The sequence below is a fragment of the Mustelus asterias genome, unplaced genomic scaffold (assembly GCF_964213995.1).
Source record: "Mustelus asterias unplaced genomic scaffold, sMusAst1.hap1.1 HAP1_SCAFFOLD_1659, whole genome shotgun sequence".
NCBI classification, from domain to species: domain Eukaryota; kingdom Metazoa; phylum Chordata; class Chondrichthyes; order Carcharhiniformes; family Triakidae; genus Mustelus; species Mustelus asterias.
The window spans coordinates 19664-81050 of NW_027591604.1; the positions used below are offsets into that span (position 1 = coordinate 19664).

A 61387-nucleotide genomic window follows, 5' to 3' on the forward strand; every position below is an offset into this window, starting at 1 on the left:
TGTTCTCATTGGAATGACAGAGGCTGAGGGACGACCTGATAGAAGTCTACAAGATTATGAGAGGCGTGGACAGAGTGGATAGTCAGAAGCTTTTTCCCAGGGTGGAAGAGTCAATTACTAGGGGGCACAGGTTTAAGGTGTGAGGGGCAAGGTTTAAAGGAGATATACGAGGCAAGATTTTTACACAGAGGGTGGTGAGTGCCTGGAACTCGGTGCTGGGGGAGGTGGTGGAAATAGATACGATAGTGACTTTTAAGGGGCGTCTTGACAAATATATGAGTAGGATGGGAATAGAGGGATATGGTCCCTGGAAGGGTAGGGGGTTTTAGTTCAGACGGGCAGCATGGTCGGTGCAGGCTTGGAGGACCGAAAGGCCTGTTCCAGTGCTGTAATTTTCTTTGTTCTTTGCCCTGCAAGATCCCCCTGTGCGGGCAGGCGGGTGGGGTGGGGGGAGGGGGGGTGATGGTCATTTGGTGTTTCTCAGTTGGAAGGTTTTGGTTTCAAGTGCCACTTAAGAGGGCGGCACGGTAGCACAGTGGTTAGCACTGCTGCTTCACAGCTCCAGGGACCTGGGTTCGATTCCCGGCTTGGGTCACTGTCTGTGTGGAGTTTGCACATTCTCCCCGTGTCTGTGTGGGTTTCCTCCGGGTGCTCTGGTTTCCTCCCACAGTCCAAAGATGTGCAGATTAGGTTGATTGGCCATGCTAAAATTGCCCCTTAGTGTCCTGAGATGTGTAGGTTAGAGGGATTAGTGGGTAAATATGTAGGGATATGGGGGTAGGGCCTGGGTAGGATTGTGATTGGTGCAGACTCGATGGGCCGAATGCACTGTAGGGTTTCTATGACTTGGGAATGTAATTGAGGCTCAGACTCCAGTCCGGGAGTGTTGGGGTTGCTGTCTTTTGGATGAGATGTTAATTTTTTTTTATACATTCGTGGGACATGGGTCTCACTGGCTGGCCAGCATTTATTGCCCATCCCTAGTTGCCTTAGAGAAGGTGATTAAAGGGGTTTCCTTTTCATATGTTTAATTTGACACATCCAAGCAGGTGCACAGTGTTAACCTTCCTCAGGTGAATAATTCCTCACTCCTGAGTCGATACCCTTAGAATCAGAAAACTATTTGACAATGGGGGCAGCGCAGTTTAGCCCCATGTTTTCCCTCAGGTCTCCACATTAAACTGGGGTCCTGTCAGCCTTCTCCTGGTGGCAGAAAGGACCCAATGGCACTATTTTGTTGAAAAACAGATGAGTTCTCTCTGGTGCACTGGCCAATACACCATTAGGTGGCACGGTGGCACAGGGAGTTAGCACTGCTGCCTCACCGTGCCAGGGACCTGGGTACAATTCCGGCCTCAGTTCACTGTGTGTATGGAGTTTACACATTCTTATCGTGTCTGCGTGGGTTTCCTCCGGGTGCTCCGGTTTCCTCCCACAGTCCAAAGATGTGCGGGTTAGGTGAGTTAGCCATGCTCAGTTGCCCCTTTGTTTTTGATTTGATTTATTATTGTCACATGTATTAACATACAGTGAAAAGTATTGTTTCTTGCGCACTATACAGACAAAGCATACCGTTCATAGAGAAGGAAAGGAGAGAGTGGAGAATGTAGTGTTACAGTCATAGCTAGTGTGTAGAGAAAGACCAACTTAGTGCGAGGTTAGTCCATTCAAACGTCTGATGGCAGCAGGGAATAAGCTGTTCTTGAGTCGGTTGATACGTGATCTCAGACTTTTATATCTTTTTCCAGAAGGAAGAAGGTGGAAGAGAGAATGTCCGGGGTGCGTGGGATCCTTGATTATGCTGGCTGCTTTTCCGAGGCAGCAGGAATTGTAGACAGAGTCAATGGATGGGAGGCTGGTTTGCGATGTGCATTGGTGTCAGGGGGACTAGCAGGGCCTGGGTGGGATTGTTGTGGGTGCGGGCGCAATGGGCCAAATGGCCTCCTTCTGCACTGTAGGAATTCTATGATTCTATAAACCAACATTTCACAAAGAGATTACCTGTTCATTATCATATTACGAGAAGTGGGAGCTTGCTGTGTGTAAATTGGCTGCCGTTTGCCATATTCTAATAGTGACTCCTCCTCCTGGTATCATGCATTGACCAGGGGCGGCGCGGTGGCACAGTGGTTAGCGCTGCTGCTTCACAGCTCCAGGGACCTGGGTTCGATTCCTGGCTTGGGTCGCTGTGTATGTGGAGTTTGCACATTCTCCCCGTGTCTGTGTGGGTTTCCTCCGGGTGCTCCGGTTTCCTCCCACAGTCCAAAGATGTGCAGGTTAGGTTGATTGGCCGTGCTAAATTGCCCCTTCGTGTCCTGAGATGCGTAGATTAGAGGGATTAACGGGTAAAATATGTAGGGATATGGGGGTAAGGCCTGGGTGGGATTGTGATTGGTGCAGACTCGATGGGCCAAATGGCCTCTTTCTGCACTGTAGGGTTTCTATGATTCTATGAATTCCATTGGCTTGGTCCATTGGCTAAGCATTGCAGTGGTTTGCCATTACTTTTTGCAGCATGTCTGACCAGGAACCTCTCTCACTCTCACCGCCTGCCATTAGACATATCGGGAGGATTTACAGGCTGATAATCAAACTGTTAGCCCAACTAATGGATGCACGCCCAATGGCCATTGGGAATTGAACTCAGAGCTACTGGCTGGAGGCAGGGACGCTACCCACTGCCCCCAGGAGCTCCTACAACAGTGACTACACTTCAAAAAGTACTTGATTGGTTGCAAAGCACCTTGCAACATCGTCCAGTTGTTAAAGGTGCTATAGGAATGCAATCCTCCTTTAATATCAAAGATGTAGGGAGGAATTCTCTGACCTCCCGGCCGCGAGTTTCCCGTTGGCAGGAGGTGGCGTGCCGTTCACTGGCGGCGGGATTCTCCAGTCCCGCCACTTTCAATGAGGTTTCCCACCTATGTCATCCCCACACTGCCGTGAAACCTGGAGGCGGGGGTGCACTGCCAGTGTGACCAGAGAACCCCACTGGCATGAATGGCCAGAGAATCCTGCCCATAGACCAGAATCCTCTGGTCTCATACGCCCCGTCGGCGCTCAGCTAAATCTCCATTCACAGCAGCGGGACTGGAAAATCCCAGCCGTAGCTGAGGTTGGAGAATTCCGACTATAACATTGCAGTTTACTTGCAGTTGTGAAGGTTTTGATTTGACCTTCGATTTGATTTTGATTTATTATTGTCACATGTATTGGGATACAGTGAAAAGTATTGTTTCTTGCGCGCTATACAGACAAAGCATACCGTTCATAGAGAAGGAAACGAGAGAGTGCAGAATGTAATGTTACAGTTACAGCTAGGGTGTAGAGAAAGATCAACTTAATGCAAGGTAGGTCCATTCAAAAGTCTGACAGCAGCAGGGAAGAAGCTGTTTCTGAGTCGGTTGGTCTGTGATCTCAGATTTCTGTAGCTTTTTCCCGACGGAAGAAGGTGGAAGAGAGAATGTCCGGGGTGCGTAAGGTCCTTAATTATGCTGGCTGCTTTTCCGAGGCAGCAGGAAGTGTCGACAGAGTCAATGGATGGGAGGCTGGTTTGAGTGATGGTTGGGCTACCTTCATGACCCTCCGTAGTTTCTTGAGGTGTTGGGCAGAGCAGGAGCCATACCAAGCTGTGATACAACTAGAAAGAATGCTTTCTATGGTGCATTTGTGGAAGTTGATGAGAGTCGGAGCTGACATGTCAAATTTCCTTAGTCTTCTGAGAAAATAGAGGCGTTGGTGGGCTTTCTTAACTATAGTGTCGGCATGAGGGGGGAACCAGGACAGGGTGTTGGTGATCTGGGCACCCAAAACCTTGAAGGTTTCGTTGGTGACAGAGTGGGTACTGAAGGGTGTGTGAAGTTCAAGCGAGCAGGAAATCGAGAGGCGATTAGACGGCTCCTGGAGAGAGGACATGGAATGGATGGGTTGGACAGGGTGGGGGCTCGGTCCTGCCTCTGTCCATCGGTGGCCATCCAGTGGTAGGGAGGCCAATGGGCTGTACAAAAGGGGGGGCTCCACGCCCAACCAGAACAGTAGACTGAGAGGCAATGCAACATGAGGGGTACTGCCGCCAACAGGATGCTTCTATACATTTAAAGGCGATGGCCTAGTGGTATTATCGCTGGACTATTAATCCAGAAACTCAGCTAATGTTCTGGGGACACAGGCTTGAATCCCACCAAGGCAGATGGTGGAATTCAAACTCAATTAAAAATATCTGGAATTAAGAATCTACCGATAAACCATTGTCGATTGTCAGAAAAACCCATCTACTTCACTAATGTCCTTTAGGGAAGGAAATCTGCCGTCCTTACCCGGTCTGGCCTACATGTGACTCCAGAGCCACAGCAATGTGGTTGACTCTCAAGCTGCCCTCAGGCAACTAGGAATGGGGCAATAAATGCTGGCCCAGCCAGCGACGCCCATGTCCCACGAATGAATAAAAAGAAAGGCAACCCTCCCTCAGAATCTCTCTTTTATTTTTTATCGAAGGTTCAGAAAAGCTAAGAAGAAAATACAGGCAGACGCTGCCAACTTCCCCCGGCAGAATCTGCGGCTAAATTCAGCCATGGGCCTGGTTGCAGAACCTTTCTCCTGCCCTTGCAGCCCCTCGTCATAGCTGCCACGAAGCACTCCCAAACCTTTGTGTGCCTGGCAGCCTCAAAATGCAGCAGGCAACAAAAATATTCCCCATGATTGAATCACTAACGAGTCCAATTTGCCTGGTTAATTAGTCGGCTGAGATTCCTGTGCCCTCGCGTCCTCTGCAATTTATTTGTATTGCTGACATGACATCATCACGGCCGGTTTTACCTCATGTGGAGTGCAGGGGGCAGGGCGGGGGGCGGGGGGGGGCGGGGGGGGGCAGGGGGCAGGGCAGGGGGCAGGGCGGAGGGGTGGGTGGGGGTGGGGGGGGGTGGGGGGGGGGGCAGATTGTGGATGTAAAGTCCAATCGTTCAATGGCCTGTTACTGTTCTGGAAGCTTCTGCCATTCTCTCCAATGCTGCTTTCCCAATTCAACACTGAGTTGGGACGACCAGTGGAAAAGTCTTTTTGAAGGTTAGTTGCTGTAAATGTGTTGGGTTTCTGAATCGCTGACAGAGAGGACATTTAACAAAGAATACTTTATTCACAAACTTAGCAACTACTTCAACACTTGTGCCCTGCCTCTGCTCACGGGGTTAACTCCCACACACCCGGGGTTAACTCCCACACACCCGGGGATAACTCCCACACACCCGGGGATAACTCCCACACTCCCGGGGATAACTCCCACACACCCGGGGATAACTACCACACGCCCAGGGATACCTCCCACACACCCGGGGATAACTACCACACGCCCAGGGATACCTCCCACATTCCCGGGGATAATTCCCACACTCCCGGGGATAACTATCATGCTTCCTGGGATAACTCCCACACTCCCGGGGATAACTCCCACACTCCCGGGGACAACGACTGCGCTTCCTGGGATACCTCCCACACTCCCGGGGATCACTCCTGGGGATAACTCCGGTGGATAACTTCCACTCTCCCGGGAATAACTCCCATGCTCCCTGGGATAACTCCGACACTCCCGGGATAACTCCGGCGTTCCTGGGATAACTCCCACACTCCCAGGGATAACTCCCACACTCCCGAGAGTACCACCCACACTCCTGGGGATAACTCCCACTTTCCCAGGGATAACTCCCACATTCCTGGGGATAACTCCCCCTTTCCCAGGAATAACTCCAACGCTCGTGGGATAACTCCCACACTCCCGGGAATAACTCCCATGTTCCAGGGAATAACTCCCACACTCCCGGTATAACACCCACTTTCCCAAGAATAACTCCCACACTCCCAGGGATACCTCTCAGGGATAACTCCCGGGATAACTCCCACTTTCCCAGGAATAACTCCCACACTCCTGGAAATAACTCCCACGCTCCCGGTGATAACTCCCATGCTCCCGGGGATAACTCCCACACTCCCGGGAATAACTCCCGCACTCTCGGGAATAACTCCCACACTCCCGGGAATAACTCCCATGCTCCCGGGATTAACTCCCACGCTCCCAGGAATAACTCCCACACTCTCGGGAATAACTCCCACACTCCCGGGAATAACTCCTGCACTCTTGGGAATAACTCCCACACTCCCGGGAATAACTCCCATGCTCCCGGGAATAACTCCCACGCTCCCAGGAATAACTCCCACACTTCCGGGGATAACTCCCACACTTGCAGGAATAACTCCCACATTCCCGGGATAACTCCCACGCTCCCGGGAATAACCCCCAGATTCCCGGGAATAGGGTAGCAGTGGAAGGGTGCATTTCTGAATGGAGGGCTGTGACAAGTGGCCTTCCTCAGGGATCAGTGCTGGGACCTTTGCTGTTTGTAATATATATAAATGATTTGGAGGAAAATGTAACTGGATTGATTAGTAAGTTTGCGGACGACACAAAGGTTGGTGGATTTGCGGATAGCGATGAGGACCATCAGAGGATACAGCAGGAGAGAGATCAGTTGGAGACTTGGGCGGAGAGATGGCAGATGGAGTTTAATCCGGACAAATGTGAGGTAATGCATTTTGGAAGGTCTAATACAGATAGGAAATATACAGTAAATGGCAGAATCCTTAAGAGTATTGGATTCAGATAAAGCTCGGCACAACATCGTGGGCCGAAGGGCCTGTTCTGTGCTGTACTGTTCTATGTTCTATTGATAGGCAAAGGGATCTGGGTGTACAGGTACACAGGTCACTGAAAGTGGCAATGCAGGTGGAGAAGGTAGTTAAGAGGGCATACGGCATGCTTGCCTTCATCGGCCGGGGTATTGAGTTTAAAAATTGGCAAGTCATGTTGCAGCTTTATAGAACCTTAGTTAGGCCGCACTTGGAATATAGTGTTCAATTCTGGTCGCCACACTACCAGAAGGATGTGGAGGTTTTGGAGAGGGTACAGAAAAGATTTACCAGGATGTTGCCTGGTATGGAGGGCATTAGCTATGAGGAGAGGTTGGAGAAACTTGGTTTGTTTTCACTGGAGCGGCAGAGGTTATGGGGAGACCGGATAGAAGTCTACAAGATTATGAGGGGCATAGACAGAGAGGATAGTCAGAAGCTTTTTCCCAGGGTGGAAGAGTCAATTACTAGGGGGCACAGGTTTAAGGTGCGAGGGGCAAGGTTTAAAAGAGATGTACGAGGCAGATTTTTTACACAGAGTAGTGGGTGCCTGGAACTCGTTGCCGGGGGAGGTAGTGGAAGCTGATACGGTAGTGGCTTTTAAGGGGCGTCTTGACAAATACATGAATAGGATGGGAATAGAGGGATATGGTCCCCGGAAGGGTAGGGGGTTTTAGTTCAGTCGGGCAGCATGGTCGGTGCAGGCTTGGAGGGCCGAAGGGCCTGTTCCTGTGCTGTAATTTTCTTTGTTCTTTGTTCTATGTTCTTTGAATAACTCCCACACTCCCGTGAATAACTCCCACGCTCCCGGGGGGAACCCCCGCATCCCACCACATGACCTCTTTTGCAGCCATGTCATCACATTCTCACTTGACCAGTCGGTCTACACAGTAAGATCCCACAAACACCAGTGAGCCCTACATTTGCTTCAGGCATAGCTTGCTGGAAATACGCAGGCCAGGACATCGGGGACAAGGATGCCCCACAGCACCTTTGCAGCCTGCGTCACAAGCATTGCTCCTTTTGATTACATTTAGGCAGAAAATTTCCTTTTTAACCTCTGACAAGGGGAGCGTTTGTGATTTTGTGAATCGGAGTGCAGCACTTCCACAGGGCGTCTTTGTGCGATTATTTCCACACAGATGGGCCAATGATTTGTATTTAATATGGAACAGCATCGCCCCTTGTTGGCAAACATGTGCAACTGCATGAACACAGAGAAAAACAAAACTTGTTTCCACATCTGCTGTGCACATGGAATGAGAAAACTCAACAATTATTATTTGCAACAAAGAAACTCTGTTGATCAGTTCAGGGACAAGTTCCCATGATTTGTTGACACTCTGAAAACATAAGCAGATGTTCCTTGTTCTGATTCCCTGCTTCCAATTAACCCTGCTCATATCCTGAAGGCGCCAACCTTTGCCACCATCCTCCTTCAAGCCCACGCCAAGGTTTTGGTCACCACTCCTAATGCCTCCTTCTTGGGCTCCACATTAACTTACCAGGTTTCAGCCCCCCATCAGCCAGAAGCGTTCCCTCCTCTGGCTTCAAGGCCCACTCTTCAGACACGACCACATAACCGAGACTGACCTTTAATTGCAGTGCTGAGGGAGTGCCGCACTGTCAGAGGGTCAGTACTGAGGGAGTGCCGCACTGTCAGAGGGTCAGTACTGAGGGAGTGCCGCACTGTCAGAGGGTCAGTACTGAGGGAGTGCCGCACTGTCAGAGAGTCAGTGCTGAGGGAGTGCCGCACTGTCAGAGGGTCAGTACTGAGGGAGTGCCGCACTGTCAGAGAGTCAGTGCTGAGGGAGTGCCGCACTGTCGGAGGGTCAGTGCTGAGGAAGTGCCGCACTGTCAGAGGGTCAGTGCTGAGGGAGTGCGGCACTGTCAGAGGGTCAGTACTGAGGGAGTACCACACTGTCAGAGGGTCAGTACTGAGGGAGTGCCACACTGTCAGAAGGTCAGTACTGAGGGAGTGCTGCACTGTCAGAGGGTCAGCACTGAGGGAGTGCCGCACTGTCAGAGGGTCAGTATTGAGGGAGTGCCGCACTGTCAGAGGGTCAGTGCTGAGGGAGTGCCACACTGTCGGAGGGTTTTGTAAGAGGGAGGTCGTGCCTTACCAATTTGGTGGAGTTTTTTGAGGAAGTGACAAAAACGGTTGATGAAGGAAGGGCCGTGGATGTCGTCTACCAGAAGGATGTGGAGGCGTTAGAGAGAGTGCAGAGAAGGTTTACCAGGATGTTGCCTGGTATGGAGGGTCTTAGCTATGAGGAGAGATTGGGTAGACTGGGGTTGTTCTCCCTGGAAAGACGGAGAATGAGGGGAGATCTAATAGAGGTGTACAAGATTATGAAGGGTATAGATAGGGTGAACAGTGGGAAGCTTTTTCCCAGGTCGGAGGTGACGATCACGAGAGGTCACGGGCTCAAGCTGAGAGGGGCGAAGTATAACTCAGATATTAGAGGGATGTTTTATACACAGAGGGTGGTGGGGGCCTGGAATGCGCTGCCAAGTAGGGTGGTGGAGGCAGGCACGCTGACATCGTTTAAGACTTACCTGGATAGTCACATGAGCAGCCTGGGAATGGAGGGATACAAACGATTGGTCTAGTTGGACCAAGGAGTGGCACAGGCTTGGAGGGCCAAAGGGCCTGTTTCCTGTGCTGTACTGTTCTTTGTTCTTTGTTCTAACCAGCACGTCTTTCAGGCTGTGGGAGGAAACCGGAGCACCCGGAGGAACCCCACGCAGACACAGGGAGAACGTGCAGACTCCATACAGACAATGACCCAAGCCGGGAATCGAACCCGGCTCCCTGGCGCTGCGGGGCAGTAGTACCAGTATCATTTTATGATTCATAACTTCATGGGTTAAAATTTGCCTCATGGATTTTCTGCCTTGATCATTGCTCCCTCGTGTGGATCAATTGACTCATTGCAGCAGCCGCCATCCTCATAAACTACAACCCTCTCCAAACAAAGGTTCCATACCATAATGGCCATTGATTTTATATCCCTGTCGTTAGCTCAGTGCAAAGGCACATTTAATTTCCAACCCTCAACTCTCCCCTTTCTCTCTCCCTCTCCCCCAGAAGCAGTATTCTCTGGTTTGCTCCCAGTGCCACTCACAAGTGAATATAAATATAGGAGGATAAAGCAGATGGATGAGGGATGGGAAAGATGGTTCCGCAGGGAGGGTACTAAATTCTTGAGACATTGGGACCATTAGGGGAGGTGATGGCCTAGTGGTATTATCGCTGGACCATTAATCCAGAAACTCAGCTAATGTTCTGGGGACCTGGGTTCGAATCCTGCCACGGCAGATGGTGGAATTTGAATTCAATTTTTTTTAAAAATCTGGAATTAAGAATCTACTGATGACCATTGTCGATTGTCGGAAAAACCCATCTGGTTCACTAATGTCCTTTAGGGAAGGAAAGCTCCCATCCTTACCTAAAGTTTATTTATTAGTCACAGGGTAAAGCTTACATTAACACTGCAATGAAGTTACTGTGAAACTCCTCTGGTCACCACAGTCCAGGTCAATGCATCTAACCAGCACATCTTTCAGAATGTGGGAGGAAACCGGAGCACCCGGAGGAAACCCACACAGACATGGGGAGAACATGCAAACTCCACACAGCTAGTGACCCAAGCCGGGAATCGAACCCAGGTCCATGGCACTGTGAAGCAGCAGTGCTAACCACTGTGCTCCCACGCTGACTGCCTGGTCTGGCCTACATGTGACTGCAGAGACACAGCGATGTGGTTGACTTTCAACTGTCCTCAGGCAATGGGCAATAAATGCTGGCCAGCCAGCAGTGCCCGTGTCCCATGAATGGAACAAGCTCTTGAGGTGATGGGACAGCTGGACAGGTTGCACCTGAATAGATCCAATACTGGGTTCCTTGCAAAGTGATTTGCTAGTGCTGTTGGAAAGGGTTTAAACTAACTTGTCAGGAGTGTAAGAACCAAAGGGTAAAACCAAATCAGAGAGGAATACCGATGAACGCAGAATACTGGGAGAGATAGATAGCACCAGAATAGAATAATTATTTAATTTGTTCAGAGGACAGGAGAAAGTAATACAGTCTAAATCAGGGTTAGTGTGTATGTATGTGAATGAATGAGTGTGGTAAATAAGATTGTTGAGTTACAGATGCTGATTAATAAGTAGAAATATGATGTTGTGGCTGTAACAGAGACCTGGCTCAAGGAAGGGCAGGACAACATATTAAATATTCCCAAATATAAGGTGTTCAGGAAAAAGAGAGGAAGAAAATTTATTTCAAAGTTTATTTATTAGTGTCACAAGTAGGCTTATATTAACACTGCAATGAAGTTATTGTGAAAATCCCTTAGTCGCCACACTCCTGCGCCTCTTCGGTTAGACTGAGGGAGAATTTAACATGGCCAATGCACCTAGCGTTTGATAAGGTTCCCCACGGTAAGCTATTGCAGAAGATACGGAGGCATGGGATTGAGGGTGATTTAGCGGTTTGGATCAGGAATTGGCTAGCTGTAAGAAGACAGAGGGTGGTGGTTGATGGGAAATGTTCATCCTGGAGTTCAGTTACTAGTGGTGTACCGCAAGGATCTGTTTAGGGGCCACTGCTGTTTGTCATTTTTATTAATGACCTGGATGAGGGCGTAGAAGGATGGATTAGTAAATTTGCGGATGACACTAAAGTCGGTGGAGTTGTGGACAGTGCGGAAGGTTGTTTCAGGTTACAGAGGGACATAGATAAGCTGCAGAGCTGGGCTGAGAGGTGGCAAATGGAGTTCAATGCGGAAAAGTGTGAGGTGATTCACTTTGGAAGGAGTAACAGGATTACAGAGCACCGGGCTAATGGTAGGATACTAGGTAGTGTGGATGAACAGAGAGATCTCGGTGTCCATGTGCATAGATCCCTGAAATTTGGCACCCAGGTTGATAGGGTTGTTAAGAAGGCGTACGGAGTGTTAGCTTTTATTGGTAGAGGGATTGAATTTCGGAGCCAGGAGGTCATGTTGCAGCTGTACAAAACTCTGGTGCGGCCGCACTTGGAGTATTGCGTACAGTTCTGGACACCACATTATAGGAAGGATGTGGATGCATTGGAAAGGGTGCAGAGGAGATTTACTAAGATGTTGCCTGGTATGGTGGGAAGGTCTTATGAGGAAAGGCTGAGGGACTTGAGGTTGTTTTCGTTAGAGAGAAGAAGGTTAAGAGGTGACTTAATAGAGGCATACAAGATGATCAGTGGATTAGATAGGGTGGATAATGAGAGCCTTTTTCCTCGGATGGTGATAGCTAGCACGAGGGGACATAGCTTTAAATTGAGGGGTGATAGATATAGGACAGATGTCAGAGGTAGGTTCTTTACTCAGAGAGTAGTAAGGGCGTGGAATGCCCTGCCTGCAGCAGCAGTGGACTCGTCAACATTAAGGGCATTTAAATGGTCATTGGATGAACATATGGATGATATTGGAATAGTGTAGGTTAGATGGGCTTTAGATTGGTTTCACTGGTCGGCGCAACATCGAGGGCCGAAGGGCCTGTACTGCGCTGTAATGTTCTATGTTCTATGTTCTAACTAGCCTGTCTTTTGGACCTGTCTTTTGGGTGAGAGGAAACCAGAGCACCCGGAGGAAACCCTTGCAGACATGGGGAGAACGTGCAAACTCCGCACAGACAATGACCCAAGGCCGGGAATCGAACCCAGGTCCCTGCTGCTGTGAGACAGCAGTGTTAACCACTGTGCCACCATGCTGCCCCTCCAAGCTCAGGCAGTGGATAGCTCTGTACACATTACTCTGAAAAGGGTTCAAGGGTAGGGAAAAGGTGGGGAAGGGGAAAGCTCTTTCAGCTCATTCAGGATGAGGGGTGGTGGTATTGATAAAGGAGAGCATTGCAATGATGGAGAGAGATGTCCCAGAGGGGTCAAGGACAGAATCCGTTAGGCTGGAGCTAAGGAGTAAAAAATGTGCACTTACGATGCTTCCCCAATTCTCTTCCCGCACTAAGTCAGACTTTTGCCTGTTCCCATAGGTAGTAATCCCTAGAGCAGATTGCTAATCTGTGGAAGAGGAGTTCATAGCTTGAGGAGTGCCGCTCCACATCAAGCATGGCTGACCAGGCGTATCTCCCACTCTTACTGCCAGCAATTGGCGTGTTTGGAAGGATTTGCAGTTGACACCCAACCTGTTTGACCGAATTATGAACGCACCTTCCTTGGCCATCAAGTCCTGGGGTGGGACTCAAACCCGGAGCTTCCGGCTCAGAGGCAGGAATGCCAACCCACTATGCCACAAGACCTCCTGTTATGTTGCTTGGTGTAGTCTATAGGCCACCAATCAGTGGAAAGGATATTGAGGAACAAATTTGCAAAGAATTTACAGAGAGGAGCAACAATTATCGAGTAGTTACAATGGGGGGATTTTAATTATCTGAATATAGGCTGGGTTGGTAATCATGTAAAGGGCAGAAGGGGGACAAGAATTCCAAGTTAGTTTAAACTCTTGCCAATAACACCAGCACATCACTCCTAGAGTGTATTCACAAACATTTTCTGCAGCATCATGTTTCCAGTCCAACGGGTTTGATTCCCGACTCGGGTCTTTGTCTGTGTGGAGTTTGCACCTTCTCCCCGTGTCTGCCTGGGTTCCCCCCCCACACTCCAAAGATTTGCGGGTTAGATGCATTGGCCATGCTAAATTGCCCCTTAGTGTCACGGGAGGCATAGGTTAGAGAGATTAGTGGGATAAATATGTGGGATTATAGGGATAGGGCTTGGGTGAAATTGTTGTCGGTGAGGACTCGATGGGCTGAATGGCCTCCTTCTGCACTGTAGGGTTTCTATGAAAAGCGTATGGCCCTGATTCTTGGGAATGAGGTGGATCAAGTATCAGCGGGAGAACATTTAGGGAATAGTGATCATTGTATCACATGGTTTAGGTTGGAAAAGGACAAAAAATATTCTAGAGTGAGAATGATGAACTGGACAAAAAGCTGCCTCAAAGGAAAGATCATTTTCGCACAAAGATATTTCCTTAAAAAGGGAGGGGCGGAGCAATCAGAGCTCCCAGTATGACAAAACGATAGAGATTAGGATGAAGAAGGAAAGATATGTTTATGGCAAATATTGAGTAAAGTAAAGTTTATTTATTAGTCACAAGTAGGGCTTACATTAACACTGCAATGAAGTTACTGTGAAATTCCCCTAGTCGCCACATTCCAGTGCTTATTCGGGTCAATGCACCTAACCTGCACATCTTTCCGAATGTGGGAGGAAACCGGAGAACCTGGAGGAAACCCACGCAGACACAGTGAGAATGTGCAAACTCCACACAGATAATGGCCCAAGCCGGGAATCGAACCCAGGTCCCTGGCGCTGTGAGGCAGCAGTGCTAACCACTGTGCCGCCGTGACGCCCCATTAGATAATACACCGGAGAATCAGGCTGCATATTAAAGGGGGAAAGTGAAAAAATCAAAATAAGAGAAGCAAAGCGAGAGTATGAAAAGAGCCTGGCAGCTAACAGAAAGGGGAATTATAAAGTCTTCCACGGGTGTGTAAATAGTAAAAGGAGGCTAAAAGAAGAATTAGAACTGATTAGGGACCATGCGCATGTGTCAGGGGAATAGCTGGGGTCTGAATACTTTGCATCTATTTTTATCAGTGAAGAAGATGCTATCCAGGTCACGGGGAAAGATGAGGTCATTCACACACTAGAAGCAATTAAAATGGATAAGAAGGAGGTATTGGATTGGCTGCCTGTACGTACAGCTGATAAAGCATCAGGACTGGATGAGATGGGATACTGAGGGAAGTGAGAGTGGAAATTATGGAGTCACTGGACATAACTTTTCAATTTTCTTTAGTCTCAGGGGTGGTGCCAGAGGACTGGAAAACTGCAAATGCTACACATGTTTTAAAAAAAAAGGTGTAATAATAAGCCCTACAAATACAGGCCAGTCAGTTTAACGTCAGTGGTTTGATTCCCGGCTTGGGTCACTTTCTGTGCAGAGTTTGCACATTCTCCCCGTGTCTGCGTGGATTTCCTCTGGTTGCTCCGGTTTCCTCCCACAGTCTGAAAGAGGTGCTGGTTGGGTGCATTGGCCGTGCTAAATTCTCCCTCAGTGTACCCGAACAGGCACCGGAGTGTGGAGACTAGGGGATTTTCACAGTAACTTCATTGCAGTGTTAATGCAAGCCTACTTGTGGCTAATGAATAAAATTTACTTTAGTGGTGGGGAAACATCTAGAAATAGCCATTTGGAACAAAGTTAATGGTCACATGAACAAGTGCGGGCTCATTCAGGAAAGCCAGCACCTGGTTCTTGAAGGAAAATTGTCTTTAATTAACTTGCTGGAGTTTTTTGAAGAGGTAACAGAGAGGGTTGACCAGGGCAATGCTGTTGATGTGGTGTATAGGGGCTTCCATAAGGCATGTGATACCACGGACTTGTGAACAAGGCTGTAGCTCATGGAACAGTAGGGAAAGTAGCAACATGGATATGGAATTGGTTGAGTGACAGGAAATAGAGAGTAGTGGTTAATGGAGGGTGGCACAGTGTTTAGCATCGCTGCCTCACAGCGCCAGGGACCCGGGTTCGATTCCCGGTGGCACAGTGTTTAGCACTGCTGCCTCACAGCGCCAGGGACCCGGGTTCGATTCCCGGTGGCACAGTGTTTAGCACTGCTGCCTCACAGCGCCAGGGACCCGGGTTCGATTCCCGGTGGCACAGTGTTTAGCACTGCTGCCTCACAGCGCCAGGGACCCGGGTTCGATTCCCAGCTTGATTCCCAGTCTGTGTGAAGCTTGCATATTTTCCCTGTGTCTGTGTGGGTTTGCTCCAGTTTCCTCCCACAGCCCAAATGATGTGTGGGTTAGATGGATTGTAAGAAGTTTAACAACACCAGGTTAAAGTCCAACAGGTTTATTTGGTAGCAAAAGCCACACAAGCTTTCGAGGCTCTGAGCCCCTTCTTCAGGTGAGTGGGAATTCCCACTCACCTGAAGAAGGGGCTCAGAGCCTCGAAAGCTTGTGTGGCTTTTGCTACCAAATAAACCTGTTGGACTTTAACCTGGTGTTGTTAAACTTCTTACTGTGTTTACCCCAGTCCAACGCCGGCATCTCCACATTTAGATGGATTGGCCATGCTAAATTGCCCCTTAGTGTCAGGGGGAACCAGCTAGGGTAAATGCATGGGGATAGGGCCTGGGGTGGGATTATGGTCAGTGCAGACACGATGCGCTGTAGGATTCTATGGATGTTTCTCAGGCTGCCGGTGAACCTTCCCTGGACTGTCTCCAATACCAGTATATCTTTCCTTCAATAAGGAATCAAAAGCCTGTGAAAATCAAATTGGATAATGACCAGGACTAATATGAGCTGATAAACCACAAAGTCGCTGATGTCTGTTGGTGAGATCACACTTTTAATCTTGTAGAAAGGTCCGTATGAATAAAAATGACCAACTTTAGCACCACTTGCCTTGCGACCCCAGCATTAATCCATCGTTACAGCTCTTACTTTAACCGGGTGACATTCAGGAGTCCTTTAGTCGTCTGTTGCTGCATGTTTCATGTTGTAACAGTCACACAGCAAGCACGCTCTGAGCTCAGTGAGACATTGCAGGAGTCTGTCAGCGGCATGCAAAGCAAGGTAACTTGTGAATCGCCCCATCCCCACCCCAGGCTGACAGATGTGGTGAACAGTAAGCCATAAAGAGATCGGACGTAAAGCTAATTTTCTGAAATATTTCAACATGGGAATCCGACCCCATGCTCATGCATCGCTCGAGAATGATTGACTCACACAGTTCCACGTCGCTCAGATCTGTCTCCACACTCTCTCAAAGCGTGCTTCATTTTTAGATGTTTCCCCATTTTCTCCTTCAAGGACTAATTTGGAATCCTGCTTCAGTCTCTGATGGGATGTTCCCGGTCATAGAATCATGGAAAACCTACAGTGCAGAAGGAGGCCATTCCGTCCCATCGAGCCTGCACCGACAACAATCCCACCCAGACCCTATCCCCATAACCCCACATATTTACCCAGCTAATCCCTCCAACCTAGGCATCCCAGGACACTAAGGGGCAATTAAGCATGTCCAATGCACCTAACCAGCACATCTTTTGGAGTGTGGGAGGAAACCGGAGTGCCTGGAGGAAACCCCCACGTAGACACAGGGAGAACGTGCAAACTCCACACAGACAGTGACCCAAACTGGGAATCGAACCCAGGTCCCTGGCGAGGCAGCAGTGCTAATCACTGTGTCACTGTGCTGCCCGTCCTAACAACAATACTGCACTTCAAACAAAATCTTGTACCCGTGTGATTCAGACAAAAGGAAAACTCATTCAAGCATTTGGAAAGATGATTGGAACTATATTCTCAAATGGTAAATACCACCATGATAAGGAGTCTAACAACACCAGGTTAAAGTCCAACAGGTTTATTTGGTAGCAAACGCCACTAGCTTTTGGAGCGCTGCTCCTTCGTCAGGTGAGTGGGAGATCCAACGCCGGCATCTCCACATCATAAATACCAACATGGACAGACTGGGCGAAATGGCCTCTTTCTGTTGTGACTTCTGTTGTCGTAGCTCTTGCATCTCCCCAGGAACAGACAAGGGCCGCAGGTTACTCTCTTTCATCTTTGCTACTCTCCTGGAAGGAACTGCGAATTATCTTGTCCCTCGCTTCAGGAAACCAGTCCCGGATGCCCACAACGAGAGCTGTCCACCAGGGGTAATAGATTTCTCGTGTTCTCATTGCCCCACCTTTGATGATGGACAGTGCTGATTCAGAGACTGGATAAACTGCCATCATTTCCATATCCATGTTTCTAGAAGCAAGTGAATAAAATGATTACCATAGAAACAACCATAGAATCCCTACAGTGCAGAAGGAAGCCACTTGGCCCATCGAAGCTGCACCAACAATCCCACCCCAAGCCCTATCCCCACAACCAAATACACTTACCCCGCTAATCCCCCTAACCTACACATCCCGGGACACTAAGGAGCAATTTACCCTGGCCAATCAACCTAATCCGCCCATCTTTGGACTGTGGGAAGAAACCAAAACACCCGGAGGAAACCCACACAGACATGGGGAGAATGTGCAAACTCCGCACAGACAGTGACCCAAGCCGGGAATCGAACCCAGGTCCCTGGAGCTGTGAGGCAGCAGTGCTAACCACTGTGCCACCGTGCTGCCCTTCGGCGATTAGGCAAGTAACTATTTAGTAACAGTAAGACCATCAGTACCTTGCTAACCTATGCAAAACGGCCAAACAAGTACCAAAGGGACTAAGATGAAGGCAAAATACTGTGGACGCTGCAATCTGAAACAAGAACAGAAAATGCTGGAAAATCTCAGCAGGTCTGACAGCATCTGTGGAGAGAGAAGAGAGACAACGTTTCGAGTCTGGATGACCCTTCATCGCTGATAAAGTTCCAGGATCATGGAGAGAAAGAAATAAAATGACTCATATTTTAAGCAAATACCAGAAATTCATCGTGGGGGTAGGACAGTGATAAGATATAATATCTGGTAACAAGACATTTTAGGGAGAATAAAAAGGAAATTACTTGGATCTCCAGCAAGTTCTATTCTGTGGCAGGAAAGTAATTGTGCTGATATTAGCATTAATTTGGCAAGGTTTGATTTCATTTATTACTGCTGCATGTATTGGGATGTTATACACCTATGACTGTGTGGCCTTCTCCCCATTGCCCGTTATCCCGCTTTTGATCAAATATTTATCTATCTCTTTCTTGAATCCATTGATTGATTCTGGATCCACTGCGCTCTGGGGCAGTGAGTTCCTTAGATCCACAACGCTCTGTGAGATGCAGCTTCTCCTTATCTCTGTCTTGAATCTCCCTCTCTCTTACTCTGCAACTATGACCCTTTGTCCTAGACTGTTCTAGAAGGGGGAACATTCAGTTTACATTTACTTTATCAATCCCGTTGAGTATTTTATATACCTCAATCAGACCCGCCTCATTCTTCTGCACTCCAGTGAGTACAAGCCCAAGATACTCAACCGCTCCCTATACGACCACCCCTTCAAACCTGGAATCAATCCAGTGAACCTCTTCTGAACCACCTCCAGTGCCACCACATCCTTCCTCAAAGAAGGTGACCAAAACTGAACACAATATTCCATGTGTGGTCTCACCATTGCTTTCTATAATTGTAACAACACTTCTCTACTTTTATACTCTAGAATCTGTGCAATAAATGCCAATTTAGGCTTACATTAACACTGCAATGAAGTTACCGTGAAAATCCCCTGGTCGCCAGACTCCGGCACCTGTTCGGGTAACACTGAGGGAGAATTTAGCATGGCCAATACACCCTAACCAGCACGTCTTTCGGACTGTGGGAGGAAACTGGAACACCCGGAGGAAACCCACACAGACACAGGGAGAATGTGCAGACTCTGCACAGTCACCCAAGCTGGGAATTGAACCGGGATCCCTGGTGCTGTGAGGCAGCTGTGCTAACCACTGTGCCGCTCAGAACTAGGTTCCATAAATAAAGTCGCTGCAGTCCCAGATGACCATAGGCCATTCTCCCCTTTGACAGGGAGAATTGACTGGTGGTGATTTACCCAGAGGATCACCACACCTCAGGCAAGGTTGAGAATGAATAACCTCAGCTGGCATGGGAATTGAACCTACGCTGTTGGCGCCACTCTGCATTACCAACCAGCCATCCAACCAACTGAGCTAAACCACATAAGTATATGACAGGCACTGTCAAGAATACAGAAGAAACTTCTTTACCCAGAGAGTGTTCAAAATGTGGAACACGCTGCCACAGGGAGTAGTTGGGGCGAATAGCCTAGAAGGGAAAGCTAGGTAAACATGCAAGGGAGAAAGGATGTGTTGGTGGGGTTAGATGGAAGTGGAGCATACCAGCATGGACCAGCTGGGCCGAATGGCCTGGTTCTGTGCTATGAATACTTTGTCATTTATAACGTATCCTGTACCAATCTGAGAATCCATTCATGATGTGCCTGTTCACACTTCACAAACCTACTTGATTTTCTCCTTGGTTGAATCGGTATCAATCATTCCGAGAATGCACATTGTGATTGAGACATCCTGCCTCTGCATGGCGAGCTCGTGACGCAGAGAGCTAAAGAATCCATCCAGAGCAAACTTCGAAGCTGAATAGGAAGCTGCGTAAGGAACGGCAACCTTGCCTGTTGGGGAGAAATAAACCAGTAAGTTTTAGTTGGTAGTTTCCCTGTGGCACCAGGGTTCTGGCTGCCCTCCATCCACCTCAGCCAAGTTGTCATTTACAGTTTCATCTAGTTTATAGAATCCCTACAGTGCAGAAGGAGGCCATTCGGCCCATTGAGTCTGCACCGACTACAATCCCACCCAGGCCCTATGCCCATGCATTTACCCCGGCAATTCCCCTGACACCAAGGGGCAATTTAGCATGGCCAATCCACCTAACCCACACATCTTTTGGACTGTGGGAGGAAACCGGAGCACCCGGAGGAAACCCACGCAGACATAGGGAGAATGTACAAACTCCACACAGACAGTTACCCGAGCCGGGAATGGAACCGGGTCCCTGGTGCTATGAGATAGCAGTGCTAACCACTGTGCCACCATGGATATTTGACACAGGCACAATCCCATCAGTCATTGCTGGTGAGTATACTCCACTGGAACCCCTTCCCATCTTTCCTCATCCAAATCTACCATCATAACCCTCTATTGAATGTAGCCCAATCCATCATGTAAACCCAGCCTTCCATCCATTGACTCTGTCTACACTTCCCGCTGCCTCGGCAAAGCAGCCAGAATAATCAAGGACCCCCGTGCATCCCGGACATTCTCTCTTCCACCTTTTTCCGTCAGGAAAAAGACACAAAAGTCTGAGGTCACGTACCAACCGACTCAAGAACAGCTTCTTCCCTGCTGCTGTCAGACTTTTGGCTGGATCTACCTTATATAAAGTTGATCTTTCTCTACACCCTAGCTATGACTGTAACACTGCATTCTGCACTCTCTCATTTCCTTCTCACCTATGTACTCTATGAACAGTATGTTTTGTCTGTATAACGTTCAAGAAACGATACTTTTCACTGTATCCCAATACATGCGACATTAATAAATCAAATCAAATCCTCATGTAGTAGTCTCACTTCTCCTAAGGGTCTGTTTAGCTCAGTTGGCTGGATGGCTGGTTTGTGAAACAGACTGATGCCAACAGCCCAGGTTCAATTCCTACACTGACTGAGGTTATTCAGGAAGGCTCAACTTACCTGTTGGCTGAGGTGTGGTTTATCCTCAAGTCAAATCACCACCAGTCAGCTCTCCCCTTTGGCACGCCGATGGTCACCTGAGACTATGGTAACTTCCCCTAAAATGCATCTGTTCTAATCACTTCAAGCACTCCCAGTGGTCATAGAGGTTTACAGCATGGAAACAGGACCTTCAGACCAACTTGTCCATGCCACCCAGCTTTTACCATTAAACTAATCCCATTTGGCCCATATACCCATCGTACCCATGTAACTGTCTAAACGCTTTTTAAAAGACAAAATTGTACCGGCCTCTACTACTACCTCTGGCAGCTTGTTCCAGACACTCACCACCCTCTGTATGAAAAAATTGCCCCTCTGGACACTTCTGTATCTCTCCCCTCTCACCTTAAACCTATGCCCTCTAGTTTTAGACTCCCCTACCTTTGGGAAAAGATATTGACTATCTAGCTGATGTATGCCCCTCATTATTTTATAGACCTCCATAAGATCGCCCCGCAGCCTCCAACACTCCAGGGAAAAAAGTCCCAATCTATCCAGCCTCTCCTTATAATTCAAACCATCAAGTCCCGGTAGCATCCTAGTGAATCTTTTCTGCACTCTTTCTGGTTTAATAATATCGGGGGCGATTCTCCGGGAGACTCGAGCAGAAGTTGTTTTGCGGGCCCCGCGCTGGGTGCCACGGCTTCCGCGCATCTCCGGATGGATTTCCGGTGCCGTCAACTCTGCGCCTATTTCTGGTGCGGAATTGAATAAATTATTCAAATACGCATCTCCATCTCCTTCAAATGTAATTCGTGGGCCCAGGACTGAAGTCTCCGAGTCCATTAGCGTCTCCTCACCCAGTAGGAGTGTTTCACTCCAGCGGGGTTTAGTCTAGCTCCCCACTTGTGGGGAGCTGGCAACCTGGCCCTGCTGGAGTGAAGGGGGGCAATCGAGGCCCCCCCCAGAGGGTTGGGCGGGGGGTTGTCCCCGGGCATTGCCAGCTTGACAGTGCCAGCCTGGGCCCCCTGGCACAGCTCCAGGGGCAAAGTGCCAATGCTCACCTGGCACCTTGGCACTGCCCACTGGGCATAGGGCAGTGCCAAGGGAGTGGGGGTAATGGGGCAGGGCCTAAAGGGGACGATCGGTGGGGGTGGGGGACCCACTGCCATTCTGCATTTGGGCTAAGTGACAGAGGGAGGTAGGCCAGTGATCGGGACTGGCTATGGGGGTGGTTGGGGGTGGGGTGGGGTCAGCCTGCTGGGGGTCAGGGCTGCCGGGGGGGGTTGGGAGGGCGGGCTGGGGGCAGGGGGGGGGTTTGAGGCTGGCGCGGACATGTTTGGGGGCCCAGCAATTGAGCTGTGGGTGGGGGGTCGCATGGCCACCGATGTGGGGGTCGCGGGGCTGGCCAACGATCAGGCTGGCCATCGATCACCTCGTATTTATCTAAATTAAACTCCATCTGCCATTCATCAGCCCATTGGCCCAATTGATCAAGATCCCATTGCAATCCGAGATAACTTTCTTCACTGTCCACTATGCCACCAATCTTGGTGTCATCTGCAAGCTTACTAACCATGCCTCCTATATTCTCATCCAAATCATTATTATATAAATGACAAATAATAGTGGACCCAGCACTGGTCCCTGCGGCACACCAATGGTCACAGGCCTCCAGTTTGAAGAACAACCCTCTACTAGCACCCTCTGGCTTCTGTCATCAAGCCAATTTTGTATCCAATTGGCTACCTCACCCTGGATCCCGTGAGATTTAACCTTATGCAACAATCTACCATGCGGTACCTTGTCAAAGGCCTTGCTAAAGTCCATGTAGACATCATCAACTGCACTGCCCGAATAGATAAAAGACAGTGGTTTCAGATCTTGCTTCAGATTAGCTGATTCAGCACAACTTCCTGACCTCATCCAATTGCCCATTAGGAACTGTTTTCTTTGACTTGTTCACGGGATATAAACATCAGAGGCAAGGCCAGCATCCATTGCCCATCCCTTGCGGGTCTCAGGATGGTGAGCCGCCTTCTTGAACTGTCCATTGGGTATAGGCCAGTGTGAACAAGAGAGCTTCAAATGGAGACGTAACCAACCCCCTGCCCGGAGGAGAGAGAGCAAGAGGACTGGGAGGAAAACCAGGCCAAACACTTACCGCACAGAGAGGAGACAACAACGATTGATCCATTGCTTTTGACTAAAGCAGGAAGAGCGGCCGCCGTCAGCTGGATGTAACTCAGGAAGTTCACCTGAAACATTTAAGGAAGAATAATACCTTCGAAGAGGAATTCGTGCATAAAATGCAAATTCCCGCAAAAAGATTTGTGCCAGGAACAAATCGATAATGTAGTTTTGGTGACACAGAGCTCTTTAAAAATTAAAATGGTCCTGATGTTTATTCTGAAAGCCATAGGCTGGAATTTTATCACCCTGCCATGCGGGCGGACCATGGAAAGGTCCCTTTACCTCCAGTGGGATTTTACGGTTTTGGGACGAGCGAGGCCGTAAAGTCCCACCCATAGAGCTGGACAATGTCCGCTCTAGCACGCTGGCTAATATTAATGCCATTGTGCATCAGAAAGCTCTGCATTCAGTTGCCACCCCAGCGACCTGAGGACAATTCAGGTTGACACTTCAGAGTGCAGTACTGAGGGAGTGCCGTACTGTCGCAGGTCCTGTCTTTTGGATGAGATCTTGAATTGCGACCTTAAATACCTTCTCAGGTGGGACATGAAAAGGTGGCACTATTAGAAGAGAGAAAGAGTATTCCCCCCAGTGTTCGGATCAATATCTGTCCCTCAGCTAAACACCTAAGAGGCAGATTATCTGGTCATTACTGTAATCCTGTTTGTGGGACCTTGCTGTGCGCCCTGCATCCTCCCTGTGCTCATCGCTGCATCTTTCATCGCATTGGTTGCCATGTTTCCTACCTTATAACAGTGACTGTACAGCAGAGGTACTTTGTGAGCATTTTGGAACACCCCAGAGACATTCTAGAAGGACCCACACAAAACAACAAAGCTTACTTTCAAAGCTCGCTAGATGCCACAAGGAAATTCTTGTCGATCGCAGTGGTAATGATAACACAGGGGCCGGACCCAGTGTCCGGGAAGCTTGGGATCCAGTGTGTGCCAGATTTGGGGATTTTGGGCCCCAGGCCTAGTGTGTGCTTATAATGCACAAAGTATGAAAAATAAAGAATGAAAAGATTCTATTCAAATTGCTTCCCAGGGCACCAGCTTCAAATGTAGCCTGGTTTTTTTGGCCTTTCTGGATTTTGGGACGCGGATAAGGGGTCCGGTACCTGTCCTGCTCTGAGCAGACCCAAAGTCCATTTTTTTATAACCAGTGGCTCTGAGAAATCTCGCTGCAAGATTCCATTCACAATCTACCCCACATTAGGAAGCTGTCAGCTTTGAACTACAGCACACTTTTAATCCCTTTCTCTGGCTGCTCAATGAAAGAAGACAACGTGACCTCAGACTTTTGTATCTTTTTCCCGATGGAAGAAGGTAGAAGAGAGAATGTCCAGGGTGTGTGGGGTCCTTAATTATGCTGGCTGCTTTGCCTAGGCAGCGGGAAGTGTAGACAGAGTCAATGAATGGGAGGCTGGTTTGTGTGATGGATTGGGCTACATTCACATTTTTGTTGTGAATGTAGCCATACCAAGCTGTGACACAAGCAGAAAGAATGCTTTCTATGGTGCAACTGTAGAAGTTGGTGAGAGTCATTGCTCACATGCCAAATTTCCTTAGTCTTCCAAGAAAGTAGAGGCGTTGGTGGGCTTTCTTAACTATAGTGTCGGCATGGGGGGGGACCAGGACAGGTTGTTGGTGGTCTGGACACTTAAAAGCTCTTGTCCATTTCTACTTCAGCCCCATTGATGTCGACAGGGGCATGTTCTCCACTACGCTTCCTGAAGGCGATGACAATCTCCTTGGTTTTGTCGACATTGAGGGAGAGATTATTGTTGTCGCACCAGTTCACCAGATTCTCTATCTCATTCCTGTACTCTGTCTCGTCATTGTTTGAGATCCGACCCACTACAGTGGTGCTGTCAGCAAACTTGAAATTTGAGTTAGAGGGGAATTTGGCCACATAGACATAAGTGTATAAGGAGTATAGTGGGGGGTTGAGGACACAGCCTTGTGGGGCACCGGTGTTGAGGATAATCGTGGAGGAGGTGTTGTTGCTTATCCTTACTGATTGTTAAATGTTCATCTGAAAGTGAGTAGCAGGTATTTCTGTTAGCCACTAAACGTTACTGAAGAACAGTTCACACCTTCCCACACGCTTTTAACGGATTATGAGATGAGGTGTTCCCCTTTGGGGGATTCAGCGTTATGTCTCAAAAGGGGAACAATCTCTGTGTTGTAACACTTCAGAATCCACTGGGCAAAGACTGAATGAAAGGAGTAGGAACACGTCCCATCAATGTGCAGATACTCAAGACAGGCGCTGCTTGGAATTGTCATCATTGAGAAAAATGTGAGTGTAGAATACTGATAGATAGAGTTATACCAAAATAATTCTAAGTCCAGAATGGGCGTCAAAATGTTTCAGATCTGTTTTTTCAGCAAGGCCACCAGTCGAATCTTAAGCACTGGGCTCAATAAAAAACCACTATCTGATTTCTGTGAGTAGGGGGAGTGGGCGGGGCCTTAATCACCCAAAAGTCCGCAGATAGCAGCAAAGGGCGCCATTGCTCATGTGCAGGTTCCGTGATCTGAGAGCAGCTGAGACCTGTCACTGCCTCTGCTGCTATAGCCGGCCCACATGGCCCATCGTCCCCCCTCCCCCATGCTACTGCGGAGATCAGCAGCTGTTCATGACTGCCCCCTCCCCTCTCCCCCCAACCTAGAATGATTGTGATCTCCATCCAGGCACAAGGCTGAACGTGCCAGATATCTGATGCCGGTAAGATCACGAAAGGTGAGAAATCGGGTGCAAACCTGATTTCCCGGCTCTCTTGCGATCTTACAGACTCACCCCATCCATCAGCCGGCGAGGCGCAATGGGTAAGGTCACCCCCATAGAGCTTTACAGCACAGAAAGAGGCCCTTTGGCCCATTGTGTCTGCATTGGCCATCAGGTACCCATTTATTCTAATCCCACTTTCCAGCACTTAGTCAGTGGCCTTCTATGCTACGGGCATTCAAAGTGCTCATTAAAAGCTTCTTAAGTGTTGTGAGGATATCAGATAATGTGCCTTTGCCCAGCTCGGATGAGTAGGAAGTTGCCTTTTAGCATTTCAGTGAAAGGTAAAATCGCCATAGTCCCGGATGACCATAGGCTCCTCTCCCCATTGAGGGGGAGAGCAGACTGGTGGTGATTTAACCTGAGGGTCACCTCAGGCTAGGGACAAGGTTGAGGAGGTGGGGCCTTCATGAACAACCTCAGCCGGTACGGGGAATTGAACCCGTGCTGTTGACGTCGTTCTGCATCACCAACCAGCCGTCCAGCCAACTGAGCTAAACAGACCCATTTCAGCCAAAAGCACACTGACACTGACAGAAACTTATTCTCAACAGAACTTGAAGCTTACTTGCATCAACCAACTGGTGCTGTCAGCATTTCTGTTCCACATTGTGAAAGGATCATATCCAATGTGATTCAAAACCAGATAATCCAAAGAACCTGGGAGAAACATGAAGAAAATGAAGTCTCACAATCCTTTCTGTTGTGGATGTTGCCCCATTGACCCACCTCCTCCCAAATCCCAAACCCAGTTACACCGGGTTCCTCACACCGAGCTGAATACAAAGCTCATAGTAACATCTCCCACCATAGGTCCGACTGATTATAAATTCTAACCTCAAATATTAACTGTAGCCCTGAGTGCAGTTTCACAGTATGCACACCCATTACACTTTATAGATATCCCAGCAACAATACTAACCATTTATTTTAAAATATCCAAGGTGGCACAGTGGTTAGCACTGCTACCTCACAGCGCCAGGGACCTGCGTTCGATCCCGGCCTCGGGTCACTGTCTGTGTGGAGTCTGCACATTCTCCCCGTGTCTGCATGGGTTTCCTCTGGGTGCTCCGGCTTCCTCCCTCAGTCCAAGGTGCAACGTGACTCGTCTACTTTTACTGTCGTGTGGCATCCAAAGCGACCACTCTTAGCTTTTGCTTGTGATGATAAGGATGGCAAGTATGATAGCAGTCGGGAAGCTGGAACAGTTAAACTCTTAGGACTCCCTAATGACTCCTAATATTAGATTTCAGAAAATGTGTGCCACTGAAATGTATACACCAACATCATGCTGAGCAGAGCATATAAAAACTGCATTCATCGTGGACCCAAAGGTATGGATTTCATTTTTGATGAGACTTTGTAGAAATGGATGGATTGGCCATGCTAAATTGCCCCTCAGTTTCCCAAGATGTGTTGGTTAGATGGACTAGCCATAGTAAATGCACAAGATTACAGGGATGGGGCAGTGTGGGCCTGGGTAAGATGCACTTTCAGAGAATCAGTGCAGGCTTGATGGACAGAATGGCCTCCTTCTGCACAGTAGGGATTCTATGTGTTACTACTGCCAGAGGTAGTAGTAGAGGCCGGTACAATTTTGCATTGTAAAAAGCATTTAGATGGTTACATGGATAAGTTGGGTATAGAGGGATATGGGCCAAATGCGGGCAATTGGGATTAGCTTAGGGGTTTTTAAAAAAAAGGGCGGCATGGACAAGTTGGGCCGAAGGGCCTGTTTCCATGCTGTAAACTATGTGTCAGTAATAGGAAATTAGACACATTAGCATGATACAGCATAGAAGGAGGCCATTTGGCCCATCGCGCTGGCTCTCTGAAAGAGCTATCTAATAATTTCTGCCTTGCTCTTTCCCCTGTGATTATTTTCCTGTTTTCAAGTATTTATCCAATTCCCCTTTTGAAAGTTACGACTGAATTTGCTTCCACCGCCCTTTCTGGCAGCCAATTCCAGATTGTAACAACTCATCACGTAAAAAAATGCTTCCTGACCTACCCCTCCCATCCCCACCACATTGTGCCCCCCCCCACCCCCGCCCCCCCCCTTACTCACCAGCCCCCATTTAATTTAGAACCATAGAAACAGAAGTATTACACAGCAGAAAGAGGCCATTCAGCCCATCGTGCCTACACCGGTCAAGAAAGAGAAAAAATATACTGGGATCTTGATCAATTGGGCCAGTGGGCTGATGAATGGCGGATGGAGTTTAATTTAGACAAATGCAAGGTGATGCATTTTGGTAGATTGAACCAGGGCAGGACTTACTCAGTTAATGGTAGCGCGTTGGGGAGAGTTACAGAACAAAGAGATCTAGGGGTACATGTTCTTAGCTCCTTGAAAGTGGAGTCACAGGTGGACAGAGTGGTGAAGAAGGCAATCGGCATGCTTGGTTTCATCGGTCAGAACATTGAATACAGGAGTTGGGACCTCTTGTTGAAGTTGTACAAGACATTGGTAAGGCCACACTTGGAGTACTGTGTACAGTTCTGGTCACCCTATTATAGAAAGGATATCATTAAACTAGAAAGAGTGCAGAAGAGATTTACTAGGATGCCACCGGGACTTGATGGTTTGGGTTATAAGGGGAGGCTGGATAGACTGGGACTTTTTTCTCTGGAGCGTGGGAGGCTGAGGGGTGATCTTATAGAGGTCTATAAAATAATGAGGGGCACAGATCATCTAGATAGTCAATATCTTTTCCCAATGGTAGGTGAGTCTAAAACTAGAGGGCATAGGTTTGAGGTGAGAAGGGAGAGATACAAAAGTGTCCAGAGGGGCAATTTATTCACACAGAGAGTGGTGAGTGTCTGGAACAAGCTGCCAGAGGTAGTAGTAGAGGCCGGTACAATTTTGCATTGTAAAAAGCATTTAGATGGTTACATGGATAAGTTGGGTATAGAGGGATATGGGCCAAATGTGGGCAATTGGGATTAGCTTAGGAGTTTTTAAAAAAAAGGGCGGCATGGACAAGTTGGGCCGAAGGGCCTGTTTCCATGCTGTAAACCTCTATGACTCCATCTATGACTACTGCTCACTTTCATTCCATTTTCCAGCAGCTGGTCTGTAGCCTTGCAGGTTCTACTTCAGATGTAGATCTGGGTATCTTATCAATGAGTTAAAGTTTCAGCCTCAACTATCAACATAGCCAGTGAATTCCAGACGCCCACCACTCCCTGGCAAAGAAGATTTTCCTCCTGTCCCTCTAACCAACCTTCAACCTTTGCACCCAGTGATTAATCCCTCAGCTAGAGAGAAAGAAGTCTTTCCTGTATACCCTGTCCAGGCTCCTCATAATTTTGTACACCTCAATTAGGTCACCCCTCTGTTTTAAGCAAAACAACCCCAGACTTTTAAGGGACATCTGGACAAAATACATGAATAGGATGGGAATAGAGGGATACGGTCCCCAGAAGAGTAGGGGGTTTTAGTTCAGACGGGCAGCAGGGTCAGTACAGGCTTGGAGGGCCGTAGGGCCTGTTCCTGTGCTGTAATTTTCTTTGCTCTTTGTTTTCCCCTCATAGATGCAGTTTTCTCGCCCTGGCAACATACTTTTGAATCTCCTCTGCACTCTCTCTCCAGAGCAATTATGTCCTTCCTGGAATGAGACCAGAACTGTACACAAACCTCCAGCTGCGGTCCAACCAGCGTTTTATGCAGTTCCATCATTACATCCCTGCTTTCGTGTTCAATATCTCATCCCATTCCATGTGCTTTCTTGACCACCTTATCCATCTGTCCTGCCACCTTCAAGGATCTGTGGAAATGCACTAGAAAGAGTGCAGAAAAGATTTACTAGGATGCTACCGGGACTTGATGGTTTGGGTTATAAGAAGAGGCTGGATAGACTGGGACTTTTTTCTCTGGAGCGTGGGAGGCTGAGGGGTGATCTCAATAAATCCCATTTATTGAGGATTCCCTGGCTTTATTTGCCCTCCCCAAATTCATCACCTGATCATTTTCCAGATTGAATTCCATTTGACGCTTCTCTGCCCACTCAGCAAAACTATTGATATAATTCTGAAGTCGACACTATCTCTAGATTATTCATCCAGAAACTCAGCTAATGTTCTGGGGACCTGCGTTCGAATCCCACCATTGCAGATGGTGGAATTTGAATTCAATAAAAAACATGGGGCGGCACGGTGGCATAATGGTTAGCAGTGCTGTCTCACAGCGCCAGGGACCCGGGTTCAATTCCAGCCTTGGGTCACTGACTGTGTGGAGTTTGCACATTCTCCCTGAGTCTGCGTGGGTTTTCTCCAGGTGCTCCCATGGTCCAAAAGTATGTGTGTTAGGTGGATTGGCCATGCTAAGTAGCCCATTAGTGTCAGGGGGAGTAGCAAGGGTAAATGCATGGAGTTACGGGGATAGGGCTGGGGTGGGATTGTGGCCTCGGGGATCGGTGCTGGGTCCACTGTCATTTGTCATTTATATTAATGATTTGGATGAGAATATAGGGGGCATGGTTAGTAAGTTTGCAGATGACACCAAGATTGGTGGCGTAGTGGACAGTGAAGAAAGTTATCTCGGATTGCAATGGGATCTTGATCAATTGGGCCAGTGGGTTGACGAATGGCAGATGGAGTTTAGTTTAGATAAATGCGAGGTGATGTATTTTGGTAGATTGAAGCAGGGCAGGACTTACTCAGTTAATGGCAGGGCATTGGGGAGAGTTACAGAACAAAGAGATCTAGAGGTACAGGTTCATAGCTCCTTGAAAGTGGAGTCACAGGTGGACAGAGTGGTGAAGAAGGCATTCAGCATTCTTGGTTTCATTGGTGAGAACATTGAATACAGAGGTTAGGACGTCTTGTTGAAGTTGTACAAGACATTGGTAAGGCCACACTTGGAGTACTGTGCACAGTTCTGGTCACCCTATTATAGAAAGGATATTATTAAACTAGAAAGAGTGCAGAAAAGATTTACTAGGATGCTACCGGGACTTGATGGTTTGGGTTATAAGAAGAGGCTGGATAGACTGGGACTTTTTTCTCTGGAGCGTGGGAGGCTGAGGGGTGATCTTATAGAGATCTATAAAATAATGAGGGGCACAGATCATCTAGATAGTCAATATCTTTTCCCAAAGGTAAGGGAATCTAAAACTAGAGGGTATAGGTTTAAGGTGAGAGGGGAGAGATACAAAAGTGTCCAGAGGGGTAATTTTTTCACAGAGGGCGGTGAGTGTCTGGAACAAGCTGCCAGAGGTAGTAGTAGAGGCAGGTACAATTTTGTCTTTTAAAAAGCATTTAGACAGTTATGTGGGTACGATGGGTGTAGAGGGATATGGGCCAAATGTGGTCAATTGGGATTAGCTTCGAGGTTTAAAAAAGAAAGGTGGCATGGACAAGTTGGGCCGAAGGGCCTGTTTCCAAGCTGTAAACCTCAATGGTCAGTGCAGACTCAATGGGCTGAATGGCCTCCTTCTACACTGTAGGGTTCTATGATTCTATCTGGAATTAAGAATCTACTGATGGCCGTGAAACCATTATCGATTGTCGGAAAAACCCATCTGGTTCCTTTAGGGAAGGAAATCTGCCGTCCTTACCTGGTCTGGCCTACATGTGACTCACAACTGCCCTCTGAAATGACCTAGCCAAGGGCAACTAGGGATGAGCAATATTAGCTGGCCAGCCAGCGACGAATGATTTTTTAAAAACTAGTTAGTCATGTGGGACCATGTCAAATGCCTTACTGAATCCATGTAGACAACATACACTGCACTACCTTCATCAATACTGTTTGTTACTTCCTCAAAAAGTTCTGTTAAGTTAGGAGACATAATCTTCCTCTGTCTAAACCATGTTGACTATCCCAGATCAATCCGTGCCTTTCTAAGTGACAGTTTATCCTGTCTCTCAGAACTGTTTCCAATAATTTGCCCACCACTGAAGTCAGACTGACTGGCCAATCATTTTTCCAGCCTATCCCTCACTCCCTTTTTAAGTAATGGTACGATGTTCACAGACCTTAAAGAATAAAACACTTACCCAGCTTCTCCAGGGCAAACTGCACAACCATCTCAGGATTCCTTGGATCTGCCATGTCTGCAGGGTACGAATAGACTTTCTTTGCACCCAGTTCCAAGCATTTCTCCTCAACCTTTCAAAATGAAAGCACAACGTCACATTAGAACAAGGAAGAATTGGTAAGCATATGGCTAAGTATTGGAACCGAACCGAAACAAAGCATGAAAACGCCAGCGTTGGTTCCCTGACTGTGAGGTACCCGATCCCCATCACAACCACAGTCAGGGGCTCATCATTGACCTCAGCATACCTGGGCTAGGTAAGTGCAGGAGTGGATGTGGGGCAAACCAGCTGTAGTTCCCACTCCTAGTCATAGGGCACGGTGGCACAGTGGTTAGTACTGCTGCCTCACAGCGCCAGGGACCCAGGTTCGGTTCCCAGCCTGGGTCACTGTCTGTGTGGAGTTTTCACATTCTTCCCGTGTCTCCCCGGGTTTCCTCCGGGTGCTCCGGTTTCCTCCCACAGTCTGAAAGATGTGCTGGTTAGGGTGCATTGACCCGAACAGGCACCGAAGTGTGGCGAATAGGGGAATTTCACAGTAACTTCATTGCAGCATTAATGTAAGCCTTACTTGTGACTAATAAATAAATATTGTTCGGAGAGTAGCTCTAGATAATAACAGGACATGGGTTTCTAATGAAGACAAGAGCAGGCGTTATTGTGATAGCCCACATGATTTAATTACCCCTGTAATGACTTCAATCAGGCTATTGAGATTGGCTTACTGGAGTATGAACTCTCCTATTAAGGATCCAATTGATGGGCCAATCAGGGAGTCTTTGCCTTGTACTTAACCGGGAGTGGCAGTTCCTCTGACACCCCCGGAGATAGACTGCTGTCCGCTAGCACTCTGTGTACTGCTGTTAGAGTTTGTAAATAAACGAGTTTTGGAAAAGGGACTTCTGCCTCCGCAGACTTATTACAACCTCCCCCCAAGTTAGAGTCCAAGATTGGACAAGGAACTTGAGGTGGGGGAGGGAGTGGGTGGGGGGTGGGGAGGGAGTGGGTGGGGGGTGGGGAGGGAGTGGGTGGGGGGTGGGGAGGGAGTGGGTGGGGGGTGGGGAGGGAGTGGGTGGGGGGTGGGGAGGGAGTGGGTGGGGGGTGGGGAGGGAGTGGGTGGGGGGTGGGGAGGGAGTGGGTGGAGGGTGGGGAGAGAGTACAACTAGGCCCTCAAATTCTTCAGGAATAAGTCAGGGCCTTAATGAAAGATTGTATGAAAAGGTTGGAGGGCAATAAATGATAAGCAGTACAAGATAGCATTGAATATAGTGTGAGACCCTGTTCAACTCTGAGGAGTAGAATTTGACTGCATGGGATCGCATAGAGAGGGTGATAGTGAATTGGAAGCTAGTGTTACATTTCATTCTATTTTCTTTAACCTCAATGGAAACAAAGGTGATGTAATTTTTATTTAAAGGGGTCAATTCAAACAAAGGGACCTGTGAGTTCAATGCAGCAACCAGTCCATTGTTCTTCTATTGTTGTCCCTCCTTCAAGCTGAGGGCAATCTTTGGTGGGAATTTAATCAAGCTCATAAGAGAGGGAATTATGGTGAGCAGGATGGATTAAATTAGCTGGGAAGTGAAATTCCCATTTCCCAATGGCGGGTTGAGTTGGCAAGATAAAGTCAGTGGTGTGTTTGCGGCCTATCAACAATGAGCGGCACGGTGGCACAGTGGTTAGCACTGCTGCCTCACAGCGCCAGGGACCCGGGTTCGATTCCCAGCTTGGGTCACTGTCTGTCTGGAGTTTGCACATTCTCCCCGTGTCTGCGTGGGCGCTCCGGTTACAAAGAACAAAGAACAATACAGCACAGGAACAGGCCCTTCGGCCCTCCAAGCCCGCGCCGCTCCCCGGTCCAGGATTGAATCCTGAATCCAGGATCCCCACCCAATTTTCCAGCCTATCTACATACCAATATCCTATCCACCGAGCTGTCCCTCACAGCTACGATGCTTTGTTCATTACAACCTATTAACTTACCCCCACCCCCCCATTCCAGACCATGTGATCTCCAGGGAGAGGCGAAAACCCAGAGTGAAAAACCCCAGGGCCAATATGGGGAAAAAAAATCTGGGAAATTCCTCTCCGACCCCCTGAGGCGATCGAAACGAGTCCAGGAGATCACAATGGCCCCGATCGGAAAATGCTTCCCAACCCTAGTCATTTCCACTTCCACGAACACCATATGAATCCCCTGCCCCCGAGACAGGTTCCCAACTATCCGCAGTCTCACTCTGTACTGGCACCAGCAAGATGATCGTAGAATGAAGCCTTGAAACGAGAAACCAGGAACAATTAGCCCGCGCCGCTCCCTGGTCCAAACTAGATCACTCTTTTGTATCCCTCCATTCCCACTCCGTTCATATAGCTGTCTAGATAAGTCTTAAACGTTCCCAGTGTGTCCGCCTCCACCACCTTGCCCGGCAACACATTCCAGGCCCCCACGACCCTCTGTGTGAAATATGTCCTTCTGATATCTGTGTTAAACCTCCCCCCCTTCACCTTGAACCTATGACCCCTCGTGAACGTCACCACCGACCCGGGGAAAAGCTTCCCACCGTTCACCCTATCTATGCCTTTCATAATTTTATACACCTCTATTAAGTCTCCCCTCATCCTCCGTCTTTCCAAGGAGAACAACCCCAGTTTCCCCAATCTCTCCTCATAACCAAGCCCCTCCATACCAGGCAACATCCTGGTAAACCTCCTCTGTACTCTCTCCAAAGCCTCCACGTCCTTCTGGTAGTGTGGCGACCAGAACTGGACGCAGTATTCCAAATGCGGCCGAACCAACGTTCTATACATCTGCAACATCAGACCCCAACTTTTATACTCTATGCCCCGTCCTATAAAGGCAAGCCTCCCACAGTCCAAAAGACGTGCTGGTTAGGTGCATTAGCCATGTTAAATTCTCCCTCAGTGTACTCAAACAGGCATCACAGTGTGTCGACTAGGGGATTTTCATAGTAACTTCATTGCAGTGTTAATGTAAGCCTACTTGTGACACTAATAAATAAAATAAATAAATTACCGCCAGCCTATATAGATTCCTACTCGTAATACATCTGCATACCTTGAATACCCTTTAACCTGAAACAGTTTTCAATAAAGTTCTATTCATAGAGGTTTACAGCATGGAAACAGGCCCTTCAGCCCAACCTGTCCATGCCATCCATTTTTTAACAACTAAGCTAGTACCAATTGCCCATATCCCTCCATGCCCATCTTACCCATGTAACTCTCTAAATACGTTTTAAGAGACAAAATTGTACCCGCCTCCACTACTGCCTCTAGCGGCTCGTTCCAGACACTCACCACCCTCTGCGTGAAAACATTGCCCCTCTGGACCCTTTTGTATCTCTCCCCTCTCACCTTCAACCTATGTCCTCTAGTTTTAGACTCCCTGACCTTTGGGAAAAGTTATTGATTATCTCGCTGATCTATGCCCCTCATTATTTTATAGATCTCTATAAGATCACCCCTAAGCCTCCTACGCTCCAGAGATAAAAGTCCCAGTCTATCCAGCCTCTCCTTAGAACTCAAAACATCAAGTCCCGGTAGCATCCTAGAAAATCGTTTCTGTATTCTTGGGATAAAGTTAACGGCGCACGCAAATCTCATGTCCTCCGGTTCCCGATCATTTAAAGGTACTGTGCAATGGTTGGCTTTCTGCAGCTGTGTGCAAGGTTAGCAATTTTCCTTGTTTAACTCTATGGCACAAGGGAGGGGAGCAGGAGAATAGGAGCATTGCTGGGAGGCTCAGGGCTGGCAAGGATGAGCCAGTGATGAGTGGGATTGCAGAGTGGAGTCAGGGACACGGAGGATTGGAAGAGGAATCCAGAGGAGGCAGAGGATGGTATCAGGCGCATGGAGGGCAAAGTGGGAAGGGCCTGGTGTCCCAGTTGTGGTGGGGGTTGTGGTGGGGATAGTCAGTAAAGGTAAGAAAATGAGGGGCTTAAGGGGTGGTGTCAGTACTGTCCAGAAGTGGGTCCATCTCAGGGTGTTGACTAAGACTCCTTACTAGACTTTGAGTTCACCTAGAACATTTCAATTATCCATGCTTTTTTTTATCCATTCTTGGCCAGACCGGCGTTAGTTGCCCATTCCTAATTGCCCTTGAACTGAGTGACTTGCTCATCTATTTCAGGGGGGCAGTTAAGAGTCACATGTAGGCCAGACAAGATAAGGACAGCAGATCCCTAAGAACATTAGTGAACCAGATGGCTTTTTACGGCAATTGGCAAAGGTTTCATAGTTATCATTGGACTTTTGATTTCAGGACATTGAAATTTCACCATCTGCCGTGGTGGGATTCGAATCCGGATCCCCTGAATATTACCCTGGCTCTCTGGGTTACTAGTCCACTGATAATACCACTGTGCCACTGCCTGTCCTGGGTGCTTTCTTCAATACAGTGCACAGAAGAGAGGGCCAACTAGAGCCTGCAAGTTTAACCATGCCCCACAGAGTGATGAGTAACAGCACTGGGCACTGAACATCCACTAAAAAATGAATCCAAAAACACAACATTGTTTCTTCCACAGGAAGAAAGTCCCTAACTCCCCTGTAACTATTGATAATTGCCAATCTGAGGTGTGTCCATACTTCTAGCTCTCTGACTGAGTTAATCTCAACAAATAACAGTGAAGCAAACATGAATATAGTGAAAACAACGTCATGTGAAATATTTAGAATACTGTGTCCAATTCTGGTCACCACATTACCAGAAGGATGTGGAGACTTTGGAGGGAGTACAGAAAAGGTTTACCAGGATGTTGCCTGATATGGAGGATATTAGCTATGAGGAGAGATTGAATAAACCGGGATTGTTCTCCCTGGAAAGACGGAGACTGAGGGGTGACCTGATAAAAATTTATAAAGTTATGAGAGGTATAGATAGGGTGAAGAGTTGGAAGCTTTTTCCCAGGGCAGAAATGACAATCACAAGGGAGCACAAGTTCAAGATAAGGGGGGGAAAAATTCAGTGGAGATGTGCGGGGGAAGTTTTTTTTACACAGAGGAATGCACTGCCAAGTGAGGTGGTTGAGGCAGTTATGTTACGTTTAAGCCTTATCTGGATCGACATATGAACAAATGGGGAATAGAGGGATATAAGAGGTTCATCTAGATAGGTAAATGTGATCGGCCCAGGCTTGGAGGGCCGAAGGGCCTGTTCCTGTGCTGTGGTGTTCTTTGTTCTTTGTACATGTGAAATTTAAGTTGGAAAAACACCCCTGCCACCTTCATGCTCTCAACAAGTCTCATGTTAAGGGCAATGGATTTGGGCAGCAAAGTTATGGCTGTGAAGCCCAGCCTCCCTGTTTGACCAGGAGACTCTGTAATAGGCTTCCCTTGGATGCAACATTATCAGCAGACGGTGGGATTCACTGAAGAAAACCTTCCCCAGATACTAAATTGAAACTCAACTGGACTTGCCACACAAACACAGTGGCTACAAGAACAGGTTGGAGGCTAGGAATACTGCGGCAAGTAACTCAGCTCCTGACTCCCCAAAGCCTATCCACCATCTAAGAGGCACAAGTCAGGAGTGTGATGGAATACTCCCCACTTGCCTGGATGGGTGCAGCTCCAACAATACTCAAGAAGCTCGACACCATCCAGGATAAAGCAGCCCCGCTTGATTGGCACCACATCTACAAACATTCAATCCCTTCACTACCTACGCTCAGTAGCAGCAGTGTGTACTGTCTACAAGATGCACTGCAGCAATTCACCAAAGATCCTTAGACAGCAACTTCCAGACTCACAACCACTTCCATCCAGAAGCTCAAGAGGCATGGGAACACCACTACCTGCAGATTCCCCTCCAAGCCAGTCACCAGGGATTAAGGGATATGGGGGGAAGGCGGGATCAGAATATTGAATTCGATGATCAGCCATGATCAAAATGAATGGCGGGGAAGGCGCGAGGGGCCAAGCGGCCTACTCCTGCTTCTAGTTTCTATGTTTCTATGCCGGCGAAAAGGGCCGGAAAATCCCACCCAGTGTCGTAACAGAAACTGTCAGAGAAAGGAACTAATGAAAAGTGGAATTTTTTCAAGGAACAAATACTGGATGTCCTTGATAGGTATGTTCCTGTCAGGCAGGGAGGAAATGGCCGAGTGAGGGAACCATGGTTCACAAAAGAGGTGGAATGTCTTGTGAAAAGGAAGAGGGAAGCTTATGTCGGGATGAGGAAACAAGGTTCAGATGGCTCGATTGAGGGTTACAAGTTAGCAAGGAAGGAGCTGAAAAAGGGGCTTAGGAGAGCTAGGAGGGGACATGAGAAGTCCTTGGCGGGTCGGATCAAGGAAAACCCCAAGGCTTTTTACTCTTATGTGAGGAATAAAAGAATGACCAGGGTGAGGTTAGGGCCGGTCAAGGACAGTAGTGGGAACTTGTGTATGGAGTCAGTAGAGATAGGCGAGGTGATGAATGAATACTTTTCTTCAGTGTTCACCAAGGAGAGGGGCCATGTTTTTGAGGAAGAGAAGGTGTTACAGGCTAATAGGCTGGAGGAAATAGATGTTCGGAGGGAGGATGTCTTGGCAGTTTTGAATAAACTGAAGGTCGATAAGTCCCCTGGGCCTGATGAAATGTATCCTAGGATTCTTTGGGAGGCAAGGGATGAGATTGCAGAGCCTTTGGCGTTGATCTTTGGGTCCTCGCTGTCCACGGGGATGGTGCCAGAGGACTGGAGAATGGCGAATGTTGTTCCTCTGTTTAAGAAAGGGAATAGAAATGACCCTGGTAATTATAGACCGGTTAGTCTTACTTCGGTGGTTGGTAAATTGATGGAAAGGGTCCTTAGGGATGGGATTTACGACCATTTAGAAAGATGCGGATTAATCCGAGATAGTCAGCACGGATTCGTGAAGGGCAAGTCGTGCCTCACAAATTTGATAGAATTTTTTGAGGAGGTAACTAAGTGTGTTGATGAAGGTAGGGCAGTTGATGTCATATACATGGATTTTAGTAAGGCGTTTGATAAGGTCCCCCATGGTCGGCTTATGATGAAAGTGAGGAGGTGTGGGATAGAGGGAAAGTTGGCCGATTGGATAGGCAACTGGCTGTCTGACCGAAGACAGAGGGTGGTGGTCGATGGAAAATTTTCGGATTGGAGGCAGGTTGCTAGCGGTGTGCCGCAGGGATCAGTGCTTGCTCCTCTGCTCTTTGTGATTTTTATTAATGACTTAGAGGAGGGGGCTGAAGGGTGGATCAGTAAATTTGCTGATGACACCAAGATTGGTGGAGTAGTGGATGAGGTGGAGGGCTGTTGTAGGCTGCAAAGACACATAGATAGGATGCAAAGCTGGGCTGAAAAATGGCAAATGGAGTTTAACCCTGATAAATGTGAGGTGATTCATTTTGGTAGGACAAATTTAAATGTGGATTACAGGGTCAAAGGTAGGGTTCTGAAGACTGTGGAGGAACAGAGAGATCTTGGGGTCCATATCCACAGATCTCTAAAGGTTGCCACTCAAGTGGATAGAGCTGTGAAGAAGGCCTGTAGTGTGTTAGCTTTTATTAACAGGGGGTTGGAGTTTAAGAGCCGTGGGGTTATGCTGCAACTGTACAGGACCTTGGTGAGACCACATTTGGAATATTGTGTGCAGTTCTGGTCACCTCACTATAGGAAGGATGTGGAAGCGCTGGAAGGAGTGCAGAGGAGATTTACCAGGATGCTGCCTGGTTTGGAGGGTAGGTCATATGAGGAAAGGTTGAGGGAGCTGGGGCTGTTCTCTCTGGAGCGGAGGAGGCTGAGGGGAGACTTAATAGAGGTGTATAAAATGATGAAGGGGATAGATAGAGTGAACGTTCAAAGACTATTTCCTCGGGTGGATGGAGCTATTACAAGGGGGCATAACTATAGGGTTCGTGGTGGGAGATACAGGACGGATATCAGAGGTAGGTTCTTTACGCAGAGAGTGGTTGGGGTGTGGAATGGACTGCCTGCAGTGATAGTGGAGTCAGACACTTTAGAAACATTTAAGCGGTTATTGGGTAGGCACATGGAGCACACCAGGATGATAGGGAGTGGGATAGCTTGATCTTGGTTTCAGATAAAGCTCGGCACAACATCGTGGGCCGAAGGGCCTGTTCTGTGCTGTACTGTTCTATGTTCTACGTATGTAATCTCAGGATAAGGTGTCGGCCATTTAAGGCCAGGATGAGGAAATGTTTCTTTGCACAATGGGTTGTGAATCTTTGGAACTCTCTACTGAGGGAGCAGTGGGTATGGATACTCAGTCAGTAAGTATATTCAAGGCCGAGGTTGATAGACTATTGGGCAAGGAATATGGAGGTAAGTCAACAAAATGGAATTGAGGTAGAGACCAGCTATCATAGAATCCCTACAGGCCATTCAACCCATCGAGTCTGCACCAGCTCTCTGACAGAGCATCCTACCCAGGCCCACCCCTTGCCCTATCCCCGTAACCACACGTATTTACCCCGCTAATCCCCTTTATCTTCACACCTTTGGAAACTAAGGGGCAATTTAAAGTAAAGTAAAGATTATTGATTAGTCAAAAGTAGGCTTACATTCACACTGCAATGAAGTTACTGTGAAAATCCCCCAGTCGCCACACTCCAGCACCTGTTCAGGTACACTGAGAGAGAATTTAGCATGGACAATTCACCTGACCTGCACATCTTTGGACTGTGGGCGGGGGGGGGGGGGGTGCGCAGGAGGGAATTGGAGCACCCAGAGGAAACCCATGCAGAGATGGGGAGAATGTGCAAACTCAACAAAGACAGTGACCCAAGCCAAGGATCGAACCCGGGTCCCTGGCGCTGTGAGGCAGCAGTGCTAACCACTGTGCCACCGTGCCGCCCCCTTGGCCAATACACTTAACCTACACATCTTTGGACACAAAGGGGAAATTTACCTTGGCCAATGCACCTAACCCACACATCTTGGGACACTAAGGGGCAATTTAGCATGGCCAATGCACCTAGCCTGCATATCCTTGGACTGTGGGAGGAAACCGGAGCACTCGGAGTAAACCCACGGAGACGCGGGAAGAATGTGCAGACTCCAAACAGTCACCCAAGGCCAGAATTGAATCCGGGTCCCCTGGAGCTGTGAGGCAGCAGTGCCAACCACTGTGCCACCGTGCTGCCCACATGGCACAGCAGTCACGATCTTATTGATTGGTAGACCAGGCTTCAGGTGCCAAATGACCGACTTCTGCTCCTATTTCTTATGCTTTAATTTACTTCATACTTTCTTACTTGTTTCAGAAGAGCTTCATTCCGTGCGGTTATTACAAGTTTAGCACCAAACCTGGCATAGTGATATGCCAGCTCTTCACCAATTCCTTTACTAGCACCAGTCAGCAGGACATGGGAACCGGACAGTAACTCTGTTCAAAAATAAATAAAAGAATTCGAGTGTCACAAAGCATGTTGGCCCATTTGTTACAAAAGACTTTGTTCAAGGAAACAACAAGGTTTGCATGTTCTGATCTGACTGCTTTGCATTATGGCCAGCAATAAAGGTGTATGCACAATCACACCAAAGCTGTAATCTAATTGCACAGATCAGATAGTGAATGTATCAAGATCGACCTGAACTATGACCCAAATGTCCCTTGCCCATCGGCAGATATGCACGGGTAATAGACATTCTCTGCATGTTAACTCCACTGATAAGGGGAGGCAGAGGAATTAGGCAGAATTTTCCTTTCTGCCTGCCATGGGAATCGTAGCAGGCAGGGAGGGGGGGAGGGGCAGGGAGGGGAGGTGGGGGGGGCGGGGGGGGGCGGGGGGGGGGGGGGGTGGTGGCCATGCAACCATCCATTGACCTCAGGCAGGATTTTCCAGTCTTGGCGTTGGCGTGGCCAGAAAATCCCACCCCATTGTCTCTGAACTAGTAATCCAGAGCGGGATTTGAGGACCCGGGATCTAATCCCACCACGGCAGATGGTGAAATATGAATTCAATAAAAATCTGGAATTGAAAGTTGTGACCCTGAAACGATTGTGGGAAAAACCCATCTGGTTCACTAACAACCTTTGGGGAAGGAAATCTGCCATCCTTACCCGGTCTGGCCCACATGTGACTCCAGAGCCACAGCAATGTAGTTGACTCTCAAATGCCCTCTGAAACAGAGGGCAGTTCAGGATGGGCAATAAATGCTGGCCAGCCAGCAACGCTCACATCCCATGAAAATGAATTGTTAAAAAGTGCATGTTTTCTGTACGCCCCCATTCATTTATACAGAATTGCTTAAAATATACAGCATAGAAACAGGCTATTCAGCCCAACTAGTTCATGACAGCATTTGTACTCCACTCTCTTATCCTGCCTCATCTAACCCCTTCTCTCTCGTGTATTTTTTTATTCATTCATGGGATATGGGCATCGCTGGCTGGGCCAGCATTTATTGCCCATCCCTAGTTGCCCGAGGGCAGTTGAAAGTCAACCACATTGCTTTGGCTCTGGAGTCACATGTAGGCCAGGCCAGATAAGGATGGCAGATTTCCTTCCGTAAAGGACATTAGTGAACCAGATGGGTTTTTCCCACAATCGACAATGGTTTCATGGTCATTTGTAGATTCTTAATTCCAGATATTTTTATTGAATTCAAATTCTGCCATCTGTCGTGGCGGGATTCGAACCTGCATCCCCAGAACCTTAGCTGAGTTTCTGGATTAATAGTCTAGCGATACTATCATTTGGCTATCGTCTACCTCTTTCTCAAATCTCTGCTTAAATGCGTCTATACTATTTACCTCAATCACTCCCTATGGTAGCGATTCCACATTCTCACCACTCTTTGGGTAAATATGTTTTCTCACTGGTTGTGGGATTGGGCTGTGCACCAATTGACTGCTGAACGTCTTTCATTTCACCAGTAGATTGCACTCATAAAGAGCATCTTCAACATGGCAAAAGATCCCAAGGTACTTTGCAGGAATGTAGTGAAACCAAACTTGACACTGAGCCACAGGCGATATTGGGACGTATCATCAAAACCTGCCAGAAGGATGTTAGAATGTAACCGGTGACAACTTTGTATTGGATGTAATGTGACCAATGGGAACAAGATGTAAGGGTCAGCTGACCCAGTAAAACATGGAACCAATTACAGAGTGATGTAATAGTCAGCTGACCAGTTGATTCACTATAAATAAGGAACTATGTGGAATTGTGGAGAGCTTGGAGTGGTCCAAGGTGAGGCCCCAAGTTTGGAGCAATGAAGTTACTTTATTAAACCCTTTCTTTGATTTATAAATTGGAGTAAATTTTGTTGTATTTTCATTAGTTGCATTTTGAAGAGTTCCTTCTGAAGAAACTGAGATAGGTATTATTTGATTGGCTGTAGAGTTCTTTGGGCCATCGTGAAGTTATGCCTGGCGCAGCATCAATGCAAGTCTTTTCTGATTAAGCTATTCGGAGACATGCTAGGAATTTTTTTTCAGACAATGCTGAGTCTAGTTGCGACAAATTTATTCAGGTAAGTCATAAAGTCTAATCAAAGAGAAGTTTGTGGCTGTTGGATTCACAGGATAGAATAGCAATTAAATCCGACAGGAGAGGAATGTGGGATAAGATGAGGAGGTATTCTTGTCTTTTTAACTCAATGAGAGGAGTTCCTTATACAGGATTGCCTGTTTCTAGGGCCCCTTAAACAGCTTGATAACTGAGTTATTAATAAATGTATTGGTTTCTTATTAGCTTTCCGTATACAGTTGTTTATAACTTACAGGTAGCAATGTAATGTAGAGTCACGCTATTGGGTTAAATTATGAGGACAGTTTCTATAGACTAGGCTTGCATTCACTGGAGTATAGAAGATTAAAGAATTTAAGATGCCAAGGGGTTTGATAGGATAGATGGAGAGTAACTATTTCCTCTGGTGGGGGAGTCAGGGAAAGGGGCACAACCTTTAAAATTAGAGTTAGACTGTTCAGGCTTTCTTGAGGAAGCATTTCTCCATTTGAAACGGTTCTTGAAATCGCTCCCACAAAACGTTATTGTTCTTGAGGCTGGACAGCAATTTCTAAACTGAGTTTGATCAGTTTTGTGAGGCAAGAACCTTAAGGGTTACAGGATTAAGGGGGGGTAAATGGGAGTTAAGGCAGCACCTCAAAGTCTTTTGTGTATCACAGCTTGGTATGGCTCCCGCTTTGACCAAGACTGCAAGAAACAACAAAGGGTTGTGAACGAAGCCCAGTCCATCACGCAAGCCAGCCTCCCATCCATTGACTCTGTCTACACTCCCTCGCTGCTTCATAAAAGCAGCCGGCATAATCAAGGACCTCAGGGAACCCCAGGCATACTCTCTTCCACCTTCTTCCTTCGGGAAAAAGATACAAAAGTCTGAGGTCACGTACCAACCGACTCAAGAACAGCTTCTTCCTTGCTGCCATCAGACTTTTGAATGGGCCTATCATATATTAAACTGATATTTTTCTACACCCTAGCTATGCTGTAACATTACATTCCGCACACACTCCTTTGCTTCTCCCCTGTGTACTCTATGAACAATATGTTTTGTCTGTATAGTGCGCAAGAAACAATACTTTGCACTATATCCCAATAGAACCATAGAAAATTACAGCTCAGAAACAGGCCTTTTGGCCCTTCTTGTCTGCGCCGAACCATTTTTTGCCTAGTCCCACTGACCTGCACTTGGACCATATCCCTCCACACCCCTCTCCTCCATGAACCCGTCCAAGTTTTTCTTAAATGTTAAAAGTGACCCCGCATTTACTACTTTATCCAGCAGCTCATTCCACACTCCCACCACTCTCTGCGTGAAGAAGCCCCCCCTAATATTCCCTTTAAACTTTTCTCCTTTCACCCTTAACCCATGCCCTCTGGTTTTTTTCTCCCCGAGCCTCAGCGGAAAAAGCCTGCTTGCATTCACTCTATCTATATCCATCAAAATCTTATACACCTCTATCAAATCTCCCCTCAATCTTCTACGCTCCAGGGAATAAAGTCCCAACCTATTCAATCTCTCTCTGTAACTCAGCTTCTCAAGTCCCGGCAACATCCTTGTGAACCTTCTCTGCACTCTTTCAACCTTATTTACATCCTTCCTGTAACTAGGTGACCAAAACTGTACACAATACTCCAAATTCGGCCTCACCAATGCCTTATATAACCTTACCATAACACTCCAACTTTTATACTCGATACTCCGATTTATAAAGGCCAATGTACCAAAGGCACTCTTTACGACCCTATCCACCTGTGACGTCACTTTTAGGGAATTCTGTACCTGCATTCCCAGATCCCTCTGTTCAACTGCACTCTTCAGAGTCCTACCATTTACCCTGTACGTTCTACTTTGGTTTGTCCTTCCAAAGTGCAATATCTCACACTTGTCTGCGTTAAATTCCATTTGCCATTTTTCAGCCCATTTTTCTAGTTGGTCCAAATCCCTCTGCAATCTTTGAAAACCTTCCTCACTGTCCATGACACCTCCAATCTTTATATCATCAGCAAACTTGCTGATCCAATTTACCACATTATCATCCAGATCATTGATATAGATGACAAACAACAATGGACCCAATACCGATCCCTGCGGCACACCACTAGTCACAGGCCTCCACTCAGAGAAGCAATCCTCCACAACCACTCTCTGGCTTCTTCCATTGAGCCAGTGTCTAATCCAATTTACTACCTCCTCATGTATACCTAGCGACTGAACCTTCCTAACTAACCTCAATACATGTGACAATAATAAATAGAATCCCTACAGTGCAGAAAGAGGCCATTCGGCCCAACGAGTCTGCACCGACTACAATCCCACCCAGGCTCTACGCCTGTAACCCCACATATTTACCTTGCTAATCCCCCCGGCACTAAGAGCCAATTTATCAGGGCCAATCCACCCAACCTGCACATCTTTGGAGCATGGGAGGAAACCGGAGCACCCGGAGGAAACCCATGCAGACACGGGGGGAATGTGCAACTGCGCACAGGCAGTGACCTGAGGCCAGAATTGAACCTGGGTCCCTGCCGTTGTGAGGCAGCAGTGTAACCACTGTGCCACTGTCCCACCCCAAATCAAATCAAATCAAAAAATCACTTCACTAAGCAGACGGAGCATGAAATTCATCTCCACCACCAGTGTGAATAGGACGGTAGCGAATTAGCAGCCTATTTTTCCACTGTGCCTGATCTGCGGGTGGCATGGTGGCACAGTGGTTAACACTGCTGCTTCACAGGGCCAGGGACCTGGTTTCGATTCCCAGCTTGGGTCACTGTCTGTGCGGAGTTTGCACGTTCTCCCCGTGTCTGCGTGGGTTTCCTCCGGGTGCTCCGGTTTCCTCCCACAATCTAAGACGTGCTGGTTAGGGTGCATTGAACTGAACGGGCACTGGACTGGGGCGACTAGGTGAATTGCACAGTAACTTCATTGCAGTGTTAATGTTAGCCTTGCTTGTGACAAATAAATAAACTTTAACTTCAACTTCTTCCCACCGGAGTTCATAGAACAATAGATCGGACTCTTTTGTTTGGGAGACTCGTTTCCGACTGTCTCTGACCAGTTCAATAGCCCTGATACGATAGTATCTGTAATAACTCGGGGGGCCAACTGGAAAGGAACAATAACAGGAAATGCTGGAAAATCTCAGCAGGTCTAACAGCATCTGCGGAGAGAGAATAGAGCCAACGTTTTGACTCTGGATGATCATGATCCTTCTGTGTCAGAGCTAGGAGCAAAGAGATTTATACTGTGAGGGGGGCGGGGGATGGGGGGGGGGCAATAAATGAGGATGAATAAAGCTGATAGAGGTGCTAAAATTGTCTGTTAAGTGATCAGAATGTGTGAATGGCTGAACAGAGGTACAGATAGTTAAGGCAGTTGGCCTGAAGGGAGTAGGGGAGGGGGGGGCGGGAAGGGGAGGGGGGGGAGGGGAGGGGGGGGGGAGGGGGAGGGGGAGGGGGGGTGGAGGAAGGGTGGAAGGAGAGCGGGTATGGAAAAGTGGAAAAATGGAAGTGAGAACGAAGGGTGGTAAAAATGGATGAATGAGATGAAAAGAAGAAACAGAATGAAATAAAATAAATAGAAATGGGGTGAAGGTGGAGGGGAGAGTTCATGCTCGAAGTTGTTGAACTCAATGTTCAGTCCAGGAGGCTGTAAAGTGCCCAATCGGAAGATGAGGTGCTGTTCCCCCAGTTTGCGCTGGGGTTCACTGGAACATGGCAAAAGGCCGAGGACGGACATGTGGACAGGAGAGCAGGGCGGTGTGTTGAAGTGGCAAGCAACAGGAAGGTCTGGGTCCCACTTGTGGGCAGACCGAAGGTGTTCAGCAAAGTGGTCACCCAGTCTACGTTTGGTCTCTCCGATGTAGGGTAGACAACATTGGGAGCAGCGAATGCAATAGACCAGATTGAAGGATGTGCACGTGGAGCACTGCTTTACCTGAAAGGGGTGTTTAGGATCTGGGACGGTGAGCAGGGAGGAGGTGAAGGGGAAGGTGTTGCACTGTCTATGATTGCATGGGAAGGTGCCGTGAAAAGGGGGTGAGGTGGTGGGTGTGATGGAGGAGTGGACCAAGGTGTCCCGGAGAGAACGGTCCCTGCGGAATGCTACCGGGGGGAGTGAGGGGAAGATGTGTTGAGTGGTGGCATCGTGTTAGATTTGGTGGAAATGGCAGAGGATGATCCTTTGAATGCAGAGACTGGTGGGGTGAAAAGCGAGGACAAGAGGGACCCTATCCTAGTTCTGGGAGGAAGGGGAGGGGGTGAGAGCAGTGGCCCAGGGGATGGGTTGGACGCAGTTGAGAGCCCGGTCAACCACAGTGGATGGGAAACCACAATTGAGGAAGAAGGAAGACACATCGGCAGCGCCATTTTGGAAAGTGACATCAGAACAGATGCGATGGAGGCAAAGAATGGGATGGAGTCCTTACAGGGTGTGAAGAGCTGTAGTCAAGGTAGTTGTGGGAGTCAATGGGCTTGTAATGAATACTGGTGGACAGTTCATCACCAGAAATGGAGACAGAGGTCAAGGAAGGGAAGAGAAGTGTCAGAGATGGACCATGTGAAGGTGATAGAGGGGTGGAAATTGGAAACAAAATTGATAAATTTTTCCAGATCTAGGTGCGAGCATGAAGCAGCACTGAAATCGTCGTCAATGTACCGATAATGGAGTTGTGGGAGGGGTCCGGAGTAGGACTGGAACACGGAATGCTCCACATATCCCATGAAGAGACAGGCATAACTGGGACCCATGCGGGTGCCCACAGCCACATCTTTTATTTGGAGGAAGTGAGAAAGGGAAAGGAACAATGTTTTATTCTTAAATCAAAAGTTAAACCACACAACCCTGGTGCATTTACATGAGTCCTGTCTGGGGCGATAGTTCACCAGACCCGCTCAGGGGCCTGCTTTATCAAGGGCTCAAGAGACGAGTTCCACATGGGTACGCAATCGCCTATTAACTCGGGAACTTGTATTCCATGAGTCCCACAGGGAGATCGATTAAGGAGTCCCTGTGCAAGTCATGGGATTATGACAATAGCCAATTCACTACCACTCGGGTATAGGAATAGGTCAGTTTCATTCCCCCAGAGTTTAACATCTCATCCAAAAAGTCACAAGAGTAGTAAACAAGCTTCATAAAATCTATAAATCTTCTATATGTGTAAATCCATTTGCATAAAAGCTTCCAATCAAGCAAATGTACATCCTTGGGAACCCAATTTAACAGTAAAATGTAATATGTTCTTCCAACTGACCAAGCCTGATACACAAGCCCATGACACAGACACGCCTAGACAACAATCTAGAATGGCACCTTTATCATAATAAAACCTGCCAGGCTGCTTCATGGGGGTGGCATAAAGATAAATTTTACAATGAGCCACATAAGCAGTTGTTAGCCGGAATTTTCTGGCCATGTCACTTCCTGCCAGCAGAATCTTTTCCAGTGCCACAGACAGTGAACAAGTGCGTATGGTGTGTGTGTGTGTGCGTGCGTGCGTATGGTGTGTGTGTGCGCACATGCGTGTGTGGTGTGTGTGCATGCGTGTGTGGTGTGTGTGCATGCATATACAAAATGAGAAATCCCGTTGACAGCGGTGGGACCTTGCCAACAGCTGGCCACCTCCGCTGCCGTGAAACAGGCTGCAGGGGGCACGGAGAATCCCACCCATTAGGTAGAGGGCCAAAAGAGGCAGATTTTAAGTTTTATCTTCAAGGAGGAAAGCGAGATAGAGATTGGGCTATAGGGAGAGAATTCTAGAGTTTGACACCTTGGCACCTCAAGCAGCAATGCTGGAGCAATTAAAATGGGGAAAGCTCAAAGCAACCTGATAGAGGGTAAATCTCATTGCTCAATTCAAAATAACTTTCCTTTAGACAGCCACAAATTGCAGAATAAATTACATTAAGAACCTTAAAAGCCCTTACCAGAATCAAAAGTATCTCTCCAGAATATTGCCAAAAGTCCAACAGAAACTGTTAAAGTAAGAAAGAGAAACTTTTTAAGCCCTGCCATTTCTGAATCTCCAAATTCTACTCAAGATATCTGACAAAAAGAAGGCTTTTGTTTCATTCAATCATTCATGGAATTTGGGCGTTGTTGGTAAAGCCAGCATTTATTGGCTATCCCTGATTTTGTGTGAGAAGGCTGTAAAAGTTTAACTGTTCACTGTGATATGGGAATTGCAGTTATTCAAGATTAAAGAAAGATGTGTCTGCAAGAACCAAAGGTCCAATGGTTGATAAGGGAGCTTGCAATCAGGGCTTTCCATAGAACCATAGAATTCCTGCAGTGCGGATTGAGGTCATTTGGCCCATTCGGTCTGCACTGACTTTCCAAAAGAACATCTTCCCCAAATCCCCACCCTACCCTACAATCCCCGCAACCCCGCGCATTTACCACGGCCAATCCACCTAACCTATATATCTTTGGACACTAAGGAACAATTTAGCATGGCTAATCGCCCTAACCTACACATCTTTGGACACTAAGGGGCAATTCAGTATGGCCAATTCATCTAACCTGCACAGCTTTGGAAACTAAGGGGCAATTTACTATGGCTAATCGGCCTAACTTACACATCCTTGGACACAAAGGAGCAATTTAGTATGGCCAATCCACCTAACCTGCACATCTTTGGACATTTGGAGAATCCCAAGGCTCTTTATGCATATATTAGGAGCAAGAGGGTAGGGAAGTTATGCCTGGAGCAACAGGAAGTGAGTGAGATCCTTAATGAGTACTTTGTATCGGTATTCACTGAGGAGAAGGACATGATGGATGTTGAGGCAGGCATATGTGTGCGAACGCTCTAGAGAATGTCAATATATTGAAGGAGGAAGTGTTGGGTATCCTAAATTGCATTAAAGCAGACAAGTCCCCGGGGCCGGATGGGATCTATCCCAGGTTACTGCGGGAGGCATGGGGAGAAACAGCTGTGGCCTTAACAGATATCTTCACATCCTCTTTGACCACAGGCAGGGTTCCAGAGGACTGGAGAATAGCCAATGTTGTTCCTTTGTTTAAGAAAAGAAGCAGGGAAAATCCAGGAAATCACAGGCCGGTGAGCCTGACATTAGTGGTAGGGAAGCTTTTGGAGAAGATACTGAGGGACAGGATATATGCACATTTGGAAAAAAAATGGACCAGTTAGTGACAGGCAGCATGCTTTTGAACGGGGAAGGTCATGTCTCACCAACTTGATTGAATTTTTTGAAGAGGTGACAAAGATAATTGATGAGGGAAGGGCTGTGGATGTAGTTTATATGGACGTAAGACATTTGACAAGGTCCCACATGGCAGACTGGTACAAAAACTAAGTCACATGGGATTCAGGGTGGGCTGGCTAGATGGATACAGAAATGGCTTGGTTATAGAAGACAGGGAGTAGCAGTGGAAGGATGTTTTTCAGAATGGAGATCTGTAGCTAGTGGTTTTCCACAGGGATCAGTGCTGGGACCTCTGTTTGTAGTATATATAAATGATCTGGAGGAAAATGTACGGGCTCTGATTAGTAAGTTTGTAGATGACACGAAGATTGGTGGAGTTTCTGATAGTGTCGGGGATTGTCAGAGGTTACAGTAGGATATAGATAGATTGGAGACTTGGGCACAAAAATGGCAGATGGAGTTTAATCCGGAAATTTGCGAGATGATGCATTTTGGAGGATCAAATTTAGGTTTGAATTATACTATAAATCGCAGAACCCTTGGGAACATTAACATACAGAGGGATCTGGGTGTGCAGGTCCACAGTTCCCTAAAAGTGGCAAAACAGGTGGCCAAGGTAATTAAGAAGGCATATGGCATGCTTGCCTTCATCAGCAGAGTATTGAGTACAAGAGTTGGGAAATCATGTTGCAGCTATATAAAACCATGGTTCGGCTGCATTTGGAGTATTGCATGCAGTTCTGGTCACCACACTACCAGAAGGATGTGGAAGCTTTGGGGAGAGTGCAAAGAAGGTTCACCAGGATGTTGCCTGGTCTCAAGGATGTTGACTATGAGGAGAGGTTGAATAAATTAAGATTGTTTTTATTGGAAAGACAGAGGCTGAGGGGAAACCTGATAGAGGACTACAAATTATGAGGCATAGGCAGGGTGGATAGTCAAAGGCTTTTTCCAAGGGTGGAAGTGCCAATTAAAAGGGGGCACAGGTTCAAGGTGAGAGGGAGAAAGTTTAAGGGAGATGTGCGGGGGACGTTTTTCATGCAGAGAGTGGTGGGAACCAGGAACGCGCTGCTGGAGGTGGTGGAAGCAGGCACATTAGCAACATTTAAGAGGCATCTGGATGGGTACATGAATAGGGAGGGAATGGAGGGATACGGACCGAGTAAGGACAGAAGGTTTTTATTAGTTTAGTCCGGGCATCATGATCAGCACAGGCTTGAAGGGCCGAAGGGCCTGTTCCTGTGCTGTACTTTACTTCCTTCTTTGTACTAAGGAGCAATTTGAGATGGCTAATCCGCCTAACCTGCACATCTTTGGACTGTGGGGGGAAACTGGAGCACCTGGAGAAAAACCCATGCAGACACGGGGAGAATGTGCAAACTCCACACAGACAGTCACTCAAGGCTGGAATTGAACCCAGGTCTCTGGCGCTGTGAGGCAGCAGTGCTAACCACTGTGCTTTCATAGCCACTGCTCTCTTTTGCAACCTCTTTAGCTTCACTGACTGGCCTAAACCCGCACAAGTTGAGTAACAACTTTAAGTATGAAGGCCTCTTGATGCCTCTTTTGCTCCCCCGATGTCTGTTATCACAGAAGGTTTCACTTTATCTTCCAGTAACATGGAGAAGCATGTCCAGATTCACTCAATCTTGTTTCAACCTATCTTCCAGTAATGTTCAGGAGGACAAAGTAAAAGTCTGACACTGAATCTGAGACGATGAACGCAGCAAGCACTCTCCTCAGGGATTTAGAGGATTGTCTGGCATGACAGAGGAGGGATAAAGTTACAGAACATGACGGGAAGAAAAAGGGATTGTGCAGGAGGAAACAGACATGCAAGTGTTGTAAAAAAGAGTTCCATCATAAAAAAAACTTTGGTGTTACACTTGAGGTGTCGAAAAAAGTTTGGAAAAAGAGGAAGAAGTTAGAAAAGGGCGGCATGGTGGCACAGTGGGTTCGCACTGCTGCCTCACAGTGCCAGGGACCTGGGTTCGATTCCCGGCTTGGGTCACTGTCTGTGTGGAGTTTGCACGTTCTCCCCGTGTCTGCATGGTTTCCTCCGGGTGCTCCTGTTTCCTCCCACAGTCCGGAGGACGTGCTGGTTAGGTACATTGGCCATGCTAAATTCTCCCTCAGTGTACCCGAACAGGCGCGAGAGTGTGGCAACTAGGGGATTTTCACGGTGACTTCATTGCAGTGTTAATGTAAGCCTACTTGTGACTAAATAAACTTTACTTTAAGTAAAAGGTAAAATTGCTGTGGGAAGGAAATAAACTATTTTTATTTCAAAGAGACAGCTGGATTTTGTTTTCGGCCTCAGAGTTTGTGTGAAAGTGGCAAGATCCCTGATCCCTGAAAGACTAAAAGAGTGTATTGTGTTTTTTGGTGCATCAGACCATTCGCTTTATTCGTGGAATGGAAAGTTGTTAAATTCATTATAGCCGCTGTTTCAAGCTTTCAAAATGCTTGCTGTATGTCGATCCACACAAGTTTTTAAAGTTTATTTATTAGTGTCATGAGTAGGCTTACATTAACACAGCAATGAAGTTACCGTGAAAATCCCCTAGTCACCACACTTCGGTGCCTGTTTGGGTACACTGAGGGAGAACTTGGCGTGGCCAATGCACCTAACCAGCACGTCTTTCGGACTGTGGGAGGAAACCGGAGAACCCGGAGGAAATCCACACAGACACGGGGAGAATGTGCAAACTCCACACAGACAGTGACCCAAGGCTGGAATTGAACCTGAGTCCCTGATGCTGTGAGGCTGCAGTGCTAACCACTGTGCCACCGTGCTGCCAAAGTCTTCTTTAATTTTTTCATGTAATCATTTCTAAATTACACTTTTTTTACATATTTATATAAAGCAACCTGAAGAAAGAGAAATAAAGTTTTTTTTTGTAAGCATGTCGGAATGTTGCTGTGCCATTGACTGTACTTCGTGCAGTGGCTCAGTGAAATTGTAACTACTGGAACTAGTAATCCAGGGCAAAGATCTGGAGACTAGGTTCAAATCCCACCACAGCAGATGGTAAAATTTGAATTCAGTTAAGATCGGGAATTGAAATTCTAACGATGACAGGGGCGGCACGGTAGCACAGTGGTTAGCACTGCTGCTTCACAGCTCCAGGGTCCCGGGTTCGATTCCCGGCTCGGGTCACTGTCTGTGTGGAGTTTGCACATTCTCCTCGTGTCTGCGTGGGTTTCCTCCGGGTGCTCCGGTTTCCTCCCACATCCAAAGATGTGCAGGTTAGGTTGATTGGCCAGGTTAAAAATTGCCCCTTAGAATTCTGGGATGCGCAGATTAGTGGGTAAATATGTGGGGGTAGGGCCTGGGTGGGATTGTGGTCGGTGCAGACTCGATGGGCCGAATGGCCTCCTTCTGCACTGTAGGGTTTCTATGATTCTATGATTTCTATGATTCTATGAAACCATTGTTGCAAAGCCCATCTAGTTCACAAAAGTCCTTCAGGAGAGGATGGGCACGTGAATAGGGAGGGAATAGTGGACCGAGTAAGAGCAGAAGGTTTTCTTTTTAAGTTTAGATAAGGCATCATGATTGGCATAGGTTTGGAGAACCAAAGGGCCTGTTACTGTGCTGTACTTTTCTTTGTTCTTTGTTGAAATCTGCCATCCTTACATGGTCTGGCCTACATGTAACTCCAGGCCCACAGCAATGTGGTTGGCTCTCAAATGTCCTCTGAAATGGAGGGCAGTTAAGGATGCTCACCTGCTGTAAATGAATTTTTTAAAATGCTGTTTTTTGTGATGTACTTACTGCCTTTGGTTTATAAACATTTTGCTGGCTTCATGTTGCTGTTCTGATGTTACTTCTCTGTACCTTTGATGTACAGTGATTATATGGTAGTTTACATCAAATCTGGAGATCATAAGTTCATAAAACATAGGAGCAAATTAGGCCCTTTGGCCCATCGAGTCTGCTCTGCCATTCGATCATGGCTGATATGCTCCTCATCCCCATTTTCCTGCCTTCTCTCCATAACCCTTCAACCCATTACCAATCAAAAATCTGTCTAACTCCTCCTTAAATTTACTCACTGTCCCAGCATCCACCGCACTTTGGGGTAGCGAATTCCACAGATTCACAACCCTTTGGGAGAAGTAGTTTCTCCTCAACTCTGTTTTAAATTTGTTGCACCTTATCCTAAGACTATGACCTATGATCTAAGGTAGAATTAGTGGAAGAGTGGTGATTGAACCATGTTTGTATGATGGGCGGCACAGTGGTTAGCACTGCCTCACAGCGCCAGATTTCCGGCCTTGAGTGGCTGTCTGTGTGGAGTAGTAATCCCCGTATCTGTGCGGGTTTCAAAGAACAAAGAACAATACAGCACAGGAACAGGTCCTTCGGCCCTCCAAGCCCGCGCCGCTCCCTGGTCCAAACTAAACCATTCTTTTGTATCCCTCCATTCCCACTCCATTCATGTGGCTATCTAGATAAGTCTTAAACGTTCCCAGTGTGTCCGCCTCCACCACCTTGCCCGGCAGCGCATTCCAGGCCCCCACACCCTCTGTGTAAAATACGTCCTTCTGATATCCGTGTTAAACCTCCCCCCCTTCACCTTGAATCTATGACCCCTCGTGAACGTCACCACCGACCTGGGGAAAAGCTTCCCACCGTTCACCCTATCTATGCCTTTCATAATTTTATACACCTCTATTAGGTCACCCCTCATCCTCCGTCTTTCCAGTGAGAACAACCCCAGTTTACCCAATCTCTCCTCATAACTAAGCCCCTCCATACCAGGCAACATCCTGGTAAACCTCCTCTGCACTCTCTCTAAAGCCTCCACCTCCTTCTGGTAGTGTGGCGACCAGAACTGGGCGCAGTATTCCAAATGTGGCCGAACCAACGTTCTATACAACCGCAACATCAGACCCCAACTTTTATACTCTATGCCCCGTCCTATAAAGGCAAGCATGCCATATGCCTTCTTCACTACCTTCTCCACCTGTGACGTCACCTTCAAGGATCTGTGGACTTGCACACCCAGGTCCCTCTGCGTAGCTACAGCCTTTATGGTTCTGCCATTTATCGTATAGCTCCCCCCTACGTTAGTTCTACCAAAATGCATCACTTCGCATTTATCTGGATTGAACTCCATCTGCCATTTCTTTGCCCAAATTTCCAGCCTATCTATATCCTTCTGTAGCCCCTGACAATGTTCCTCACTATCTGCAAGTCCAGCCATTTTCGTGTCGTCCGCAAACTTACTGATCACCCCAGTTACATCTTCTTCCAGATCGTTTATATAAATCACAAACAGCAGAGGTCCCAATACAGAGCCCTGCGGAACGCCACTAGTCACAGGCATCCAGCCGGAAAAAGACCCTTCCACTACCACCCTCTGTCTTCTGTGACCAAGCCAGTTCTCCACCCATCTAGCCACCTCCCCCTTTATCCCATGAGATCCAACCTTTTGCACCAACCTACCATGAGGGACTTTGTCAAACGCTTTACTAAAGTCCATATAGACAACATCCACAGCCCTTCCCTCGTCAACCATTCTAGTCACTTCTTCAAAAAACACCACCAGGTTAGTGAGGCATGACCTCCCTCTCACAAAACCATGCTGACTATCGTTAATGAGCTTATTCCTTTCTAAATGTGCATACATCCTATCTCTAAGAATCCTCTCCAACAACTTCCCGACCACGGACGTCAAGCTCACCGGCCTATATTTCCCGGGTTATCCTTCCTACCCTTCTTAAATAATGGGACCACATTAGCTATCCTCCAATCCTCTGGGACCTCACCTGTGTCCAGTGACGAGACAAAGATTTGCGTCAGAGGCCCAGCGATTTCATCTCTCGTCTCCCTGAGCAGCCTGGGATAGATTCCATCAGGCCCTGGGGATTTGTCAGTCTTTATATTCCCTAAAAAACCTAACACTTCCTCCCTTGTAATGGAGATTTCCTCTAACGGGTCCCCTCCGAGACACTCCCAGTCAACACATCCCTCTCCTTTGTGAATACCGACGCAAAGTATTCATTTAGGATCTCCCCTACTTCTTTGGGCTCTAAGCATAATTCCCCACTTTTGTCCCTGAGAGGTCCGATTTTTTCCCTGACAACCCTTTTGCTCCTAACATATGAATAAAATGCCTTGGGATTCTCCTTAATCCTGTCTGCCAAGGACATTTCGTGACCCCTTTTTGCCCTTCTAATTCCTTGTTTGAGTTCTTTCCTACTTTCTTTGTATTCCTCCAGAGCTCCCTCCGTTTTAAGCTGCCTGGACCTAACGTACGCCACTCTTTTCTTTATGACCAATCGCTCAATTTCCCTGGTTATCCACGGTTCTCGAATCCTACCCTTCCTATCCTTTTTTACAGGCACATGCCTGTCCTGCAGCCCTAACAACTGTTCCTTAAAAGACTCCCACATGCCAGAAGTGGATTTACCCTCAAACAGCCTCTCCCAATCAACAGCTGCCAAATTCTGCCTAATCCCACTAAAGTTAGCCTTCCCCCAATCCAACACCTTACCCTTGGGACACCACTCATCCTTTTCCATCACTATCCTAAAGCTAACAGAATTGTGGTCACTATTTGCCACATGTTCCCCTACCGAAACTTTGAAGACCTGACCGGGCTCATTCCCCAGTACTCGGTCCAGTATAGCCCCCTCTCTAGTCGGGCTATCTACATATTGTTCCAAAGAACCTTCCTGTACGCATTTTACAAATGCCTCCCCGTTCACTCCCAGTCCTACGCGATTTCCAGTCTATACCAGGGAAATTGAAGTCTCCCACTACAACAACCCTATTTTTCCTGCACCTATCCATTATCTCCTGACATATCTGTTCTTCCACTTCCCTTGGGCTGTTGGGGGGCCTGTAGTATACCCCCAACATAGTGACTGCGCCCTTCCTGTTTCTGAGCTCCACCCACAGTGACTCGTTACACGACCCCTCTGAATTGTCCTCCCTCTGCACCGCTGTAATATGTAATATGTTTCCTCCAGGTGCTCCAGTTTCCTCCCACAGTCTGGGTAAGATGCTCTATTGGACAGTCAGTGCAGACTTGGTGGGCCAAATGGCCTCCTTCTGCACTGTAAGGATTCTTTTCTATGAAGTATTCATACTGGATTGTGGAGCATGGCATATTATTACTTATACTGGAATCCCCCTGAGTAGAGACAACACACAGTGCCAAGATTCTCCAGATTTCAAACAATGCAGTATTACTACCCCCTAGATTTCAGACGACAGATTATGCCAATACTCCTCAGAGTCGCCAGGATCAATCTCCTGGTACCAAATGTGAGCACTGAAAAGTGACCAGATTTTAGATGCAGCAGAATATGTCAGCCAATGACACATTTTGCAAGGATCTGGACACACCGGTATGGGAAGGCCAGCGGTGGACAGGAATTATTTGTTCTCTCACCAATCACTACAACACTTTGATGCTGAAAAGAGGCATAATCAGAGCGTTGCCTTGGACCTCGTCGAGAGCCGGCAGCTGCCATTGTAAAGGATTTGCAGTGTTCGGATACAGGGTCAGAAACCCCGAGGTATAGTGTGAAGTTAAACTAGACCCCAAGTGTTTGCTATTTTGGCATTAGTACAAGGTTAAGATGTTTCACTCCAGGTGTAATTCTATTGACACATTAGGAAGCTTTTATCAAAACAAACTTTATTTAACAACACAGTTTAACTATAACAAATGAATTAGCTTAACTTGTATCAATTGAACAATATTTAAACATGACTAGATACAGTTCTTAACTGCTAACCTATCCCTATGAGTTCCCACTCAAGCAATATTAGTCTTACCCACTTAACACCCATCTTCAAAATCAGCTAGCAACACACAGGCTTATGTGTTTGTACTTGTTATGTGTTTGTACTTTTGTGTCTTTATATGCTCTGTTTGTGAACAGAATTCCCACTCACCTGAAGAAGGGGCTTGGAGCTCCGAAAGCTTGTGTGGCTCTTGCTACCAAATAAACCTGTTGGACTTTAACCTGGTGTTGTTAAACTTCTTACTGTGTTTACCCCAGTCCAACGCCGGCATCTCCACATCATTTGTACTTGTTAACAGTGCTTTTTGAAGACTTCTGGAGAGAGCGAGAGAGACAGAGTGACACCTCTTGCTTCTTTCAGGACCAAGCAGAAACTGACTGTTTCAAAATAAAAGAGAAACTGTGTATCTTCCCTGCAACTTAGCTCCTCCCATTAGCACATGACTCTGTCTCTTGTCAATCAACCTAACCAAAACTCTACTCTGAAACCCCAAGTAAACACAAATGTATTAACTCTATTTAGACAAACACACCATTAGCTAAGATCAGTCACTATCCAGCATTCTCAACATTTGTGCTGCCTGTTGCCAAACAAATTGGCACTGTGCAAAACAGAGCTTCATTTCAAACATACCCCTGACGAGAAACGTGATAAAAATACATTTCTTAAAGGTATAGTGTCATCACAACTGTGATTCTCACAGGATTTCTTAACTTACTCATTCAGGATGTGTGGTATTCATCGAGAAATTATAAAGAAACAGAGACCAAGTTTAAGATGGAGAGACAAGCTGACTCAGTCTGCATGTGAAGGGCCAGCACAGCAACTATTTCCTGGTTTATCATTGACTAAATGGACAATCAACTGAATGAAATAGCTGTGAACACCAGGCCTCACTCCAATGAAGACGACACCATGTGGCAGCTGTTGTAACGTTAGAATGATACAAGGCACCCTATTACTAGGGCCTCTAAAAACATCCATGAGACAATTCACCCAGTGCCACACCTCTGCCTTTTCCATTTAGCCTAGCAGATGTTTGTCTCTTTGGTAATTATCTGATTCTAGCTCGAAGCCACGATTGATTCTGCCTCCACCAATCTCAGAAACTGCATATTCCACATCCTAACCAGGCTGATTATAAAAGTTTTCTTCTCATGTCGTCATTGCTTCTTTTGCCAATCACATTAAATCGGCATCCTCTGGTTCCTGACTCTTTTGTCAGTCACCATCTACTCTGACCTGTGTATCTGATGAATTTGAACTCCTGGGTGGCACAGTGGTTAATACTGCAGCCTCACAGCGCCAGGGACCCAGGTTCAATTCCAGCCTTGGGTGACTGTCTGTGTAGAGCTTGCACATTCTCCCCGTGTTTGCATGTTTCCTCCGGGTGCTCCAGTTTCCTTTCACAGTCCAAAGATGTGTCGGTTAGGTGGATTGGCAATGCTAAATCGCCCCTTAGTGTCAGTAGGATTAACAGGGAAAATATTATGGGGATGGGTGAGATTGTTGTCGGTGCAGACTCGATGGGCCGAGTGGCCTCCTTCTGCACAGTATGATGGTGACCCGAACCTGGGTCCCTGGTGCTGTGAGGCAAAGTTCTAACCAACGTGCTGCCCTTATCCACAACTTTTGACAGAGACACAGAAAGTGCAATAACATTATATTCTGCAATAATATAAACGCAAAATAATGCAGATGCTGGAATCTGAAACAAAAACAGAAAAATGCTGGAAAAATTCAGCAGGTCTGACTGCATCTGTGGATAGAGAATAAAGCCAACGTTTCGAGTCTAGATGACCCTTCATCAGAGCGGATATATATTCTGCAACCACTCCTTTTCTTCTCCACTATGTACTGCATGAATGGTATGTTTTGTCTGTATAGCCTGCAAGAAACAATGCTTTTCACTGTATCCCAATACATGTGACAATAATCAAATTAAATCAACCGTTTCCGTAATTATTAATAACTTAGATGAAAGATGGGAATGAGGCTCTGCATTGGTGGCACAGTGGCGAGCACTGCTGCCTCACATCGCCAGGCACCCGAGTTTGATTCCCGGCTTGGGTCACTGTCTGTGCGGAGTCTACACATTCTCCCCGTGTCTGCGTGGGTTTCCTCCGGGTGCTCCGGTTTCCTCCCACAGTCAGAAAGATGTGCGGGTTAGATGCATTGGACATGCTAAATTTTCCTTCAGTGCATCTGAACAGGCGCCGGAGTGTGGCAACTGGGGCAGTTTCACAGTAACTTCATTGTAGTGTTAATGTACACTACCTATGACACGAATAAATAAATTTAAAACTTCAAAGAGCCCGAATAATATTGTTTTTGTGTGATGGTCATTTTGGAATATTTGTAATGCTCTCCAGATTTATGAAGCCAAAAACAATGGTGCAGCAATACAAACTTCATTGCAGTGTTAATGTAAGCCTACTTGTCACATTAATAAATAAACTTCAAAAACATTTACATAGCGCCTGGCAGAGCCACTTGACTTGCTGTTGGGCAGAGGGAGCAGAGAGACCTGCACACCGGCGTTGCCAGTATCAAAGATGGCGGCATAAAGCAACTGCCAGTATCAAAGATGGCGGCGCCCATGCCGGATTGAAGGACGGACAGTTCGACCCGGGCCGCGGTGTGAGGCGGAGCTGCCGGATATTGCGGCCGTTACCGAGCGCGGCCCTCGCCGGCGGAGCGGAGTGAATCGGAGTGAAAAGCTTCTGGTTTTGGAAAAAGGGCGACCGGGGGGGTTGGCGTCGCTTGTGAGTGACGCGGGGGAGGGGGTGAAAGGTCAGCGGCAGCTGCAGCCTCGCTCAATGGCGGCGGGTTTCTTCAGAACCGTCAGGTAACCGGGGGCGGGGGGAGAGACACCCAGACACCCACCCGCAGAGCGGGGAGAGACACCCACACACACACAGAGCGGGGAGAGACACAGACACCCACCACCACCCCCCCCCACACACACACACAGCCCGGGATAGGGACAGAAAACCCGGGAGGGGAATCTATCCCTCAGC

The 61387-nt window shown here is 47.5% G+C and overlaps 1 protein-coding gene across 1 annotated transcript; it reads right to left on the reverse strand.

Annotated features, from left to right (window-relative positions):
* Window positions 1–17032: 17032 nt before the first annotated feature.
* hsd11b1la (hydroxysteroid (11-beta) dehydrogenase 1-like a) lies at window positions 17033–49477 on the reverse strand. Its single transcript, XM_078206617.1, has 7 exons — window positions 49358–49477; window positions 41210–41340; window positions 31931–32042; window positions 26496–26587; window positions 23106–23199; window positions 19717–19882; window positions 17033–17509 (listed from the first exon to the last, which is right to left on the reverse strand). Exons 1-7 carry the CDS (start codon window positions 49443–49445, stop codon window positions 17305–17307), a joined length of 888 nt encoding a protein of 295 aa, XP_078062743.1. The 5' UTR covers window positions 49446–49477; the 3' UTR covers window positions 17033–17304.
* Window positions 49478–61387: the final 11910 nt, after the last annotated feature.

What these genes read in the sequence shown, in the direction of transcription:
- hsd11b1la (XM_078206617.1), bottom strand. Translation starts at nt 49,445, where the DNA reads ATGGCAGGGCTTAAAAAGTTTCTCTTTCTTACTTTAACAGTTTCTGTT. An exon ending in GTTTGCCCTGGAGAAGCTGG is followed by an intron (nt 26,588 to 31,930) that starts GTAAGTGTTTTA and finishes TGTTTCTCCCAG; the next exon opens with GTTCTTTGGATTATCTGGTT. An exon ending in TCAACCAAGGAGAAAATCAA is followed by an intron (nt 17,510 to 19,716) that starts GTAGGTTTGTGA and finishes ACTTGCTTCTAG; the next exon opens with AAACATGGATATGGAAATGA.